This window comes from Myotis nattereri (genome assembly GCF_964212035.1).
Source record: "Myotis nattereri genome assembly, chromosome: 7".
NCBI lineage: Eukaryota > Metazoa > Chordata > Mammalia > Chiroptera > Vespertilionidae > Myotis > Myotis nattereri.
In genome coordinates, this window is record NC_138082.1 from 73,936,580 (window position 1) to 74,008,668 (window position 72,089).

At 38.7% G+C, this 72,089-nt stretch overlaps 1 protein-coding gene across 1 annotated transcript; it reads right to left on the bottom strand.

Moving 5' to 3' along the window:
• Positions 1-24,398: 24,398 nt before the first annotated feature.
• HNMT (histamine N-methyltransferase) lies at positions 24,399-59,845 on the bottom strand. Its single transcript, XM_081095704.1, has 6 exons — positions 59,612-59,845; positions 55,579-55,631; positions 36,522-36,629; positions 35,340-35,470; positions 33,060-33,153; positions 24,399-25,264 (listed from the first exon to the last, which is right to left on the bottom strand). Exons 1-6 carry the CDS (start codon positions 59,746-59,748, stop codon positions 24,909-24,911), a joined length of 879 nt encoding a protein of 292 aa, XP_080951830.1. The 5' UTR covers positions 59,749-59,845; the 3' UTR covers positions 24,399-24,908.
• Between the last annotated feature and the right edge of the window lie 12,244 nt (positions 59,846-72,089).

Sequence of the window (72,089 nt, forward strand, 5' to 3'; positions counted from 1 at the left end):
TACCCAGGTTAAGCTACCATCTAGACTAGTAAAATGCTTCCAACAGGTACGCCTATGCCCACCCTTCCTCGGCACAATGCGTTGTTCTCATAGAAGCCAGAGTTGTTGTTTTTCCTTAAAAAAAAAAAAATACAACCCACAAATCTAATCACCTTCAAATTATTTTATGGCTTCTTATTGCCTTCAAAATTAATTTCAGATTGAAGGCCACAATCTAAAAGGCAATGAAATATCAGAACTCTACCCTCAGTACCAACTGAATCAGAGGTCTCTCCCTCTGATTCTTCTGATGTTGCCCTTCAGTCCATTCAGAGATCATTAGGAGCTTTTGCCTTGTGGCCTTCCCTCCTCTTGTTTCCTCTGGTGCAAATATTTTTCTCGATTTCTTTGTTTGTTTGGCTTCTTCTCATTACTCAGGTCTTGAGTTCAATGATACTTTCCTGAGTGAGGCCTCTCCTGACCTACTTAGCTCATTCACATCACTAATCACAATCTGCAAGGTTTTTTGTTCTCTAAAAACCTGACTAGTGAATGACCTGGGTTTGATGTATATAAAAACAGAAAACACCTTTCTATTAACCTGGATCTCTTGATTCATTATCCTCCACAATGGATAATCCCATACCTTTCTTTGATCCTCTCAGGCATTAAAATTATAATCTGGAAACATCTACACTTCAATTCTTTGACTTGCAATTACTTAATGCTTTTTAGCTATGCCTACTTGGGCCGGCTTCAGGCTAAAAAGACTGCCTTAGACCAAGAGGGCATGATAAGCTTTTTTACTATTTCCCTTAGCTTACATACCCCTCCTGCACCCACACCCCTGTGTGGGCTCCATGTGTCTCCTGTGAGGAGTTGGAGCAAGGGCAGAGCTGAGTGAGGCATAAAAAGACTTACTTCACTTGTAGCTATAACCTGGCATCAGGGCCTTCTATGTGTTATAGCCTGACTGCTTATTCTTTGTCAAGTTGATGACACTCCATCTGCAGTTTTTTGACACCGTTCATGCCTCAGATGCTGGCTGATTACATCTCCTTCAACTCCTGACTTCTCATGGCCTACTCCCCCAGACAACTGTGCTGGAGTCACCTCACTCCTTTGAGTAATTCTCTCTTTTTTTAAATTTTTTAAATTTATTTCAGAGAGGAAGGGAGAGGGAGAGAGAGAATGATGAGAGAGCTAATCGTTCAGCTGCCTTCTGCACCCCGTCCCCCACTGGAGACTGAGCCTGCAGCCGGGGCCTGTGCCCTGATGGGGAATCAAACTGTGACCTCCTGATTCACAGGTCAGTGCTCAACCACTGAGCCACGCCAGTTGGGCTGAGTAGTTCTCTTTTGAGATAACCCAAGTACAGGTCCCTGTATCTGGAGAAAGGAAAACAATTCAGGCTTGCAATGCCAACTGCAGGTCTTGCAGGTCTGCCTCAGTCCATTCAGGTTGCTGTAATAATCCTTTACCAGGAAGGATGGTATACTTCTACTGTTTGCATTTAAATTTTTAAACAGTGAGCAGTTTCCTCCAGAAAATCCTGTGGTTCTGCTCAATTTCCTCTCTGTTACCTAACTTCTTGAAAAAACAGTGTCCAATATTTACTGCCCAATGTTGGGCTTACTGTAATTAGAGCCTTTATAATATGATCTTCCAGCACTATGCTTAATAGCCCTTTTGAGAATTTATGGATTCTTGAAATCAGAGCCCCAGTCATGGGAAGGGAGTTTGCAAACAGCTGTGAGTGCTGCGTCCTTGGCGCTCTAAAATTAAGAGGTCAGGAAGATGAGGAGGAACTAGAAACAAAGGTTTATTAGTCACAGTTCTCCTGAGAAACAGAATAGGATTTCTATAAAGATATAGAGCTATAGAGACAAAAATTTATTATGGGAGACTGTTTTATGCAATTATGGAGGCTGAGAGGTCCCATGATCTGCCATTTGCAAGCTGGAAGCCCAGGGAAGCCAATTCCAGTCCACACCCAAAGGCCTGAGAACCAAACCATACTCCTTCACTTAAATATAGAACCTAAAAATCAAAATAAATGAACAAGCAGACCAGAAACAGACTCATAGATACAGAGAACATTTTGATAGTTGCCAGATGGGAAGGGGAGGAAAAGTGGGGGTGAGTGCAAAAGGGGAAGGAATTAAGAAGTACAAATTGGTAGGTACAAAATAGTCACAGGGATGTAAAGGACAGCCTGGGGAATACAGCCAGTAATCTGATAATATCTGTGTATGGTGTCAGAGGAGTACTAGGTCTATCAGGGTGATCACTTTGCAAGTTATATAAATGTTGAATCATTAAGTTGTAAAAAAAAGTTCATACTATACGATTTCATTTTTATGAAACTGTAGACACAGCAAATTGATCTCTAGTGACAGAAAGCCAATCAGTATGTTTGGGGACGGTGGGGTGGGGGTGGGAGGGAGGGAGAAGTGAGGGTGATTACAAAGAAACACTAGAAATCTTTTGAGGGTGATGGATATGTTCAATATCTTAACTGTGGTGATAGTTTAATATATGTATACATATATCAAAACTTACCAAATTATACAATTTAAATACTTGCAGTTTATTTTATGTCAATTATACCACAGTAAAAATATTTGAAATAAAAAAGAGAGAATGAAATGATATGAAAATGAATGACAGTAAGTATAGAAACACCTTCAAGTAGAGTTCCTGTAAAAGGAAAGACAGAAATAAATGGTAGTTAAATGAAGAAGTAGAATTAGTTAAACAGAAATTTGTTTAGGTAGGAGAATAGAGAGTAAGTTATTATGTTGATGAGAAAGGTCAGTAGAGAAAGGAAAACCATGGCTCAGGAAAAAGAGGAGATAAATGCTGCTGTGATGTTGGAGCACACTGGAGGAGTTGGCATCTAGGGTCCAAGCAGAGGTGTTGGTGTTAGTGAGTAGGACAGTGCAACAACAGTGCCAGGAGAGAACGCACAGTGTATGGGGACAGATGCGAGTATGTGAGCAGTTGTGATGGGAGTTTGCAAGATGTTGTCTTCTGGTTGCTTTTATTTCTCAGTAAAATGCGAAGCTGAGGAAGAGGAGGAATCAAGTCATCAACTAAGATAGGAGGGTAAGGGAAGAGGTATTGGAGATGGAAAGAGTCTACTTGTAGAGTGAGAGAGAAATGGATATGGAAATATAATTTTAGTTAGCAGTAAGAGTCCGCTTGAGATTAGTGGTCATGAATTTAAAATGAGGCCAATTATCAGGGTTTTATGCTTTTCTTTAGTCATGTTCATTTGCACAGTTGCAGGGATGGAATAGACAGAAAGTTGGATTGAACTTGGGCTGTGTTTTTTACTATGACGAAGCTAGATAAGGACAGAGAAGTCATGGATATATGCTATTGAGGGACAGAATTAAGGCTGGATAAGAAGAGGAGTGAATCCTAGATGGGTCAGAAAAAGTGAAATATTGATATCATTGATATATTGCAAGGGTCAAATGGAGGTTGGAGAGGGGATACTGGAGGGAATGTGCTGGAAATATAGCAGGTGATGGTCAGAGAGTGTGATGCTGAAAATAGAGGATATAGAGGAAATGTAGTTCAGATCATGATAAGGGCTATGGCAAAATCATGGAAACAAATGTCCAAGGAACATAGATAGGAGGATTATAGGAGAGAGTAGCTCAGGGTCTGAGAAGCCATGATATTGGAAATATCATATTAGATTAGGACATTGACATCACCAAGAAGCAGAAGTAGCATTAAAAAGGTGACAATAAGTCAGGTTTAAAAATCTTCAAAAAATGAAAAGTGGCCTGACCATGAGTTGATAACTGTAACAAGGAGGACTGGTGTGTGGAATAGCCTGATCATCTGAGATTCAAAGCAAAGTGTTTCCATGGAGAAGAAGGGAAAATAGGAAGGAAAGTGCCATGAGGGTGTGATATGACAGCCATCCATTCTGCAAGGCCAGTGTATGAGAGTGCAGAAGAGCTAAAAGCTATCATTTGAAAGGGCTACGGGGGGGGGGGGGGGAGAGAGAGAGAGAGAGAGAGAGAGAGAGAGAGAGAGAGAGAGAGAGAGAGAGAGTCAGGGTCCAGAACGTAATGAGTCTAATCATAACGGACCAGAAGTTTTATAAGTCACAGTGGTAGAGTTTTAGGAAATGGGTATAATTAGAAGATGTGATCAGAAAAGGAGTTCATGGGGTTTATAGAATGGATAGGGAAGGACAGCCGGAGACCAGGGCTTCTTGTGTGGCTTTCTTTAGTCAAAACTGACTTTATTTTAACTACTGACTTAGAGCTCTGTCTAATTGTGGGGGAACTATGATGGGACAAAGTGCATAGCCATAAATACATATGTACTAGGCTGTGTTTACGAGATAATCTCCCCTGGTTGTGATGCACTAAGCCCAAGAGGTGATGTATAGAAATTAGGTGGAAAGCAGAGTTTGGCTCAGGGTGGTGAGCTCTGTACAGATTAAGAAAAATTTTTATGGAAGTGTAAGAGAGGTTATTAGACTGTAAAATATCAAACCTGAAATCTAGCCTGTTTTGTTGTCAGGGGAATGATCCTTCCATCATCACACCAAAAACAATATGGCATGTCCTTATGTTGGAAATATAGATCTTGAGGGTAAGAGGAGGAAGAAACGGACTTATATAGATTATGAGTCCATATATGAGTGATTGATACATATTTTGAAAGTCAGAGAGCAAAATTATAATTTACTTTTTTCACAAATTTGACTTACTTTCTCTTGCTTTCAACTTCTTTTCCATTTAATGGTACAAAATGTGATACCATCATTTTTAGGTCAATTTAGACAAATAACAGGTTACTTAGTCATATCAAGTAAAAGCTCAAAGTCAGAAACATTTTCTCTACCTATCCTTCTTTCTAATCTGAACACTATAAATTGGGGGAGATTCTGCTTCATTCTGGGGGAGAACGAGTGTTGATATTTGATCTGTATAGCGACAGTGATGTGACACAGTGCCATGATCTCTGTCAGCAGTGAAATGTGGTCACTGGCATCCACTGTGCTCCCACAGGCTTCCAAGCAGCCTCTGTGGCTGATATCATCATAACGTGAGATCTGTTGGCCATGTCTCTGCCCTTGCACACCCATTTGGGGGGTAGCGGGTAGAGTAGATAGGGATCGTGGGAACACTTGCTCCTGACACTCTTTAGCCTACGGCTACACATATTGAAGTGTGGTGTCCTCTGTTGCCCTCTTTGAGCCAGGCTTAGTCATGCTCTACTAGAAGTGACAGTTTTACTCTGCTGTAACTGCCTGTGATTGCACAAAGATTTCTCCTTGTGGCTTGCTGTCTCACTGGGGTTGAGCCAGGATGGAAGACCCAGATACACTGTCCTATCAGATCTCAATTTTAGAATGGATTTGTGTGTGTGTGTGTTACCTCATATATTTGGCATAACGTTGGGCATATGTGTTTCTCTCCCACACCCCGACATAAGAATTCTCTCTTATGTCTAACTTTTTTTTCTCTCTCCAATAACCATACTCCCTATTCTAAGTTCAAATCCTCTTTAGCTCATGAAGACATGGGGACTTGGTCAGCATAGGGAGAAGAAATCATTACTTACTGAAGTCATATGCTTTATCTCTGGAGTAAGAAATTTGATGCCCTTGTTCTTTGGTCCTCCATGAAGAAAAATGTGGGGGTATGTTTTAGATAAGTCACATGGTAAGTTTTACTTTCTCCTGATTTATCCATTTTTATTTAGTGAAAAGTTTGGGTTGATAAATGAAATATACATGGCAATTGGCATACTCTTTGAAAGAAAGGTGCTATTGGAATGGAAATAATTGTTTTAAATTCTTGAAAATGAGAAAGAGAGAATGAGCAGATGGCTCATCATGCTTTCATTGGCTTTCAGGTTGGTTCCAAATGGCTCACTATTGCCCGGGCAAATATTTGGAATCAAAATGACCCTATTCCATTTGTTCAGAATATCAACTAAAGGACTTGTATGCATGCATATAAGCATAACCAATGGACATAAGACACTGGGGGATAGGGGAGGCTGGGGGGGGGGATAAAATGGACACATATGTAATACCCTTTGTAATATTTTAAGCAATAAAAAAAAATATTAAAAAAAAATACTCTGTTGACTATGCAAGCCATGCTCACTATTACAAAAAGACATAAACTTGCTAGGAAAATGTCTGTGATTTATTGGAGCACTAGGATGGAGTTTGAGAAGAAAGCAATTGAAAGAACAGGTATCCACCATCAAATGGCAAAGATGTTAACAGGGAAAGTAAACAGTCTGAGCACACTGTGGAATTTGAGTGAAGGTGGCAGACTTTTATCTAGGTGTGGACAAACTCTATAGGCTACATCATTGTAGAGACAGGACTATTTTCAAATGAAAGGAGGTTCTTGAATTGTGGATTTTATGCTAAATAAGCTAACGATACTATTCTGTAATTTTGACAGAACCCATTATCTTTATGAATAAGTAACATTTGCTTTTCTTTTCTTTTCTTTTTTTTTTAATTTTTTTATTGCTTAAAGTATTACAAAGGGTATTACATATGTGTCCATTTTATCCCCCCGCCCTAGACAGTCCCCCAGCCTCCCCTATCCCCCAGTGTCTTATGTCCATTGGTTATGCTTATACGCATGCATACAAGTCCTTTAGTTGATCTCTTACCCCCTACCTCCTGCCCCACAACCCTCCCCGGCCTTCCCACTGCAGTTTGACAATCTGTTTGAGGCAGCTCTGCCTCTGAATCTATTATTGTTCAAAAGTTTATAATGGTCTCTATTATCCATGAATGAGTGAGATCATGTGGTATTTTTCCTTCATTGACTGGCTTATTTCACTTAGCATAATGCTCTCCAGTTCCATCCATGACGTTGCAAATGGTAAGAGTTCCTTCCTTTTTAGAGCAGCATAGTATTCCATCGTGTAGATGTACCACAGTTTTCTAATCCATTCATCTACTGATGGGCATTTAGGCTGTTTCCAGATCTTAGCTATGGTGAATTGTGCTGCTATGAACATAGGGGTGCATATATCCTTTCTGATTGGTGTTTCTGGTTTCTGGGGATATATTCCTAGAAGTGGGATCACAGGGTCAAATGGGAGTTCCATTTTCAGTTTTTTAAGGAAACTCCATACTGTCTTCCATAGTGGCTGCACCAGTCTGCATTCCCACCAGCAGTGCACAAGTGTTCCTTTTTCTCCACATCCTCTCCAGCACTTGTTGTTTGCTGATTTGTTGATGCTAGCCAGTCTGACAGGTGTGAGATGGTACCTCATTGTTGTTTTGATTTGCATCTCTCGGATGATTAGTGACTTTGAGCATGTTTTCATATGTCTCTTGGCTTTCTGAATGTCCTCTTTTGAAAGGTGTCTATTTAGGTCCTTTGCCCATTTTTTGATTGGATTGTTTATCTTGCTTTTGTTAAGTTGTATGAGTTCCCTATAGATTTTGGAGATTAGGCCCTTATCAGATATGACATTGGCAAATATGTTTTCCCACACAGTGGGTTTTCTCGTTGTTTTGTTGATGGTTTCTTTTGCTGTACAGAAGCTTTTTATTTTGATGTAGTCCCATTTGTTCATTTTCTCTTTAGTTTCAAGTGCCCTAGGAGCTGTATCAGTGAAGAAATTGCTTCGGCATATGTCTGAGATTTTGTTGCCTTTGGATTCTTCTAGAATTTTTATGGTTTCCTGTCGTACATTTAAGTCCTTTATCCATTTTGAGTTTATTTTTGTGTATGGTGTAAGTTGGTGGTCTAGTTTCATTTTCTTGCATATATCTGTCCAATTTTCCCAACACCATTTATTGAAGAGACTATCTTGGCTCCATTGTATGTTCTTGCCTCCTTTGTCAAATATTAATTGAGCATATTGGTTCGGGCCGATTTCTGGGCTCTCTATTCTATTCCATTGATCTATATGCCTATTCTTGTGCCAGTACCAGGCAGTTTTGAGAACAGTGGCTTTGTAATACAACTTGATATCTGGTATTGAGATCCCACCTACTTTGTTCTTTTTCAGGATTGCTGCAGCTATTCGGGGTCTTTTTTTATTCCAGATGAATTTTTGGAGAGTTCGTTCTAGATCTCTGAAGTATGCCGTTGGTATTTTAATGGGAAGTGCATTGAATTTATAGATTGCTTTGGGTAGTATGGACATTTTAATGATGTTGATTCTACCAATCCATGAACACGGTATGTTCTTCCATCTGTTTATGTCTTCCTCTATATCTTTTTTCAACATCCTGTAGTTTTCTGAGTAGAGGTCTTTTACCTCTTTAGTTAAGATTATTCCTAGGTAGCTTAGTTTTTTTGGTGCGATGGTAAACGGGATTGTTTTTATAATCTCTCTTTCTGAAAGTTCACTATTGGTGTATAGAAATGCCTCAGATTTCTTGGGGTTAATTTTGTATCCTGCTACATTGCCAAATTCATGTATTAAGTCTAGTAGCTTTTTGATGGAGTCTCTAGGGTTTTGTATGTATAATATCATGTCGTCTGCAAATAAGGACAGTTTTACTTCCTCTTTTCCAATTTGGATGCCTTTTATTTCTTCTTCTTGCCGAATTGCAATGGCTAACACTTCCAGTACTATGTTGAACAGGAGTGGTGAGAGGGGGCATCCCTGTCTTGTTCCTGTTCTTAGGGGAAATGGTGTAAGTTTTTGTCCATTAAGAATGATGTTGGCTGTGGGCCTGTCATATATGGCTTTTATTATGTTGAGGTATGATCCTTCTACTCCCACCTTGCTGAGAGTTTTTATCAAAAATGGGTGTTGAATTTTGTCAAATGCTTTTTCTGCATCAATTGATATGACCATGTGGTTTTTTTCTTTCAATTTGTTTATGTGACGTATCACGTTTATTGATTTGCGGATATTGTACCATCCTTGCATCCCTGGGATAAATCCTACTTGGTCATGGTGTATGATCTTTCTGATGTACTGCTGAATCCGATTTGCTAAGATTTTGTTGAGGATTTTGGCATCTATGTTCATGAGGGATATTGGCCTGTAATTCTCTTTCATTGTGTTGTCTTTACCTGGTTTTGGTATTAGGGTGATGCTGGCTTCATAGAATGAGCTTGGAAGTGTTCCTTCCTCTTGAATTTTTTGTAGTAGTCTGAGGAGGATAGGTTTTAGTTCTTCCTTGAATGTTTGGTAAAACTCCCCTGTGAAGCCGTCTGGTCCTGGGCTTTTGTTTGCTGGAAGCTTTTTGATGACTGCTTCAATTTCTTCCATAGTTATTGGCCTGTTGAGATTTTTAGATTCTTCCTGATTGAGTTTTGGAATGTTGTATTTTTCTAGGAATTTGTCCATTTCCTCCAGGTTGTCTAGTTTGCTGGAGTAGAGCTGTCCATAGTATTTTTTAACAATCATTTGTATTTCTGTGGGGTCTGTTGTTATTTCACCTCTTTCATTTCTGATTTTGTTTATTTGGGTCCTCTCTCTTTGCTTCTTGGTGAGTCTGGCTAGAGGTTTGTCAATCTTGTTTATCCTTTCGAAGAACCAGCTCTTGGTTTCATTGATTTTCTGTATTATTTTTTTGGTCTCTATGTTATTTATTTCTGCTCTAATCTTTATTATCTCCTTCCTTCTGCTCACTCTGGGGTTTTCTTGTTGCTCTCTTTCTAATTCTTTGAGTTGTAGAGTTAGCTGATTTACTACCATTTTTTCTTGTTTTTTGAGATAGGCCTGTAGAGCTATAAACTTCCCTCTCAGGACTGCTTTCATTGTGTCCCATAGGTTTTGGATTGTTGTGTTTTCATTGTCATTAGTTTCCAGGATGTTTTGAATTTCTTCTTTGATTTCATTGGTAACCCAATCAATATTTAATAGCATGCTATTCAGCTTCCAGGTGTTTGAGTATTTTGGGTTGTTTTTATTGCAGTTCATTTCTAATATTATGCCATCGTGATCTGCGAAGACGCTTTTTATGATTTCAATCTTCTTGAATTTGGGGATACTTTGCTTGTGACCCAATATATGGTCTATTTTTGAATATGTGTCATGAGCACTTGAGTAGAATGTATATTCCGTGGCACTGGGGTGAAGTGTTCTGAAGATGTCTATTAAGTCCATCTGATCTAGTGAGTCATTTAGTATTGCTGTATCTTTGCTGATTGTTTGTCTAGAGGACTTATCCAGTGATGACAGTGGTGTATTAAAGTCCCCTACTATGATTGTATTGTTGTCGATTTCTCCTTTGATATCTTCCAGAAGATTTTTTATGTATTTGGGTGCTCCTGCATTGGGTGCATATATGTTTATCAGGGTTATATCTTCTTGTTGTATTGATCCTTTTAGTATTATGAAGTGGCCTTCCGTATCTCTTGTTATGGCCTTCACTTTGAGGTCTATTTTGTCCGATATAAGTATTGCTACCCCAGCTTTCTTTTCTTTTCCATTAGCCTGAAAGATATTTTTCCATCCCTTCACTTTCAGTCTGTGTGAGTCCTTTCTAATGAGGTGGGTCTCTTGTAGACAGCAAATGTATGGGTCATGATTTTTTATCCATTCAGCCACTCGATATCTTTTGGTTGGAACATTTAGCCCGTTTACATTTAAAGTTATTATTGAAAGGTACTTGTTTGTAGCCATTTCTTTTTTTGTGTGTGTGGCTGATTTCTTTCTGGGATTTTTATTTCTTCTTTTTACACCAGTCCCTTTAGCATTTCTTGCATTGCTGGCTTGGTGGTGATAAACTCCCTTAGCCTTTTTTTGTCTGTGAAGCTTCTTATTTCCCCTTCAAGTTTGAATGATAGCCTTGCTGGATAGAGTATTCTTGGATTCAGTCCTTTGCTTTGCATCACTTTGTAAATTTCTGTCCATTCTTTTCTGGCCTGATGTGTTTCTGTTGAGAAATCATTTGATAATCTAATGGGAGATCCCTTGTATGTAACTTTCCGTCTCTCTCTTGCAGCCTGTAAGATTCTCTCTTTGTCCTGAACATTTGCCATGGTAATTATGATGTGTCTTGGTGTGGGTCTTTTCGGGTTCACCTTGCTTGGGACTCTTTGGGCTTGTGTGACTTTTTTCTTCCCCACCTCAGGGAAGTTTTCTGATATTATTTCTTCCAATAGGTTTTCTAATCCTTGTTCGTCTTTCTGTTGTTCTGGCACCCCTATTATTCATATGTTGTTTCGTTTCATGTTGTCCCAAAGCTCCCTTAGGCTCTCCTCCTGTCTTTTAATTTTTTTCTCCAACTGAAGTACAGTTTGGGTGTGTTTTGCTTCCCTGTCTTCTAATTCACTAATTCGGTCTTCCGCTTCTCCTAGTCTACTGTTGATACTTTCAATGGTGTTCTTTATTGCAGCTATATCGCACTTCATTTCTTCTTGGGTCTTAGTTAAGTTGTCGATTTTTTCATCTGTTTCTTCTTGCTTCTTGGATAAGTTGTCGATTTTTTCCTCCATCCGGTGTATGCACTCTAGGACCCTTATTCTGAATTCTTTTTCTGTCATGTTGTATGCCTCTGTATCACTTAGCTGCTTTTCTGGTGAGTCCTCCTTTTCTTTCCTTTGGGGATTTCTTTGTCTACCCATGTTTGATCTCACTGACGTATATAGATATTGAGTCGTTCAGTGGCTGCTCCCTAGGTGGCAGTGGCTCCTCGGGCTGTGGTTGCTCCTTGGGCGGTTGTGGTAGCAGCTGCTCCTCTGTTGTTAGCGGGTATTCTGATGGGTGCTGTTCACAGCTGTTGTGGCTCTTCTGGCTGGTGGAGGGAGGCTTCACCCACAGCAGCTGTTCCTCAGACAGAGCGTGTGGAGATCAGGAGGCCGCTGTTGCTTGGATCTGCTGCATTGATTTAAAGGCACAAAATACAACACAACAAGGCACAACGTACCAGGCACTGAACACAAATGAATTACGGTATTAATAACCCCAAATAAAGAAGGCCACCCAAGCTAAGAGAGTTGGGGGGTAAGGAAGAAAGAAGAGAAAAAGATAGAGAGAAAAACAGAAAAAAGAGGAAAAAAAAAAGAAAAAGAAAAAAAAAAGAAAAATAGAATGAAGTAGAAGAGGGGAGGAGACTATTCATATGAGGAGAAAACTCCGATAGAACCGCCACTAATCCCAACAAATTCCAGCAACGGATCTCTGGAGTGAATACAAACTACAAACAGCCAATAATATCAAGTGAGGCAAGGGAAAGCAGAAGCACAAAAATAACTGGCCGAGGGTGGGGTGGGGAGGGGGAATGGGAGACAGAAAAAGAAAAAGAAAAAGCAGAACAACCTCACATACAATCCTTAAAGAAAAGAAAAGAAAAAAAAAACACAATATACTCAACAATCGAGCAAGCAACAACAGAACAATAGAGAAAAGGAGAGAATAAAAAAATTGGATAGTGAAGAAAGATAAGGGAGAGGTGGATAAGGATTTAGAGCAGGTGATTGGAAAAGGGATATATAAGTAGGGTGAAATTTAGACAGGGGGTATGAAGAATAGGAAAAATCTAAAGCAGGAATAGGGTAAGAGAAACAGGACAGCAAAAGGGGAAAAGTGGGGAAGAGAGTTTTAGCACAGCAGCACAATTGAGGTAGAGGAAAATGATGCTAAAGGAACGATGAAAATAGAATGGAGAACCTTAGTCCCAAAATAAAATAAAGAGAAAATAAAATGACACTTTAAAAAAAAATGGTAAAATGGCAGCAGTAATAATACTGGTTAAAAATAAAAATGTAGTAATTAAAAGGGTAATATCAGGTGATGAAAAAAGAAAATAAATGGTTTCTTAGTTAAAAGGTGAAACAATAATTAAAAAAAAATAATTTAAAAAAAATGGGCTGTAATGAAGGTGCTTCAGATCTTCTGCTCCTCTTTTTGGCACACCAGGTATTCAGGAGAATGTTGAATTTTCCTCTGATACACTGTTCCTCTGTGGTGTAAGCCACAGTCCTGATTTTAAGGCAGGCTACATTGGTTTCCCAGACAGCCCTTATCTGTATTTACAGAAGAGTCAGTTCATGGCTCTGCCTCTGGGTGGCAGTGCGTCGGGATTGACCTCCGAGGGTATAGGACCTCTCTGACCAGGTGTTCTCTATTGTACCGGAAGCTGGTTTGGGAATGTCCTCCGCCCAGAGCTGGTTTTCCAGTAGTCACTCCCCGCTCTGTTTCCCAGGCTCCCCCAAAACAGCCTTCCCTTACAAGCTCTGTGACTGACCCCAACTGGGTTCAACTGGTTGAACCCCTTGCACTGGGTTCAACAATCAAACGCACAGATTTAAAAGCCTGGGAAGTTGTGCGAACTCGCAACGCTTCACCTTCCAAATCTGCGCGAAGTCTCTGCGCGCGCTCTGGCTCCTGGCACCGAGTAGCTGGCAAACTGGCGTAATCTGAGGCTGCCCGTTTGTGTCCCGTCCAACTGTGGGCTTATTTATAGCGTTCCCTTCTGCCAGCAGCCCTGGGGGTGCCCTTCCACACTCGTGGGTCACGCTGGCTCCAACGGCCGCGGTCTTTGTGGGGCGCAGAGCCCCCACCCCCCTGTGCGCGTTCCACTCTCCAACCTAAACTGCAAACCGCACCTTTGGGGAAAGTCTAACCTTTCTGTGGGGAGAAGCCGAGTTCCTCTGAGTTCACGTAGTCGCGCTGCTTGAGAGCCGTTGTTGCTGGGTTAGTAGCTGGTCTCTGGATGCCGGCGACAGTCACCCAAGATGGCAGGGTCTCCGCGGCTGTGCCGGCGCACCTGGAGAGGTTTCAGCCTCAGCCTCTAACCGTTCCCTTTATCTAGGATTTCTCTGTCTTTCCTGGCTGCAGACTGTCTCAGCTGAATCTCCTCTGCTTATTCAGGCTGTATGCTACCCGTTTCAGCTGCCCGCCCTTATCTGCTCCGGGACAAGGCACCGACACGTCTGTCTAAACCTCCGCCATTTTCTCTATCTCTGCTTTTCTTTTCTTAGTTAAACATGAAATCACTGTATTTTGGAATTGCTCTTAAGAAAACAAAATAAAGCAGAATGATACATGACTGAAGAGCAAAGTACTTGGGCCTAAAAAGAAAGAAGAAATTAAAGCCTAGTTACTTAGTAATATGACCTTAGATTTGGATGGTGGGAACTGGCCATCTCAATGCTCTTGCTTCTTACTAGCGATTATTTTAAGAACAATAGTAGGGGTGCATAGAGAGAGACTAGAGTGTGGCACAGCCTATGCAATTTGATCGGCCCAAGTCTGTTTGATATTAAGCAAACTTTAACCTGTCTTAGTTTCCACATCTTGCTGAAGTTTCAGTTTTCTTTCTGTGAAGTGGAAAAATACTAAAGCCTACTTTATAATTACCAGAAATGAATATATATTATATTGCTTAACATAGTATCTGAAATACAGATTTAGGATTTTTCATGTAGTCTCTCCCAGTAAATTTGCTATGCAAAGGATTGAATCAGTATTGCCTGAACTATTTAATTTTCTTTAAATGATGTTAGGCAATAAATTCAATAAAAGAACCCATTTGCTTTGCTTTTTATCACTTAATAATTAAGGCCCAGTGTTCTGTTGGAAGAAGGCTAGAAGGACCTAGATATTAGAGTTTCCCTGAAATAAAAAGCAGATTTATTCCTTCTCACTGTGCTTTGGTTGCTCCTATCTCTCTAAGCAATTGGTACCTTCTGGCTATGATTTTGTATTGTCTCTGTTAGAAGTTATGCAAGTATGAATTAGTCCACCCCACCCCAATGATCATGACCACTAGTGGTCATTCCAGTAAGAGGAATCTATTTTTCTCCTCATGTTGTGACATATCCCAGAAAAGGGCTCTGCATTAGGGAATTGGGAGTTTCTAAAGCAAACAAACAGTGGAATTCTTCAAGATCCAGCTCAAATGTGTCCTGTTTATGAAAACGTTTCCTTAATTCGCTAGTAAGAATTAATTGCTTGCCCTGGCTGATGTGGCTCAGTTGGTTGGGCATTGTCCTGTGCATCAAACTGATTTGCTTCCTGGTCAGGGCACATGCCCAGGTTGTGGGCTCCATCCTTGGTGGAGGGCATGCAGGAGGCAGGGCCTAGTTGATTCTAGCATTGGTGTTCCTCACTATCTCCCTCCCTTCCTCTCTCTTTAAAAATCAATTTTTAAAATATTTTAAAAAGGACCTCTACAGCTTTGTGGTTGTTTTCCATGAGCACAAAATCCTGGGACTTGTGCTTAAAGAGGGGCCTATTTTCTTTGAGGAAAAAAAAAATTTTTTTTAAAAAAGGATTGCTTTACACTCCCCCAGGCAGTTTCTATATACAGCATAATTTTGCATTTATGTCTTACTTCATCTTCATATTTGTATATTTTTATGTATTCTTACTCCATATTTGTTTCCTTACTTTTCAGACTCCCTTGGCAGTCAGCACCTCTGAAAGCCAGGCCAAGGCTCTGTCACTGTGGCCTTCCCATCCCACCCAGCATCTGGTCTTGCCCTCAAGTATCCAAACAAGGTCAGCCCCTAGCCCTCCCTTTCTGCAGGACCCTGAGGCTTGCAACTCAGTTCTGGTGATGGTGTCCATGAAAATGCATGTCCTTAATTTGGGAATTGGGGCGATTTCAACTGTAATTATGTAAAACTCCCTTTGGAGGTAAATGAGGATGAAAGTTTGTGGAACCAGCGCCCGTGTAATGCAGAAAGCACTGTTCCAGCTGACATCCAGCTCCTTGGCTGAGAAACCTTGCAGACTGTAAAGCCCGCCTCTGAGCAAAGGCACATCTATTTACACAGTTGTGGCTGCTTCTGTTTCAAACTGCCGTTTGCTTCTCCAATGCCCCTCTCCCTTCTCAGTGATGTTTTCTCACTGTTCCATGTAAATGCTTCTAGTTTTCAAATTATTGATCTAAAGGGGCTGGAAGCAGGAGTTCTTTGCAGGAAAGGAAAAATCACTCGGCATATGAAGTCACCTTGCCTGCCTGACTTTTGAGTTTAGTGGTTACCCTCCTGAAAATTAAATAATGTCTTTTTAAGGCACAAAACTGTGACTGTTTCAAACTCCGTAAGTATCTAGGCCCCGCCTAAACATACTGTTCTTGGTGAGAAATGATTATGTCTTGCAGATTCCTTTCAATACTATGTGCACAAGCCAGCAGACCTTTGTTCTTCTGATTGGAAATGTAAATCATACTTAAGAAGTGTTCCAAAAGAGTCCAGAGCTGAGTCCTTGGACACAAAGCTGCAACTCGCTGCAGATTCTGATAGTTGAGTTACAACTCACTGAAAATCGGGGGTTTAAAATGGAAGCGCTGACAAACCTTCAAGCCGGGCAGCACACATGGCGCCTCGATAATTTATAGTCTACAGGCAGCTCTTGGGTTTATTATCACAATGACAAATGCACTGTCATTGTTAATAGGATATTTCCCAGCAAGGACTTCTTGTTATGCAAGCCAGGTTCGGTATGTCATGCAGCATGATAGCAATAAAGTCTACACGAATTTGTAATGAACTTCAATTACTAATAGATTATGGTTAATGGGAAATATGTGCAGTAAAGATATGGGTTTTTATATGCGCCTTCTGGTATTCTACAAGGCAGTGATTTATGCTACAATTTATGTTAACATTTTCTACTATGAAAAGGCCCAATTTGGTAGGAAGCCACTTCATCCATAGCAAATATTTAAGATAATTTTGCACATAATATAAATGAAGGCATAAAATTAGGTATTAAAATTAAATATAACCTTTTCATTGAAAAGGGAGAATTTTTTTTCTCTCCTGAATAGTACTGTTAAAAATTCTTGCTATAAAACAAAAGCAAGAGATATATTGATGTCTTTGAGTTAAATGTAGCATTTTGTACGTGAATTTCTTGTTTTAACTCCCTGCTGTAAGTGAGGGCCCCGTTAAGATTTTATATATACTTGCTTATGTAAATATTATTTTAAATTAAGAAAATCCACAAGTTTCTTGTTAAATTAACATGAATTTATCGTCCACATCATGATTCCTTCACTGCAGAGATTGAGGGCTGTGATATAAGCGTGGAGGAGCGTACTTAAATTGACAAAAACTGACATTAAAAAATGCTAACCACAGCTTAGCCAAGTATACATGAAAAACAAAACAAAACAAAAACAACCAATGATTCCTTTTTCCAGCCTATCCACAGTGTATACACTCCCTGCCTGTTAACCCTAGGTTATTAGATTCATCTGTGGCAGTATCTCAGTGCTTGTGTTCAGGTAACCCTGATTTTATTGTTATATTTGTTCTATTTTAATATTAGGTTATTGTTAATCTCTTACTGTGCCTAATTTATAATTTTTTTTTTCATAGGCATCTATGCATAGGAAAAATAACCATTGAATATATGGGATTTGGTACCATCCATGGCTTAAGGCATCCACTGCGGTTTTTGGAATGTATGCCCTGTGGATAAGGGGGACTACTATAATAGACATCATGCAGGTTAAACATCTGGGATCCACGTGATTAATAAAATAAGCACACTTCTCATCTTGATATTTTTGCTCTATTTGGGTAAAAAAAATAAATAAATAATGTCCTTGAAAGCAGTCATCCACTCTCATAGGCCCAATACAATCTGTGTTGAATTTTTTAAAGTTTTTCTCTTATTTTCTCAATGTTCCTGTTCTTTAGATTAGAAAGAAGATTCTGAAAAAGATGGGAAAGACTTGGGTCAGATTAATTTACTTGTGGTGTTACCGAAAAACTGGAGAAGAACCAAGCAATGCTTAAAGAGATGGAGTTACATTTATTACGCGTGGGCCCAGAGGAAAATGTCTCTTAAATTCTGGGTAAAATCACACACGAAGTTTCCCATATTTATACGATTTTACCTTCTTTGTCTCCCAAATATGGGGTTTTTAAGGTTCCCTTTGCAAGTTCTTAAAGGGCCTTATGTGCTGGCGCTTTGAGACCGCGACCAAAGGCTTGGCCTGGTGCCAGCACTGATAACTTCGTCTGGAGAAGGTTTAATGGCCTCTCTGAAATGGGAGTAGTCTTATTTTCCTTATTATTCAAGCCAGCAAGCATTTACAGAAGCCAGAAATAGCAGGGTTAAAATTTCAAACAGCAGTTTTTATATAAGCTGGATACTTCAGTGGAGTTAGGGCATGGGTCCAGCCCAGGGGTGGGCAAACTTTTTGACTCGAGGGCCACAATGGGTTCTTAAACTGGACCAGAGGGCCGGAACAAAAGCATGGATGGAGTGTTTGTGTGAACTAATATAAATTCAAAGTAAACATCATTACATAAAAGGGTATGGTCTTTTTTTTTTTTTTTTTTTAGTTTTATTCATTTCATACTGGCCAAATCCGGCCCGCGGGCCGTAGTTTGCCCACGGCTGGTCCAGCCACTGGTACCCCAAATAAGTTAACATTATACATCGAAGGCAGAACGTTATTTCTCTCTCATGTAGCAGTCTGAGGGAAGAGAGTCCACCCCTGATGTAGCAACTGCTCCGTTGGGTCCCAGGACCCAACTCCTTCTACCTACTGTTTTGCATTTTCCACAGTGCCACTCTTATCTGCATGGTCTGAGATAGTTCACTATCACATCTACATGCTAGCCATCCAGAAGTAAGAAGAGCAGGAAGAGTACATACATCTCCCTTTGTCCGCATGTCCCACAAATTGTTGCTTCTCACATCCCATTGACTAGAATTTGGTCCTCTGATTACATGTAACTCAAAAGGAATATGAGAAATGTAGTCACCTGGGCAGCCATGGACCTAACTTAAAATAAAAAACACATTATGTTACCCTAGAGGGGGAGGATTGCTATTAGAAATCAGTTTCTGCCACATCACCTTCAACGCTCTGGCCTGCTGAAAGAACTCAGGTCTCATCATTTGCCATTACAAAGTCTCTTTTGTTATGGATATTCAATAATTGAGATCATATTTACGTTCAGACAAAATAGTAGATCGATTCACTGGGATTGTTCTTCCCTGCCCAAAAGGCAGGCCACAGCCATATGGGAGCTGCCTTTCGAAGGTAATACATTATTGGATCAAGTGTGATTAAGTCAAACAGATACTCTCTTGGCATCAGAGTTACCACCAGGTGAGATCAGTCCCCAGGAAATAGAATGGAAATTCAGAAGTTGTAGACAATTCCTAAAATTAGGCTTGGAGAGTTAGGAGAGACAGGAACAGAAAGTCAACAAGTATCAACATTATAGGCAGCCAAGATAAGGTGGTTAAGAAAATGGTCTCTGGGGTTGATCAGTGTGGGTTGAAATTCTAGTTCAGAATTCTCACCAACTGTGAGAATGTGGGGGAAGTTATATAAGCAACTTAAACCTTAGCTCCCTTATTTATGAAATTGGAATAAAAAGACTAACTCATAAACTTGTTATGAGAATTAGATTAAATAATGTAGCACAGTGCCTAACATATCATAAGCCCTCAAAAATATTAACTATTAATGTGGAGGCCTTAAAAGTGTTTAAGGTTTGTTTAATCTAGCAAAGAATCTCCTTCCAAGATCAACCCCTTTTCAAACTGGAAATCTAGAAATTAAGGAGACCAAAGAAAACATATGGAAGCAGGTGAGCCTGGGAGCCAATGTTTACTTCACCATCCTAAGACTCACAGATGGGAAACTCATGGATTGCCAAACTTGTCCAAACAAATCTACCCCATGAGGTTTCTTCTGAGGCAGTAAGACCTGGCTAATTTCCTTGTCCTGTTTTCTGGTATCTTTTATACAAAGAGAAAGAAGTCGAAACAAAACACAAAGAGAGTAAAGCACCTCTCATTAAAAGCTGTCATGGGGTAGATTAAGCCTCTTGGAAAACAGTAGCAATATCTTGATAAATAAGCTAAGGCTGCAATGTGCTTGTGCTGATAATAAGTAGCGTCTAACAACTGCCTCTTCTACAGAACCCTGGGATTTATATCCGGTCTGTCTGCGTTGGAAACTAGAGAATTAACTCATGAAACTCATCCATCAACCCATGGAGAAAAAGGATCCATGGCATAGAAATGAAATTAGCATGGCATTAGTTAGCTGTACGACATAAATAGAGGTACTGACATTTTCCTGCATCTTCTGTATCAACTATCTTTGGAGAACTCACCCAGCTTGGACTGTAGTTGATGGCCACTGTGATTTATACCAACATTTTCTACCCAAGGAAGGTTGTTTGCAAAGTCCTTCAAGTATCATTAGGATGAGTCAGGAAACACAGATAATTCTTCAAGAGAATATGATCATGGGAAGACACTGCTTATACAGAATATTCACAATGCTTCATTGCAGCCTCCAGAACTGAGCATCGCTGTATTTATTAATCCATTGCTGCAGAGATTACGGCAATCTGACATGCAGCCCTAATGAATTTGGGGCATGTTTGGAAATTGTGACTGTCGTTGCCCAGGGAGCCTCTTAAATCAACTCCCTTTTACTGCAGTTGCCTTTCCGCGGTGTATATCACATTGAGAAATGGATTACACAATCCGTAGCTTTAACTATGCTGCATTAGTTGATCTCATACTGTGGATGTGTCCCTCAGTGTATGAATCACGGCGGAGCTAGGACATGGTGACAGATAATTCAAACATGAAATTGGTGATTCCTGGGATGGGATAGGAATAATAGAGAAATAAAAATAAGAGTTAAGGCAAATGGATGGGAGAATCTAAGTATTTGTTATTAGATTATAAAACAAACTTATTAGTGAAGCATAGTATTAAGAAAGAGCTATATTTCATTTTTCAAAGAAGAAGATTTTTTATAGTACACTTTGACCCTCCAATTACTTCTTCTCTTTGTAATCAGATTCCTTTCAGTTTTCAGATGGACTTTTGGGAGCAAAGGTAATTTAATTCTATGAAGTCTTATTCTTTAAGACAAGCTGCATCTAGAATGAACAAGAATCATAAATTTAATTTGCCCAATATATAGACATGCAGTATGAAGTCAGATGGTATAGGGTCCAGTTTACTTCCTGATACAAACTCGATTTGAGAACTGAGTTAAGCCATTGTATTACCAGTATCTTGGCTTCCTTACCATCAGCATGGAGTAATAATAAACCGATCTTTTAAACTCATCAATAATGAAATGAGCCGAAACCGGTTTGGCTCAGTGGATAGAGCATCGGCCTGTGGACTGAAAGGTCCCAGGTTCGATTCCGGTCAAGGGCATGTACCTTGGTTGCGGGCATATCCCTAGTAGGAGATGTGCAGGAGGCAGCTAATCGATGTTTCTCTCTCATCGATGTTTCTAACTCTCTATCCCTCTCTCTTCCTCTCTGTAAAAAATCAATAAAATATATTTTAAAAATAATAATAAAATAATTAAAAAATAATGAAATGAGCCCTTATATACCATTCTAACTAGGACATTTGGGAGACTTGAGGCAGACACAGGACACATTGGGGGAAAAGGTATTTGTTTTCAGGATAGACAGGAATTGGAAATGACAAGAAGCAGAACTTGAGACAGCCCAATTCATCTCCTGTTAAAGGCCATCTGGTCTTATTCTCTCTGCAAGTCGGCTCCATTCCTCTTTCTATGGTATCTTAGTGAGCTTCTCCCACATGTGGGCCCCAGTGGCAACTCTGGACTTGAATCTATCACGACCTTTTGGGTTACTTACTATATGGAAAGCCACCCAGCCTCCTGAGTGTTTTTCAAATATGTCAAACTCACTTCCGCATCGGGGCCTTTGTACCTGCACTTCCTTCTTCCTGAAATGCTCTTCTCCTCACTCTTCACCTGTCTTGCTCCTTCACTTCATTTAAACCTCTGTGCAAATCTCTCCCTTTTAAAGAGGCATTCCCTGAACACTCTGACTAATATTATGCCATCTGGTATTCTTTTTATCTACTTTTATTGTCTTAACAGTGACTATCACTATCTGACTTTTGTTCACCCCCTCACAAAGTCAATATTGGCTGAATGATGTATTTTATGACTAAATGAAAGAATTAATGCCTGAATCATCCAGATTTATAACTAGATTTCTAAGAGAATCAAAATGACCCATTTCCTACTTTTCAAAAGGAACCACTCCGATCAAACACTGGCCAGCCTATGAGTTGCCGTCTTATGTCATCTGTCCCACCCATTGGTCTATTCAGAGACAGAAGTGAGATGGGGTCAGTTCACACACTACAGAGCGCAGGTACTTACAGTGTCAGACAGGCAGATTCCCTAAGTGGGGCTTAAGTGGTCCAACCCTGATGGCACCTTGAGTTTTGTGAAGCACCAGCTAATCGACACAGAGAGGCCATATACCTTTGACTAGAAATGTCAAGGTCAGGAACTAGGTTGGCTCTTCTCAGTACTAGCTCTCTGGCCTCAGTCATAATTTACCTTAATTTAGGTTTTTTTTTACCTGCTCTGAAATTTTTATTGAATTTTATGAGCAATTAATAATATAGTTAATGTTTTTTTAATTCCCTTTGAGCCTGTTGCTACTTTATGAGAATATTTATGTAGTTTAACTCCTGAAACCCTCACAACCATCTTGTGAGGTAGGGACTATAATTACCTTCATTTTGAAGATAAGGAAATGTGGGAATAGAGAGAGAATAAGTTGCCTGAGATTGCTCAGTGGGTTAACAGAACCAAGATACAAACCCAGGAAGCCTGATCCGACCTCTTCATCTAACAAGGTTATTTCATATGTTCATCCCCCCTGCGGGGCTTAGCAAAAAAAAATCCTTATTTTCTTAGAAACCACATCCTGAGGGGGTAAACACATGCAAATGTGCTTTTAAAATGTCAACATATTTTGAGTTAGCTATTCTTAATAAACATCTGAAATATAACAAACATACCTTTGGGCCTGTGCAGTTTGACAGGCTTAAGATCTAGTATTCTCTATGATCTATGCATCTGTTTTTATGTATGTACACTAGAAACTTGAAATATTTTGCCCAAATTGACAGTTTTCAATGAAGACATTTGCCAATTTTTATAATAAGCAAATAGCCAGGCCCTAAAACATTGTGCTCCCCTTTAAATAAGTTAAAGTTTATCCTAATACTTGGGGCAACAGTTTTGATATTTTTTGTTTGTGTGTAAGCTATGCTTAGAATAAGAATATAAACACATAGGTATAATAGAGATGTTTGAAGAGAATTCACTGAAAACCCATTATTTAGCACTTTCCATATGTGTGGCACTATATTAAACACTGAGAGATGTACAATGATGTATATTACAATGCTCTAAATTTATGTCACAGGCTTTTTTTGTGAGCCTCAAGAATAACCTTGAAAAGTTAGTATGTGACTGCCTCAATCCTTTGTAATATCATGCAGAATAGACAGAAACCAATAGTTCTATCCCTTGTACCTATGTAGCTTTCCACCACCAACTGATATGTACCCATGAAGATTTCATCTTTAAAGAGGCTGAGTGTTATATGGAAGCAAGTGCAAATTTATTTATCCTTGTATTTTTTAAAAGATTTTTTATTCATTTATTTGAAAGAGAGCAAGAAAGAGAGAGAGAGAAACATTAATGAGAGAGTGAAAGATCGATTGGCTACCTCTTATACACCTCCTCCCACTGGGGATTAAGCCTACAACCACGGCATGTGCCCTGACCCAGAATCCAATCAACAAACTTTCCATGCACAGGATAATGACCAACCAACTGAGCCACACCAGCCAGAGCTATCCTTATATTTTACAGTAAGGGCTGTATAGGGATGAGGAAAAGGTCATATTTACAAATATCCATCTATGGGCTGCTATTCTTTTCTATCTTCAAGTAGCATGTTAGTTCTAGTCTTGTTTTATTTTGCATTTGCACTTTTTAGAAAAGGCCATAATTTTCTCTGTAGAACCTTGATTTCCATCATTTTGGCAAAATTGTTCAAGGTCACCATGGTCCCTATTAATTAATCATGTGTGCTTCATGGATTTCCTCTGTAAGTAGTACATATCAGTATGATTAATGGTTCAGGGTTCATATTTAAGAATCTGATTGGATAACTGTCATTTCATTTGTTGGAACTTATAATTCAAAAAACATTGATGAAGTTGTCCAAGAAAAGAGGGCAATGCAAGACAGTTTTACTTATTATGAACAACAAAGTGTAGTCATTTTTTTAATGCAAATAGGCTCCATACTGCAGTGTACTCCTGGGCCTCAGCTAAGAGATTAGGGAGGGACATTAACTCTTTAAAGTGACTATATGCAGCATTAAGTGGTAGCTCTGTACTGTGAAAGAGAGAGACTATCATACTGTATTAAAGGGCTTCATTCCTGGGAGAATGAGAGTTCATGAGTGTTTTAGTAAAACATTATTTTTGTTTTGTTTCTAACAGGGAGTAATAGTTAACTTACTTACTTTAAAAATTTATTTATTTATTTATTTATTTATTTATTTATTTATTTATTATAAAATCAATTATTTACTTATATAAAGAGATGTACTATTTTATAAGGGTCATGGGTGTTTATAATTAAAATTAAAATAAAGAAAATCAAATAAGTTTTAGAAAATCCCCTGAAATCTTACTGTTTTAGTAATCAATAAAAATAAAATAGAAGTTGTAATAGTTGGATGTACAAAGACAAATACTTCAAAAAAGGGGAAAAAATCAATAAACATACTTTTTTTAGTGTTCAAAGTATCAATAAGCATCTACTTTACTATTATTTAAAGAATCCATAGTATATACTTTATTGATGTTCTAGGAAATTCCAGTACGATTAATAAATGGAAAGGATTTTATTGTCAACAAGCCAGTAAAATTTAGTTGTCTCATTTTTCCAGCATTTGTGGCATTTAGCCTACAGGTAGTCTCTTTACTGGAGAAGATATAGGATAAGGCCAGCAATTTCATATATGGTGTAAGTGGAAGTCCAAGAATGTCTTGGGATTTTCTAGATTTTACATATGAGACAATGCTCTATTTACATTATGAGATGTATTTGTAATCTTAATACAGACATAAATGATCCACATTGTTTAAAATATAATTTTTGAATACATTCCTCTCATGATTGATATTTATGCCTCAACCACTATGAAACTCAGACTGTTATTAAATAGAACCTTTCCATCTTTCTTTACACTGAATTGAGGCTCTTGCAGATCTTTTACAATTTCTGCTTTGAGATCAGGTGGGGCTGTGGTACTAAAGTTGCAGGTTTCTGTCAAAAAATCCCAAAGCAGGTCTCCATTTTCATTGCCATCAATAAAACAGTCAGATATATCCATGGTGGACAGAAGGTCATAACACTCATACTTAATCTCCAACTTGTCTAGCATCTGAGTGACATCCGTGGATGTGATGTACTGGCAGAGGTCATCCCGGGGTAAGCGGGATCCATATTTTCTCCATAGCTTGTCCCAGGCACTGGTTCCTGTGAGAGAACAGAGTCATGCTTTCATTCACTCTTTCTTTCATTTACCTACCCTGCCAGGAAGTGCATTAGATACTTGGGATAGAATAGTCAATTAAAAAATATCCTGGCCTTTGTGTAGCTTTATTCAAGGATTGAGGGGTTGAGGGTAGGGAGAAAGTTAAATAAATCAATCAATCATATATTAGATGATACTAAGTGCAAATGATAACAAATCAGAACAAAAAATAAGGAAGGTCAAAAAGTTGGATGGTTTGCTGTTTTATATAGGGTGATTGTAGACCAGCGATTCTCAACCTGTGGGTCGCGACCCCTTTGGCGGTCGAACGACCCTTTCACAGGGGTAGCCTAAGACCATCCTGTATATCAGATATTTACATTACGATTCATAACAGTAGCAACATTACAGTTATGAAGTAGCAATGAAAATAATTTTATGGTTGAGTCACAACATGAGGAACTGTATTTAAAGGGCCAGAAGGTTGAGAACCACTGTATGTAGACAGTCTCTCTTATGATATGACATTTGAGCACAGACATGACAAACCATCTATAGTAATAAAAGGGTAATATGCTAATTAGACCAGACGTCTTCCAGACATCATTCCGGACATCCTTCCTGATGAAGCCGGTGCCATAGGGAAGTCAGCCCGGGGCCCCGGGTGCCTGCAGGCAGCCTGAGGGAAGCCAGCCTGGATCCCAGGTGCCTGCTAGCTGCCAGAGGAGGGAAGATTACTCCAGGATGCTGAAAGAGCAATTGCAAAGGGCTTGAGGCAGGAACATTCTTGGCATGTTTAAGAACTAGTTAGGAAGCTGGTGAGATTGGAATTAAATGAATTCCACTTGTGGCTATGGAGCATTTTAATTGTGGCTTGTGTGACTGAGAAAATGTATTTTATGTTATGATTCATCTTAAATTATTTAAATTTCAGTATCCAAATGGGGCTTCCATATTGACATTAGAGTGACTTAACCTGACTTGCATTTTAATAAGATCACTCTGGCCACACAGATGAAAAGCAAGTATAGGGGAATAAGGACAGAGGCTGGGAGAACTGTAAGAAGGTGACTCCAATAACCTGGGTGACAGGTGCTGGGAACTTGGACCCGTGAGCTTGGAGGTGATGAGAAGTGGTTGGATGTTTTATGTTACACTCCTACATATATTGCCATTTGCCAACAATTTCGTTACTGGGTGTGAGTAAAAACAAAACAAAAAAGTCAGTAATAACCCCAATAATTTTGACCCAAGCACCTAAAAAGAGAGAATTGCCATTAATTGGAAGTGGGAAGAATGAGAAAGGAGCAGTTTTAATTGTAACATCAGGCGTGATTTTAGAAATGTAAATTTGAGATACCTATTGGACATCCAGGTGGTGACAGAAGCAAGACAGTTGTTTGTTTGTTTTGAGTTCAGAGGAGAGCATGTAAGAGTAAGAACTGGAATCAAAAGAAAGAGCACAATAAGTGATTTACTCAAACTAAAGCCTCGTGTCTATCCGTTTACAACATTCTGCTTTGGACTGCCAATAGCTAGGTGGATTTCTATAGGTTTTTGTCCCCAACTTTAGAGGATGTTTTAGTAATATCTGTTGCATTTACTTTTGAAAACCCAGCCCAGTGTAGAAGCCAAGAGAAGCCTAGGGGAGAGAGACATAGGCGGTTGGACTATTCTTCTGACAATTCATAATTGAAATGAGATTTGTTATTTAGTCTCCCAGAATCTCAGTTTTATAAGATGGGAGCAACCATACTTACCTCAAATGCAGCGGAAAGTATTAAATGAGATACTTTTAAGTGAATCACTGCACGATGCTCAGCACACAGCAGGTGTATAATAAATACTTACAAAATAAATGAACATTACATTATGAAATTAGTTTGATAATTTCTACTGGTTATAATCTTGAAACTGTGAAAAAGCAAACTTGCTGTTTGGAAATCGATGATTACCATAAATCAAAACAAATGAAAATCGATCTGTGGACCTTCTAATACATGCCTGTACTAATGGCTGTTACATACACAGATGGTACAGTGAATTAAAGATGGACACTAACGCCCAGCTACTTGAGTTTGAAGCCTGGCTTTTCCTCTTTCTAAACTTTTTGAACCTGTGCCTCAGTTTTATCAACTGTAATGCAGGAATAATAATAGAATCTACCCACAGACTTTCTCCAAGGATTAACTGGAGAAATTAATATGAGTTTAAAATGTAAGGCACTTAGAACCATGACTGGCACATAGTAAACATTGTTGAAGGGTTACATAATTAAGCTGGACTTGGCCAAAGCAGTATAACAGAGAACTATATTTTCTATGAACTTCCAGGATTAAAAGTGAAGATTTCAAAGGCTTGAATTTATTTCAGTTCCCAAACCTCTTTTATGATCTAATGAAAGTAACCGACTCTCCGGAAAAGTACCCAAACAAGACACACCCACACAGTTGTGCATATAATCACAGGATGCTCAAACACGCCTGACTTTCGCCCTCAGACTAAGCTGAAGTCCCCAGATTTAACTAAACAGAAGAGACTATTCAAGGCAGGAAATAGTAAATAACAAATAGCCTAGATAACTGATGTTCTGCTTATATTTCAGAAGAGGAAGTGATAACCGCAGGATATGCTCTAGGAATTGGAATGAAGCAGAAAACAATAAAACCTCAGTCCAATGGGAAAAAAATGAGGGTCGTGAGTATATATTAAAAGATCTTTCATTCCAATACAGAGATTGTCTTCCCGAAAAAGAATTTGCCTTACAAATAAGACTTTATAAGAACATAAATATTTCAGCGGTTGAGGAGAGGCTCTGTTATCATAATTTTTTCAACCTGGCAGAGAAAAAAAGAACAAAACACTAATTGCAGAAAATGTGCTGGTGTCAGTGTTCTGTGACTCGGTGCCTTTTCTGAGCTGAGCAATTATACACTTTCTGACGGATGCATTATCATAATGGCTCTCGGTGGGCACAGCATATGGTGCTACTTTTGTTTTCAACATGGAATAAACCAGATTGTTTTTTCCCGCTGTATTAAAAATCACACACAGGATTTACCTCCTTCTTTATTCCGGTAAGGAGAGGGAAGGACACACAACTTGAGTGCCCTCCTTCTGGCTAAGCCCCCTTAACCATATACATTGCATATTAATTAACAACTCATTCAACTAATACCTGGCTACTCCATTTGCAGAAAAACATGTTGCTGACATAATTTTAGTGTGTGATACACCTCTTTTGTTCTTAGTTTTCTTCTTTTTGTTTTCAAATTGAATCTTTTATCTTCATAATCAGGAACTTCTGCTTGTTATAGTTAAATGAAATGGGCTAGCTCTGTAATGGGTCCTTAGCAACACAGAGGCAAGCCTCTCTCTCCCCTCAAGCAACACGTACTCTAATGGGCCGACCAGCACATGCTGGCATTTCATTCTGACTTCAATTTCTCTTTCTTCTCATTAGTTCCACTTGCCTACCCTTCATTGCTTTTGTCTACCCATGTGTAGACTGTGTGTGTGTGAATATGTAATATTCTTTAGTGAGTCTTTTATTTCTGTTTATTAAACCTATCTTCAAATCTCCAGAACTGTCGATGTTATCTATTTGATTCCATGTCCATCATGTGGTAAGTTTTAGCTAAAACATGGTATTTACTTGTGTGTTTTTTGGAAGGACATTCAGAACAAGTAGCTTGGATCACATAAACGAGAAATAATAAGCAGTTATTCAGTTCAATTCAAACACATTTACTGGGTGTCTTCTAGGTGCCAAGGGCTTTGCAAGATCTGAGAGTAGAAATAAGAGGCAGAGCCCCCTGCTCTCAAGGAACTCTCCTTAAACTCCCCACATGCCTCTAATAGGAAACTCGGCACACCGCTGAAAGTGTTTACATTGTCTGGTCTGGATCCTCCATTAAATTAGCAGCCTTTCAAAGGAAAAGGAAAAGTAATCTTTGCAACCTTCAGAGCCCAGCACTGACTTACTCCCGGAGCTCAATAAAAGCTGAATGAACCAAGCGTACACAATGACCACCATGGGCAGCCAGTGTGGAACTGAGCATTCTGTGCTTTGAATATGGCTGAACACACATGGACCCTTAGCCAAACTAGGTACTCTGCATAATTAAATCTAGAAACTGACCCCATATTTCATTATCTTCTAATGTAATAACTGCAAAAATGAGTATCTATATGGTGCTCAAATGACTGAGTAACTCAGTCTATTAAGAAGAAATAACTTGTCCTTTCAATAACAGGTCAGTGACTAAGATCGACAGACAAGAGCCTTAGCTGTGATATTTAATATGACTACCTAGAACAAGATGTTAATGCAGACATACCTTTATCTGCCTGGATAAGACAATGGCTAGATGAGTGCTCTTAGACATTTAACTTAATGATGAAATTTAATTTAGGCTTTCGGAATCTGTCTACAATGAGCACTCAATTTTCTTCACTGCAGTGATGCTATGAATGACAATATTACCCTGGAATCAAGGAAATATACAAACAGGTTTCTTCACTTCTAGATAATTATAAAGTGGATTCCATTTAGAAAGTGACTGCGAGAAACCTGATAAAAACAGAGCCTAATGTGAATCATTTTGGTGTAGGTGTTCCAAGTTTTAGGGCAATATTTGAGTTTAAGGAATGTTTTCATTGGACAAGTATGGAGAGTGGGGTTTCAGGAATTATAATTTGGGCTAAGAAGGCTGTTTAGGGCAATGGCTTTTATATACAGGTGAGGAGGGAAGTTGACTGGGCACCTCAGATGCCCTGGAGAGCTTTCTCAATCTTGTTTATTATCCACAGAATGGTCTGGCAGATAGGGATTCAAAATGAAATGAAAAAAAAAAGACTAAATAAAAAAAAATGTGGATCAATCCTATACATGTTGATTGACAATGATATAAGGCAAATCTGATTGGACATTTCTTGTGATTAAATTTGTCTCCACTGTTGGAAACTTACCATGACTATTTTTCTAAGCACTGACCCATATATTTATATTGGCTGTATTAATTCAACAAAGCAATTGCTGCTATTATTATAAAAGGAAACTGCAGTCATTTCTATACACTAAGTGGCCAATATAATTTATCTTGGCTGAAAATCTATTGTTGATAAGAGAAATTTATAGGTGCATAGATTTATCGAGGTGAGAGAGCTAGAGGAAAAGGGAGTTTGCTCTATGGAAGGGGGAAGTAAGGAGTTGGTATTTTAGAGAAAGTACTGAGCTAAGAGGATATGGGTGAAGTCTGAGAGAAGTTATGACTAGTGAAGGGAAAATGGGCCCCAACTGAGCAAGAGAAAGGCTGGAAAAAGATACTAAATTCTGTTTCTGCTATTCTTCCTTCTCATAGTCGTCAACGTCTTCCCAAATCAAAGAACAAAGGAAATAGAGCTATGCCCATGTTTGGGGTAAAGCAGAACACAGTCAAAAAAGGTAGCTGCAGCACATGCAAGGTTTGGCCATAAGAAATCCAAAGTTGAACTGTGAGAAGTTTGGCGCAAACAGTGGCTGGCAACCATCAGAAGCATGATCCAGGTTTCCTCAGGAGTCACAGAGCAAGTGATAGATGACCAAGTGGCTTGAGATGCGGACTTCAGTCATTTACTCTGGATTGTTAAGAGTTAAGTATTAGTCATTCAGGTTACACTAAGTTGATGACAATTTTATTCCCCTTAAAGGTGGAATATTTTCTTTTACTGCAAAAGAAACTATATTGCATAAGATGGTTTGTTTTTAATTTTTTACTTATACTTAATAACTCTCCTGATAAACAGAAGCAATAAAGCTATAACTTTTAACCTTAAGAGGGAAGTGGAAAGTCCAAAATAAAATACCTAAACCTATTTTTCCTTTTGCTAAGTGGTTCTTTAAAAATAAATGTAGACATTTCTTCTATAGCTGTATAAAATCTTCTAAGAAAGAAGTGTATAGGGTAAAGAAAGGAAGTAATGAGAGTCCCTTTACCAATTCAACAACTATTATTTGTTGCATGCTTATGTCTAGGATCAGTAACCATTAACAATATTTCTTCCTGCAGATATACCTATCTACAATGCTGTGTGCCATAAAGAATAATTATGAACTGCACACTGAAAAAGTTGGTAAAATATTTTCACCATCAAACAACACTGACTACATAATATTTGACTTAAAGTACTTTAGAAAAGGCTATCTGATTTTAAATCTTTACTTTTTTATTTTCCTAATGAAAGTATATAGACATAGTACATATGAATCACATATATGCATAGGTGCAATAATGTAGGTATGATTATCCAGAAATAGCCCTTGAGTAAACTTAGATTCATAGATCAAGTTCACACCGTTAGGAAGTGCCTCAGCATTCTTGCTTCATGTATCATCATATGTTTCACTGGGCCTGTTTTGGTTTGCACATTTCTTGATGCCAATATTCCATGGATTATATTAACTGATTTGTGATATAGCCAGCAGAATCTTGTATCCATAAGGACACTTAGTCAATTCTCAGTTGCTTGTAGACTGCTCATGCCACTTGCTAAACAGGCTGTCTTTTTCTTATTTGTAGACATTTACTCATAGAAAGCTGCCCCTTGACACTCAGATACTTTACTTCTGAAAATATTTAAGAATAAACCGAACATAAGTAAAAGTGGGTCTTCTATGGATATTCAATACGTTCTAAAATCAAACATATGACTTCTGGATGAATTGCTGTTCCTGTCTACAACATTTTTTCTGTACTTTGGATACAGATTGTCAAAAATAGGCTGCTTTTATTGTTGATAATTAAGTTTACTTTTGAATTGATAAGTGTAGAACAAAGTGCTTTACCCAAGTGTCCTTATTTAGAGAGAGATTAGCAGGAAGCATCCAGTTCACATAAGCACTTCTAAATAGGAAGACAGAACTCTCCCACTTAAATGAGTATTTTTAACTAACCAGAGGTAAAAATAGTATATCAAAATGTTCCCTTGCAGAAGAGGTTGTGTACAGGAGTGCTCACTTGCCAGACCGCCACATGAGTTCAAACCCTGGATTAAGGCCAACAACCATGTTTATCATCCTTAAAGCCATTCTTCATACTTAAGAAAAAATGAATTTTGTGACATGGATTTTTGAGTATGGGGTCTGGTATAAGCTTAAGAAGATAGAAACTATTTTGTATCTACAATTAACCTGCCTTGCACTGCATGGACAGTCCATAAAGATTGACAAATGAAAGAAATTATGAATTAATGAATTCAACAATTACAATGTCTCACTTGCTAACATGTATACTTATGCTCTCTGTGTGGTACTTATTATATCCCTGGAAGCAACAGGAGAGGATCAAATGCCTTATTTGGAAAAGAAAGCACATAAAACAAAACAAGTGAACTATTTTTAATAGTTATTTGAGAAAACCTGTAATGAACGGTATTGATAATGGCTCTAGAAATGCAAATTAGCCAAATATGATGGTACCCCAAATAGTTTAACCTTTATTTATTTATTAATAAACATCACAGAGGGTAAAGAGAGAGACATTAAATGGAAACAAAGGAGCAAACAGAAATATTTAGTATTTTTAGTCTCATTTAAAAAGTTACTAACAGTTGCATTTGCTCTATGTGATATAAAAAGAATTTATATATAGATAAAAAATTGTTCTCAGGAGAAAGAAGTAAATAGACATTTAATGCCCGGAGACCCCCTAAATTGGGGGCTGTTGTGAAGGCCTTGCCTCATACGGCCTTCAAACACAGGCCTCCATACATATATGCAATACTGTGGTCTATCCAGGCTGGATAAAGATAACTTACCTGACACAAGAACAATAAGAATCTTAGCACTGGGAGCTAAGAGGCTGTGGAAGAACTTCAGGGTAGCTGGGATGTCTTTTACATAATACAGCATCTAGAAATGAAGGAAAAGAGACATGAGACACTTTTCTACGTCAACATCTTTGTGTGCTTGGACCAGATGCTCACTGGAAAGTTTGATTTTCAAGTGGAGTGGATTTTACTGAACAAAACACTTAAGAAACCTAAAAAGTAAAAATGTTATATGGAGAGATAGAATAAACATTTTTTTGGGGAAAGGGAACCTTTTATTTGCTCAACTAGAGCCAAATGGTTTTAAATTTACACTTTCTGGCTTTAATAACACTGAGATCTACAGCTGGAGACACTCAGTCTCTGCTCCACATGGAGGCGATGCTTCTAAGCTTACTCCATATTTGGTGTCTTTTAATTTTCTGGGAGAAAATGGTGCTGGCACCATAAACACAGACTCCATTTCACGGAATGTTTCTTTAAAATTAAGCCCTTTGTACCTTTGTACTAGCTTCACCATGTGCTTACAGATGCTTTTTTTAAATCACGGAAAATGTGAAAAGCTCTGATGTCAACAGATTCTCTAGGAAAGTATTGGATAATGCATGAAGTTACATGCTTGGTCACAAGATGCTAAGAGTCAGTCTACCCATCCTATATAATAAAAGCCTAATATGCTAAGTGTCCAGTCATCTGGTCATTCGGTCAACCAATCAAAGCATGATATGCTGATGATATGCTAAGGCTGCTCAACCACTCCCTATGACGTGCACTGATCACCAGGGGCAGACAGTTGACCAGCTGACCAGTCACTATGATGTGCACTGACCACCAGGGGGCAGACGCTACAACTGGTAGGTTAGCTTGCTGCTGGGGTCCAGTGATCGGGACTGAGCGAGATGGACCGGACATGCCCTGGAGCCCTCCCCTGTCCCTCCCCTGGCCAACCTCCTGTGTCCCTCCCCATCTCCGAACATGAACCCGTGGGGACCCTTGGCCTGGCCTGCACCCTCCCACAATCCGGGACCACTCAGGGGATGTTGCAGCTTTGTTTGTAAATTTGGAGGGCAAAGAAAGATGAGTTTCCATCTGATGGTTTCTCTTTTCCCTACACTATGAAGTGAGCCATTGGCTGGGAATGAGTGGTGGGATAAGGGCTACAGGAGGTGTAGGGGAGAGAGGGAGGCATAAAATAGTTGTATGAGGAGGTGGGAAGCAAGTCCAATAGAGAAATATCATAGGCTCGCTGGGCACTCCCTTACAGGTAAAGGATCTTGCCAGCTAAGAAAGCAGAGGTGTAGGATTGCCTGAATATGCCAATTTTAAGTTTATTCTTTTGGAGTAACTCTTCTTGTGGACTATAGAAAATAAGAAACGTGTTGTTATTAATTGTGGTATTTATAAAATATACACATCTTCTAAGGGATGCCTATACACCCCTATGCTATCCAGAAAGAGCAGTGGAAATACGTCTCCATACTATCTACTGAATAGTTACCCCCTTACTGCCAGTGCTGGACCATGGAAATAAATTCCTACTGAATGACTAACTGGTATTAATAACACTTCAGTAACCTGAGGAATCATCTAACCTGCCTCTTTTCTCACATGCACACTACCCAGGTCATCAACAGAAGGCAAAAGCAGGAGGATTCAGAAAAACTTTGAGACATTGGTCCATCTAGATCAGCGGTTCTCAACCTGTGGGTCGCGACCCCTTTGGGGGTCGAACGACCCTTTCACAGGGGTTGCCTAAGACCATCGGAAAACACATATATAAATACATATTGTTTTTGTGATTAATCACTATGCTTTAATTATGTTCAATTTGTAACAACGAAATTGGGGGTCACCACAACATGAGGAACTGTATTAAAGGGTCGCGGCATTAGGAAGGTTGAGAACCAGTGGTCTAGACCATTAGAGTTACTGGAGAACTGTGTTAGGATATGTTACACTCTGAAGTCCTCAAGTCTACTGTCCTCAGATCTATCTATGAACTTTCAGTTCTATGAAAATTAATTAAGCCAATAGTGAAAAAAAAAAAAATCAGTAACTCTGGAAGTATTTTGAGTAGAGAAAACTGGCATTGTTAATGTTACAGAGAATTTCTTAGTATTATCAACATCTTTATCCTCAATTTGAATATGCTCACTTATAAAATCAGATTCTTATTTTTCTTTTTCAAGTTAGAAGAGTAGGCATTCTTCATATATATTTCTGAAAAATCTCCTTTCTGAGCATTTTGTAACAATAAATACTTCTTACCTGAATCATATGAATAAAGTCCCACTTCTGAAGTTCTTTATTCTCCATCACTCTATTTTGATATTCAGATGATGTCTCCTTATGCCAAGCAAACTTTATGTTCTCAAGGTTTGATGACTTGGCTACAAACTCTAAAATACAGGAAAGAGGTGGCACACAATCTATTTTAATTGCAAATGTGGAACCTATTTCCACTTAGAATTTTAATGCAATCAATGTTATACACATAACAAATATAAAACACATTTTTTCCTTTTTATATAGCTCTGGAAGACCAGAGAGTTCATCTTAATTTTTTTCTAGTATTAAATGAATTTAGAGATGAAAGAAAAAGTCAATAAGAAATAATTAGGAGGACCCTGGTCAAACATAGGTTATATTATCTCAGTATTAATAGGGAATCAACTCATGGGTTTTATCGATGGAAAACTGATATAAAACAGGTGATATGATTCTGTAACCCAGGAGTCAGCAAATATGGTGCTATGGACCACATCTGGCCCAGTACCTATTTTTAAATGAACTGCAAGCTAAAAACATAGGATTCTACTTCCTGACTCCATGCCTCTGTCTTTTATATCTCATGCCATTACACTTTTAAATGACTGAACAAAATCAAAATAAAAATACTATTTTGTTATATGTGAAAATAATAACAAATTCATATTTTAGTGTTTATAAATAAAGTTTTATTGGAATATATCCACAGGCATTAGTTTATGTATTCTCTATGACAGCCTTTGTGCTACTATGGTAGAGTTGATTAGTTGTGACAGATTCTGTGGCCTTCTAAATTTAAAATTTTACAACTTCTTGGCCTTTTTCAGAAAAAGTTTTCAGATTTCTACTATAACCTATTAATCCTAAGATCTTTAAGGACAGAGATTCTGGTTAAATACTTCTGAATAAATTGATAACTCTGTCTCTAAGAATAAACATCAAAAACAGTAATTGGTGGCCAGTGAATGGATGGAGAGTCTGTAAGTAAAAAAGTTTAATCATTCACTGTTCATATTCTGAGGTGTTTATCCCTGCCAAGGAAACAAATTGATTAAGTTCCTCTCCCATTAAGCTTACTAAGAACATACTACAATAACAATCTGTTAATGATTAAAGGGACACATTTGGGATGATAAGCCTTTTGGGATAGAACTGACATAAAGCACCATGGGTTACCAGTACCTTTGTACTTGGCAATTTGTTCAGCACTTGGTTCAACAACTTCATTGTTAATAGGAACTCCTGGGAATTGATCCTGCACTTTGGAGAGAATTTGAAGATCAATTTCACCTAGAATATAAGCATAGGAAACAGATCACATTGGCCCAAAAAGAAATGATTAAGAATAATTTCAGCTAGCTTATTTGTCTTAGTTTTACTAGGAAAGTCCAGCATGTATAAAAAATAATGCTCAATTGTTTCCCTGAGTCATTGTCTATGATGCAGGACAGCTAGGTTGTAAGCAGAAATAATAATGTAATTTGAGGAGGGCTATGATTGTTATTCATTCATTCATATAACATTTATTCAATATCTATTATTGTATTACATTTAATCTAAGATGCCACTGATCATAGGATGCAGTCAATCCTTCCTTTTGTATTAGTGTCAGAAAAAAAAGTTAATTAAAATTTTAAGATATCATTAACTGGAAAATGTATCCCCATTATGTTAAAATATAAAAGAATATGTATCTTAGAATAAAGTAGGCTAGGCAAGAAGCATACCAAAATATATGTTATATGCAAAATATGTCAGATACAAAAAAGGAGACAAAAATATGTCAGACCGTGGTCTTGTGGAAGAGAGCCCTGACTGGGCTGAGGTGGGAAGAGGGAAGGAGATGGTGAGGGAGAGGATAGGAAGAGGCTAAAGAGATAAAAGCTTCATGGAGAAAGACCACTCCTGAGCTCTGTGTTACAGGGTAAATAGAAGTTAGCCCAGGGATTTCTGGGGAAATGAGGAAGGAACTCTGCTACCTACATTATACCTCCAGGTAGAGAGGACCCAAAGATGGAGGTATAATGTAGGAAGCAGAGCATTATTCGTGGGACTCTGGCAGTTCAGAGTTCTGAAATATTGGGCAAGGCACAGCCTCCAAGAAAGAGATTGATACCAGAGAGGTAAATGGATAGGAGGTTTTAGTGGAATTGATATTTAGTCATTAATTTATGCATCAACTATTAATTGATTATTGACTATGGGCCAGACACTGTACTAGGCTCTAGCAAATGATGACAAGAAGAGAAATAGATACCTGCCCTGATGAAAATTTAGCCTGTAAGTGATTGCATGAGAGAGATGGTGGTAAGTTGAATGGATTTGAGTCCAAAACCTGTTTTCTTCACTTACTAGGTATATACGACCTTTGGCGATTTGCTTTACCTCTTAAGCTGTAATTTCCTCAACACAAAAATAGCAATGATGCCCTGACCGATTTGGCTCAGTGGATAGAGAATCAGCCTGCGGACTCAAGGGTCCCAGGTTCGATTCCGGTCAAGGGCATGTACCTTGGTTGCGGGCACATACCCAGTAGGGAGTGTGCAGGAGGCAGCTGATCAATGTTTTTCTCTCATCGATGTTTCTATCTCTCTCTTTTCCTCTCTGTAAGAAATCAATAAAATATATTTTTTAAAAAATAGCAATGATGGCACATAATTTATTGGTTGTGAGTATTATGTGAGGCAAGGCATATAAAGCACAGTGCAAGATAGAGTCGGCACCCAATAAATGTCAGCTGTTTGTTTTTATTATTATTGAGTTCCTCTCTTTAAAAAGATGTCTTCTCTCCCTATTACTGATGCTCCCAATTTAAATTTTGCACTTTTACTCTCTTAGGTTATGATGTTGACACCTTCACTAAAACAGACCTATGTGCAAGACTAGCGTATTAGAATGATTTTAGTCTTTAATGTTTTGGCATAAATTACATTGACAGAACTTTTTCATGGTTAGATATGGCAGGCGACAAAACCATAAATCATGAGACTTGAAGGTCTAAGAGGAAGGGGATGAGGAAGGTAAATCAGGAACACAACCTTATGACTATGCTGCGATAAAAAAAAAGGAACTCTTGCCTTTTGCAACAGCATGGATGGAACTGGAGAGCATTATGCTAAGTGAAATAAGCCAGTCAGAGAAAGATAAATACCACATGATCTCACTCATTTGTGGATTATAGAGAACAACATAGACTGATGAAAAAGGACAGACCCAAAGACTGAGAAACAGCGATCAGGCTATCAATCCCCAGAAGGAAAGTAGGGGAGGGCGGGGGTAAGGGGAAGAGATCAACAGAAGGACTTGTATACATGTATATAAGCAAAACCAATGGACATGGACAACGGGGGGATGGGAGCATGAGTTTGTGTGTGGGGGGGAGGTTGGGGGTTAAAGGGGGGGATGAGGACACATTTGTAATACCTTAACTAATAATAAAAAAAATATATTAAAAAAAAATCAGGAACACAATATGCTAATGTGAGACAGGAAGGGAGTATAATGGTGTAATAAGAGCCCCCAAGTACTGGTAATAGGAGATGGTGGGGAACTGGGGGGAGGAGTGGGATGGAGGCTGAAATGGAGAATGAAGAGCCTGTGTGACAGTTTTCTCCAAAGCTGGCCCTACCAACATGACACCTTTCATTTCTTCCTTTTCAATTCCAGCTGCCATTTATTGCTCACCTACTATTTATCAGACATGGTACAGGGACTTTAATTGGAACATCTCATTTAATTCTGATCACTATACTGTCACAAACTCCACAAGATTATTCCCAACCAGAAAAGGTGACTTGAGTAATTTGACACTCAGGGGGTATTAGTATGTCCAAACTTTAAGGCACATTTGGCTAACTCTAAAGTATTTGCTCTATTTAATAATGAGACCAAATACTAAAAGGGCACAGGAAGTTTTTATTCTTCTCCACAGTAACTATTTGTGAAGGGTAAATAAAATACCCAAGGCAAAGGCTGCTAAGAAAAGCTGTAGGCTAATGAGAAACAGAGAGATTCCCACTTGCCCCAAAAGACCAGTAGCCAAAAGTTCTGTTCTTGCCTCTACCACCTTAGCCATATATTTTTAAATTAAAAAAATTATCAATTATGAGGACCCCAATTATCACATTTTGAAACTCAGATAGTTGATATGTAGTCATTTTCCCCCTGGGGCTTGATCAGCTCTTCCCCTAAGATGGGCCCTGATATTTTGGCACTCTCCAAATGGCAAAATGTATCTAGTATATCCTTAGGGTATGTTCCTATCTTGTCACTTTCCTAACCAGCAGAATGTTCTGCCACAGTTAGAGCCAGCCAGTACCTTCTCCTAGGGCAGGGGTGGGCAACCCCTGGCACGTGTGCCAAACATGGCACACCAGTAACTTTTGCTGGCACACGAAACCCTCTCTTATAATCTTCCATTTACAATTTTTTTCTTAATATCAACTTCTTAATTTTTCAGATAAATTCAGTGTAGGTGCATCTTAGATAAATAAATAATTTTATATAACAAGTTATCTTAAAGACCATAGACATGGATTGACAAGAGAGGGGAAGAGCAATTTCTATGCCTCTGCCTTAACTCTCCCTGCCTTCCTAGATCCGACCAGTGTTTTGGTTTCATCCCCATACGCTTGTGAATCTTTGTTCTCAGTGATGAATTTTGTTAAGTCTTGTAAAAGGAGTAACCTGATGGATGAAAGTAGTAGCTCGTGCATATCTCTGAAGGTCACGAAATATAAACCTGATGTAAAACCTCTGTCATCAGTGATGTAGCAGCAAAAGTCCCACTGATAATATCAAACAGAGTCATAAAGTTTTCTGTCAGACTATCAGTGTACATGTATACATTAAAAAATAAATGTATTTTTCATCATCATATACTGTGTTTTTGTCGCTCGAATGAACTTGATTATTTCTTCAAGGTTCTTCACATATGTATACCTTAAGAGATATCAAGTAGGCATAACATGTTCTCAAAAAATTAGGGTTGGCACGCAGAAGAATTTTGAGTCAGAGATTTTGCTGGTTTTGGCATGCACTCACAAAAAGGTTGCCCACCCCTGTCCTAGGGCAATGATAGAGCACACAATGCTAGAATTACAATTGAGACATAAAAACCATGGTTCACATAACAACCCCTAGAGTGTGAGCCCATATGTGGACACGAGCCATCCATGTAGTCACTGTTGGATTCCTAGCAGAAATGAATGAACAACAAGGGGAGATAATGAAACTATTTCTTCTGGAGTTAGCACATAAAGTCCATTTCTGAATTTGTAAGTTCAGGTTACCATACTCCTGCTTGCTAAGGACAGTTCCACTTGATGCTTACTGTGCTAATGCCCTATCTGGATTTATTTCTTATTTTAAGTTGTTTTTATTTCTAACAAAGGATTATTAAAATTTTATTTTTAAAAATAGGTTTTTAAAATAACTGTTTAATATATAGACAAATAAAATAAAACACCTTGTTTGATAAATAAATATTTCTTAAAGTTATAATAATTTTAATTATTTTGCCCACTCCCTCCAATTTTCACTCTTAAAAGTATCCTGAGTTTGACAATAAATAATATCACCATGCTCATAAGTCAGTGCTATATTTATTTTTTATAATGGACTCTATTATTCTTATTATAGATAGATAGATAGATAGAGATAGATAGATAGATAGATAGATAGATAGAGATAGAAAGAGAGCATGTAAGATAATATATTTATTGGTATCATATCCTACATAGTTTATTTTCTAGTATCCTTCAAAAATAGGAGACATGCATTTGTTTTAAAAATGATATATATGAGCTTCTTTCCCAACAAAAAGTTAACAAAGAGGTAGTTCAAATGTTCTATAATATTAAAATCTAGTCTAAACATTTAGCATTTTGTTATATGTATTTTCATGGTACATCACCTATACTGTTTAATATCCATCTAAGCTTCGCTCCTTCCTTCATCCTCCTTCCCTGCCATCTGCAAGTTTTCCTGTAAAATGTTTATTTACATTCTCTTTCTCATCTCTACTAGCAATGCCTTTTCAGGCTCAAATAATCTATCTCTTAGAATATTGTGGTAATATCCTAAAAATTCAGTCTATGTTTTCTGAACTTTGACTTCTTCAAAGCCATCACTACAACAATTTAGACCCCAATCACCACATTTTGAAACTCAAATGCAATCATTTTCCTTCTGCTCAACAAGCTCCCTGCTTATAACCTTCTAATGATTAAACAACTAGGTATAACCCAGACTTCTTAACTAGCATAGACCGCCCTGCCTGGTCCCTTTTTCTTAGGTCTCACAACTTCGTATTTTGAAACTTTTGGCTCCAGAAACCCAGATTCTTACATTTCCACCCTTCTCATCCCATTCTTGCCCCATATACACCATGCTGTTCCACACTCTATTTCCCATGCTTTCTCCTCTTACAGGATTATTCTTCCCTTACCTCCTCACTCCACCTGACTAACTCCTATGCATCTTGAACACTTCCACAAAAGACTGATGCCATGGTAGTCTTTCCCATAGAGTCTGGAAGTATCATCAGAATCCTCAGACAGAGACTACCCATCAATTGACTGGCGATGGCAATTTACAGATAAAATGTTCTTGAGTTCCTTGATCTTATTTTATTCACTAGCAGAGTCTGGATTCCAATGAGTTTCTTAAACAGAATCAAAGACTCTAAAATGGTAGATTGAACAACATCAATCACTGAGAAGTATATGAGGGGTTATCAGACCCTATAGAACCATGAACCAGCAGTAAAGAGATTTTTTTTTAAAAAAAAAAAAAAGAGAAGGAAGGAGACCGTTTGTTCTTTCTCAACTGAATCCTTCTGAGCAGGAGCTATAACATTATGAATGTGCTCCAGTATCAGACATTAGCGCTCTATAAATGCTTTTAGAGAGCACACAAGCTAAACTAATGTGCCAACAGAATGGGGGAGAGTAAACTAGAAATGAATCAATCAAATAATTCAGAAAGTCTGAGCAAAATCAGGGGTAAACAAAAGAAATGTGGAAACCAACAGCCTGCTTTTTTACTGTGCATTGCAAAACCTTCTGGGAATCTTAAATTTGAGATCCAAAAAACGGCATTTAAGGGAAACAAGGCAATGCATGTTTATTTTTTAGTCAGTCTCATTTCACAGATGATTTCATTAGACATTGCTTAATCATAATTCTGACAACTGTAGACTACTTATTTTGGATATCCTAAGCCTTAAGACATATAATGTCAACAGTTGTCTGTTTTCCCCAAAGCTTTGGAACAAAATATACAAAGTTTCTTATGACAAATGGAAAAATTATAATGCTTAAGCAACTCTATTCAAATACACCATCCTTATTTTCTTCCTCTCCCTTTTTCCCCTCCCCTCCCTTCCTTTTTTAAAAATATATTTTATTGATTTTTCTATAGAGAGGGAGAGGGATAGAGAGTTAGAAACACTGATGAGAGAAAAACATCAATCAGCTGCCTCATGCACACCCCCTACTGGGGATGTGCCTGCAACCATGGTACATGCCCTTGACCAGAATCAAACCTGGGACCCTTCAGTCCACAGGCTGATGCTCTAGCCACTGAGCCAAACCGGGACATCCTCCATTCAGCTTCTCCCCTCTCCCCTTTATGACTACCTAAGCAAATTAATAATTTTGGTGTCTGCACTTTATGATGATGAACTGATTTTCTCAGTTGATCGATATGTGGAACTTGAGTAAAATTAGAAAGATCCAGTCATGTATCAACACCAATCACAAATTTTCTATTAGGTTGGATTGTGGACTTTTTTCTGTTCTGTTCACTCCTATGTTATTTCTATCAAACAGAATATGGTGACATTTTTATTTGGGAAGTTAAATGAAAACTACATTTTCAAACTCTCCTTTCTTGCAAATCCCTTTCCTTTGTATCACCCTTTCCTCAAATCAGCCACAACTATAGCATTACTTCTACTTCCTGGGCTATGATGAGTGTTTTGCTTAATTTTTCAGACAGATATTTTTGTGGTTATAATAGTTTGCTTTCATATGAGTCATATTTTAAATGTATCATGTCTATATTTAAAGAGGGACAATAAAATTGACATCCTTGATATAGAATTTATAAAAAATTTCAAAAACAAGAAAGGGGAGGGATGGGAATTTCATCTTTTAGACAACATTTCTTCACTTCCTGAATTTCAAGTATATATTTAATGAGTTAGCAGAGACATGTAGTTTTTGCTTGGAATCCAAAGTCATCTGATTAAAAATGGAAAAAAATTAAAATATTAAAGGCTAAAAAGAGAAAAACTAATATAGTATTCACCAAAATTTCTTTATACAAAAGTTCTTATATCTCTACTCCTTAAATTACACATCTATAAATTAGGAATAATATGGTCTATGCCAGGGGTCCTCAAACTTTTTAAACAGGGGGCCAGTTCACTGTCCCTCAGACCGTTGGAAGAACGGACTATAGTTTAAAAAAAAACTAGTCAGCTGCTAAGCAAGAGGCAGCGGCGGCAAAAACACCCAGTGGGCTGGATAAAGGTTTTCGGCGGGCCGCATGTGGCCCGCGGGCTGTAGTTTGAGGACCCCTGGTCTATGCTATAGGGCAGGGGTGGGCAAACTTTTTGACTCGAGGGCCACAATGGGTTCTTAAACTGGACCGGAGGGCTGGAACAAAAGCATGGATGGAGTGTTTGTGTGAACTAATATAAATTCAAAGTAAACATCGTTACATAAAAGGGTACGGTCTTTTTTTTTTTAGTTTTATTAATTTCAAACAGGCCGGATCTGACCCGCGGGCTGTAGTTTGCCCACGGCTTCTATAGGGTCATTTGCAAAGATTAGAGATATTATATGGAGATAATTTACCACGGTTCATGATATATAGCAATTACTCAATAAGTTGAAGTTAGTATACATTAATTAAATATTTTTGAGCACCTACTGAATGCCAGATGCTAATCACTGGAGATATAGCAACAAATAAAACAGACATAAACATCCAGCCTTTATGGATGGTGTTAAGTCTCATGGAGATAACCAAGGCAAAAAACAGTGAGAAGAAGCCGTGAAGGGGGTCTCTGTAATTTCCCACTGGGTGGTCAAGTACAGTTCATGGAAAAGATAACATTTAAGAGAAATATGAAAGAGCCTGGGAATGAGGCAAATGAAGATTTCCCCTCCTAAGCAGAAGCTCCATACTAAAATGACAAGCTGGAAAAGCACTCGTCTTACATTCATGATGGCTTGTCCTTCTAACTGAGCCTATGCTACTACATTGAGTCACAAATCCCAACCTGAGAACCCTGTGGCTTCTCCAAATGAGAAAATCTACAGGTCAAGAAAACAGGGGATTAAAGTCTGTCAAGATATCTCCCGCCATTTGATTTCCATCTATTCCTGCTTCATTTCTCATATCAAAATACATGTGAATTCTTCAGATTATCAGCAGGAAAAATTTATTTTATTACATGTTGCATTAAGATGATTATCTTCCTTGTTCCCTCTACTAGAATACAAGCACACACAAAAAATTGCTTCTAGGAAGAAAAATTGCCCAGATAACCTTGGGCTTAGTGATGAAAAATAATTTTAGCTATGGGTTTGCAACCAGTGTGAGAACAATCTGATTTTAAGTTGCAGTGTGAAAGATATAAGATTCTTGACAAGATCACTTCTTTTCCTCTCTCTCTCTCTCTCTCTCTCTCTCTCTCACACACACACACACACACACACACACACACACACACACATCCTGAATGCCTCAGTATTGAGGTAGTTCTTTCAGTATGGGAAAATGATTGTAAAATATTAAAATAGCTGTAGGGTCTCAGGAAGGGGATTATAAATATAAATTCTGAGTCAAAAGGGCATTACCATTTGCTTTGGTGTGCCTTCTGGCTGTTGGCCCAGGAATAATACTGACTGAACGAATGCTTTGCAACTGCAGGAGGCTTAAGAAAAGCCATGCTATCCAATTGTTTTATGAAATATAAACGTAGAGAAAATGCCCCAAAGGGAGCTGAACACTGAAGTACAGAGATATTAGATAGACAACTCAGGAAAGACTAAATTTTGCCTTAGCTTTTCACTTGTAAACTTTAAATAATAGTTGACTACTATTTCAGCACAAACATAGAGATAAATTAATATACATATACTATTGTAATATTTCTGTTATTTTGAGCTACACTTAGGGAAGTGCTAACACTCTTCTACCTTGATCTCATCAATGATAGGATTTACAAGACGAAACTACATGAACTGACAAAGTCAGTCCAAGGTAAGCACCAGTCCGTGTGTCATCAATACCAGGGCGCCTGCGCAGGCTCCGCACTCTCGCGGGATCAGGTACACTCTCGCGGGCTCTGGTGCACTCTCCGCCCTCTCCTCTCGCCCTCGCCCTCAAGTAACCTTCACAGTCTCTCTCCCGAGCTGCCCTCCACTGGCTGCTGCATTAACAGCGGTTAAAACTTGCATGTTGCCGAGGGAACTTACTAGTCATTTACACCCTAGTGTGAGGAGGGAGTCTGAGTGCCTGCTGTGCTAGTGGAAGAAGCAGCAAGAAATAATCAACAGAAAACAAGGCACAGAGAGCGGACAACTACCGTCCTTCCGGTCAGCATCGCCCCAGCCTCATCACGGAGAAGGTGTGGGCTCTGCGGGGATGCTCGGCTTCAACACAGGAGCACTGTTCCTCCAGCATTTGTGCAGGTGCGATCCTCTCCCCGGGGAGTCGCACGTGGCGATCCTCTCCCAGGTGAGTCGCACGTGGCGATCCTCTCACAGGTGAGTCGCACGTGGCGATCCTCTCACAGGTGAGTCGCACGTGGCGATCCTCTCACAGGTGAGTCGCACGTGGCGATCCTCTCCCCGGTGAGTCGCACGTGGCGATCTTCTCACCGGTGAGTCGCACGTGGAGATACTCTTTCTGGTGAGTCAGACGTGGCCAGTCCAGGCCAGTTCATCACGACAATTTGTCAGAACAGCGCCTGGGCGCCAGTCACAGAGCTAAAGGAGCTGTCAGACCCCAGTCGTCCACGCCTTACCATCACTTTCATCACCTGTAACATTATTGGTTTAATTGGGCTTATTTTTCCTGCCCTTGGATATGAAATTAATATTATAGAAAACCTGAAACTTATATAAGTATAGGTAGAAAATAAATATCTCACTACTAGAGAAAGACAAAGTTAATGTTTAGTTTATTTCCTAGGTGATTTTTTTATCCTTTGAACAAATAATTTTCTTTAACTGCACGTGAGATCATTATGTATATAGATTATTTTTACTTTCTCACAGAGAGATATACCACAAATATGTCAAAATGTATGTGAATGTGTTATTTGTAGTGGTGATACTATTTTCTAAATATATGTGCAATAATTGACTTAATTAATTTTTATAAATGCTATAAAATATGTGAAAGTATACACTTATACATATAGTTTTATGTATAGTTTTAGATAGATAGTTATACTTAGTTTTAAGTTTTTTGCTATTATGAGGAGCTTGACAACAAACCATAAAATTTTATGCAAATAATCATCATTTTTTTCAAAGTTATTCCAAGAACCAGAATTAATGGTTAGAATGCGACCCTTGATCTTTGATTATATGGAAAAACAAAACAAGAAACCCCATCCACGGTGCCAGCTGCTGAGATAGGATGCAGACTGAAGAACTATAGCACATTCTTAGAGGATCCCTGGGGGGCAAGACCAGTCCAGTTGCTGGAGCCCTGGGGGTGGGGGTAGGGGGGTGGGGGAGGGGAGGGGTCCCAGAATAGGTGGGGCCTGGGTAGGTGGGATGCACACAGGTCCAGGAGGAGGCGCTGAAGCAGCGGCTGGTTCTGTGATGGGACAGCAGGGGAGTGGCTATTTACCAAGCACGACGCTTTTTTAACGAACAGCATGACCAGCCCTTTGTGTATTAGAAGAATAGCAGAACCGTTCTGGATACATAATGCCACATTACCTTCCGGAACATTTTGTTTCCTTTCATACCCTTTCCTTCTGTACATGAAAGCTTCCATGTCATTGTAACCTCGTCACTACTGCATATTGGCTTTCTAAATCTTCTCAAATAGTTCTCAGTAAATATCTGAACTTTTCTTCAAATAGTTTTAAAAAATATTTTATATTAAGTATATTATTAGCAAATACTTTAACATCATTTCCATCAGTTTATTACTGTTAGAAGAGACTAAGCTGCAGAAGACCCTGGGTGTGGACCCCAAGCTCTATAACAGTGGTGGCGAACCTTTTGAGCTCGGCGTGTCAGCATTTTGAAAAACCCTAACTTAATTCTGGTGCCGTGTCACATATAGAAATTTTTTGATATTTGAGACCATAGTAAAACAAAGACTTATATATTTGATATTTATTTTATATATTTAAATGCCATTTAACAAAGAAAAATCAACCCAAAAAATGAGTTCGCGTGTCACCTCTGACACGCGTGTCATAGGTTCGCCATCACTGCTCTATAACCTGCCCACACCCCTTGTGGCCTGTATTGCTGGGTTCAGTCTGCATAAACTGAGGATGACAACAGACCCCACACCAGAGCTGCGTGAGTGTTTGCATTGAATCAGAAAGTTTTATTCAACAGTATGTGTCAAGCGGAAGCCTATTCACTAAGAGACTGTCCCAAACTGGCAAGATACAAATTTATCTTTCGGCAAAATCAGATAAGCACGTGCCAGGGACTTTCAATTACATTTTAAAGAATCAAAACTGTTCATGAAAAATGCTCAAATATTAACAAAAACAAAAAAGAATGTGGATCTACCATTGTTTTTCTTAGCTATTTTACCTGAATCCAGGTCGTTACTGCATTCTTATTCTAAGGCTGTATAATTGAGTTTATTTGTTTTTCTAAGTAGATAGTCATTTAATCTGCTAATAATGATAGTTTCATCTTCATCTACTCATTATCCCATGTTTTTCTGTTTCCTGTTGAATTAGCCAAACCAATCTTGTTAACTCTGGTTTTAATGACAATAGCTCCAATGTTGTATAGTAAGCATCATATTTAGTTGTCTCAAATCCGAAATGTAGTTGTCTTTAACCAAAATACTTTCATGTTCACCGAAAGTTTTACATACAATACAGTGAGGTACACTATTTTTTTTTTGGTAAAAATATATATGGAGAATAGTTTATTTTTAAGTAATATAGTTCTGAATGCCTCTACATCCGAGGCCCCAAACTGGTTACCTGAAGTAGACAGTCCTAAATCCTGTTTTATTAGTGAATCACTAGAGTTCATATCCTTCTTAATAATGGAGTAATTGTTAGTATGCTGCACATAAGTAAATCAGCTCTTACTCATTTCAAGTAACAAGCAATTAAAATGAAGACTAAAAATTGTCTGCATATGTAGAAGTCCTATATAAATTTCACTTCCTTAATTATAACCAAACATGGCCTTAGCCCAGGGGTGGGCAAACTTTTTGACTCGAGGGCCACAATGGGTTCTTAAACTGGACCGGAGGGCCAAAAAACAAAAGCACGGATGGAGTGTTTGTGTGAACTAATACAAATTCAAAGTAAACATCATTACATAAAAGGGTATGGTCTTTTTTTTTTTTTAGTTTTATTCATTTCAAATGGGCCGGATCTGGCCCACAGGCTGTAGTTTGCCCACAGCTGCCTTAGCCACACCACTCAGGAGAATTGCCTACCTCTTTCTAGAAGGTTACTCACAAGATCATACTTCTTTTTATTTATTTTTATTAAAAGTATGTTTAACAGCCTAACCACCTAAGAAACCAGTGCCTAAGTCCCTTCCATAGCATGTATGATAAGTATTTCTCCAGCCTGTGGTGAGATGAAGTTTAGAAGTTCATGTATCTATAGGTCTTTACCTCTCAAAATGTGTGTTCTCATTTCTGGACAGGTTTGATCATTAGTAAACTCTAATACTGAACCAAGATATCTTTCTCTCTTTCACCACTGGCTCTTTAGGGGCAAATATTCTGGAGTTTGATCAGCAGGAAATATTTGAAAATGGTGAAAGGCACATTCATATTTTCTGGGCAAAAATTCCCCCAATTCTCTATATTTCTCCAATTTGCTGATATAGATTATTGACTTACTCTGAATCACTGGACAGCACTAACCTTTGCTACCTACCACCTCCTGGCTGCGAAAGCGGACATACTGGCTCTTCCTGTGTCTGCCTTAATTATTTGTTTCACTTCTACCAACTCTCTTAGAAAACTAAACCCCTGTGTCACCTTAACATGTCATTTATGAAAAGAGAAAAGGTTAATAATTTCATAAGATTAGGTTTTCAAACAGCTGGTGATTATTGAGTACCTAATCTCTCCTTTGCCAAGACAAAAATTAATGTCTATATTGTTTTGTACAATTTCTTGGACTAGACTAAAATCAAGAGACCCGAGTTTTATTCTGTCTTGGTGGTTATCAGTTTTCTTATTTGTAAATTGAGGATGTTAATGATCTCTAAACTCTTTATTTTGTAACCCCTGTAGGAATGCTGGTGTCCATATATTGTAGTACAAGAAAACAACCTAACTTCTGTCAACATAAGTCAAATATTATTAACAACAACAAAAAAAAATGTTATGTAAGAGTTCGGACCATTTGTGATTCATATGTGAGTTGCTTCAGTGGATTAAAAAACTATAAACATATGTATATACTATTATATACGGTATGGCAATTGAGTTGGTACACAATAGGTTAACAAGAATAGAAGTAGAAAGCCAGATAAAATAAAACTGAGTTATAGTCCTATCTAACCCTTATAAAACTTTCTGGCATTTGAAGAACTGAACACTGCAGCAGATAAAATGATTCTCCTTTAAGCAGAGCCCAGAGCAAGGAGAACACATTGCCCACACTGCCTTTTGGAACATTTTGCGAGGCAAAAGTGTATACACTATAAATTAATAGCGTTCTTCCTTAGCAAAAGTTTCTTTTTCTTGATGTACCATTTAAACAACACTCTTTAAAGTTGAATAATAATGGCCGAAACCGGTTTGGCTCAGTGGATAGAGCGTCGGCCTGCGGACTGAAAGGTCCCAGGTTCGATTCCGGTCAAGGGCATGTACCTGGATTGTGGGCACATCCCCAGTGGGAGATGTGCAGGAGGCAGCTGATCGATGTTTCTCTCTCATCGATGTTTCTGACTCTCTGTCTCTCTCCCTTCCTCTCTGTAAAAAATCAATAAAATATATTAAAAAAAAAAAGTTGAATAATAATGGATCTCTGTGGAGTGGCTTAATTTTAGGAAGCATGAATGTCAAAGACGGACCAAAGAGCATGTTCTATGAGACTTAGAATACAGTGCAGTTGCTCTCAATATCGGAAAAGCAGTGCTGAACACTTTGAGACCTTGAATAAGGCGATCGGAGCTGCTCATTGTATTTCATTAAAGTTCACAGCACACGACTTATACTTCCCAGTTTGACTTCTATAAAAGCTACATGGTCTGAACTTTTGTCCATGATTTGCTTGCTTTTCTCCTGATTTTCTCTCTTTCTTTTTTTGTTTTGTTTTTGGTTCACATATTTATTTCATACATTTTCCTGTATAAGCTATGAATAGCAGTACTGCTTAGTAAATAAAAATTGTATTTTATTTACATAAATTATTTAAAGGTGACATCAAAATGTTGGACACTGATTTCCTTTTTTTTTTTTTTTTTTTTGAACTGCTCAGAGTCCTAATTATTGCTTGGCTTCTAACCTGAATTTCCAAACATCTCTTCAAATACCTTACATTCTCTCTTAACTGAAACCCTCTCCACACAAACATCGATCCTTACAGAAGAGTCGGGAGACAGAAAGGGTACACAAGCACCGCCTGCTTGTGTTTCTGAAAAGGAAATCAAATAGGCCACCAAAGAGCATGAGCATTAAGTGATATAAAGGCAGCAGTTTCATGTAGGAAAGTTTTAGTTGGTTTGCTTTTTGTATGTTTTTCCATTGTGGTGGGGAGAAGTGGTAGCAACATTATGAATGCAGAGAGGATATTTGCAACAAAGATATGCAGAAGATGATCTGCAGGTGTCAGAGTAACCAAGAGGAGAACATCTAGGACAGTGATGGCGAACCTTTTGAGCTCGGCGTGTCAGCATTTTGAAAAACCCTAACTTAACTCTGGTGCCCTGCCACATATAGAAATTTTTTGATATTTGCAACCATAGTAAAACAAAGACATATTTTTTATATTTATTTTATATATTTAAATGCCATTTAACAAAGAAAAATCAACCAAAAAAATGAGTGTCATAGGTTCGCTATCACTGATCTAGGAGGTAAAACCAGACAGGACTATAAGCTAAGACTGAAGTAGATGCTTTCTGGGAGCTGAGCCAAAGGTACCAGACAGGGCCAGTGACCTTGTTTGCCAGGGATTAGAGTTCAGTGACTGATTTGGAAGGATACTTAAGCCACAGAATAATGCAAAAGTCTCAGATCCAATGTAGACTGGAACTTCTAAGGAAACCATTTCTCTAAGGCAAGGATAGGAAGTTTCTCACCCACGTTGTTCTTCTGCAAGGTGCTTGCAGTTAGGCAATGACAGGTTATCAGGTGAGCATCTCCCAGTTGGTGTATGAGCACTCAAACTAACTGAGTGGGGTGTCTCCTACCCCCACCAAGCACTGCTCTTTTGTGCCAGGGACATCTAGACCTAAGGATTTTAAATGTATTGCTTTTGATTTCATGGAGCTCAGTTCAACAGTGAAAGCTAAGTATCAATACCTTGAATTTCTCTTGGGTTTTTTCTTGTATTTCTGACAAATTTCTTATGAAGAGTGCCCTTAATGGGCGCCCATATCATCCCCAAGGCAGAGCTTGTTTTTAATACAATGTTAGGGCTCAGTCAGAAGAACTCCAAGTATTGTTCCCTTTGTTTTGATAAATTCTTTAAATGAGCTCCTATGTGCACCTTTATGTAAGGAATCACTGTGTAGGCCAACTGTTCCTTTTTCTAGATAGTTTATAAGCATCTGGATAGATTTACATTAGAAATGCAATTAACTTTATATTAAAAGGTCAATTAATTTGGCCAAGATAGAGATTGTTTTTAATTACTTTTCGTTGTAGGGCTTCTCTTCTTGTCCAAATACAAGTGACACTATCAAATGACAGTATCATTGCCTGTTGGGTGCCTGAAACGTATATGCAAAGGACACTGGAAGTGACTGTCTTGGTTAAATGAATTAACTCTGGGCAATTTATCACTCTTATAATCCTTAGGATTTAAAATACCAGTAAGAAATAATGCAATATTTTAGCTTAAGCAATTTTTATAAGATCATTCGTGGCAATATCCTTTCTTATTTGTCCTTGTTATTTTCTATTTTCTTGGTGAAAGATGATAATAAAGTAAAATTATTTTACGGGTTAATCCTTATTACATTATATCACAGTGTATTTTGTGATAAATGAACAAATAATAACATGAAAAAGTAGCTGTCTTATTCCACTAGCATGTTCTTGGTTATTTTTGTGTTAATCGGGGCCAACAATTCACTCATTCATGTGGTACTAAAACTCTTACACGTAAGAGACTCAAGAGATTACCACTTGTCCCTATGTAACATCCACTTGTTACCAAATGGTAACAAATACTAAGTAGTGATTGTTTGAAAAGAAAACAATGAAGAAAGAGGGAGGGAGGGAAGGAGTAATATAGAACAATATATATGACTACATCTACACTAATAAAAGAGAAACATGGTAATTGGCGTACGACCGCTACCCTTCCCATTGGCTAATCAGGGAGATATGCAAATTAACTGACAGCCAAGATGGCAGCCTGCAGCCAGGCAGCTTGAAACTAACATGAGGCTTGCCTCAGTGACGGAGGAAACCAATGCTCCCGCCTGCGGCTGCAGGCCTCTGAGCCTGCAGTTTAAGAAACTATGTAACAAATACCGCCGGACTTCAGCCAGCAGGATCGCAACATTGTAAGCAAAGGCCAGAAACCTACTTTCAGCAGCGGAGGCCTAAGAGCTGGAGCCAAGCCTCAAGCTAAAGCTGGCCCAGAATAAAAAAAAAAAAGAAAAAAAGGAGTGGTTGGGAGCTTCAGTCACCCACAGCCTGAAAACAGCCCTCGGCCCCTCACCCAGACTGGCCAGGCACCCCAGTGGGGACCCCCACCCTGAAGGGTGTGTGACCAGCTGCAAACAGCCATCATCCCCTCACCCAGGCTGGCCAAGCACCCCAGTGGGGACCCCCACCCTGATCCAGGATACCCTTCAGGGCAAACCAGCCGGCACCCACCCGTGCACCAGGCCTCTATTCTATATAGCAAAAGGGTAATATGCCTCCCGGCACTGGGGTCAGCGTGACAGGGGGCAGCACCCAAACCCCCTGATCGGCCCTGCTCTGTGTGTGACAGGGTGTGGCACCCCAGCGCCCCCCCCCCCCCCACGGGCCCTGCTCTGTGTGTGACGGGGTAGAGCCATAACCTCCCCATCAGCCCTGCCCTGAGTGTGACAGTGGCGGCGCCCCAACCCGCTGATCCACCCTGCTCTGTGTGTGACAGGGGACAGTGCCCCAACTCCCCTATTGGCCCTACTCTGTGAGTGACAGGGGGGATCTCCTCAACCCCCTGATGGGCCCTGCTCTGTGCATGACAGGGTATGGAGCCCCAACCCCCCTGATGGGCCCTGCTGTGTGCGTGACAGGGGGCAGTGCCCCAACCCCCTGAGTGGCCCTGCTCTGTGCGTGACAGGGGGTGGCGCCGCAACCTCCCCATCGACCCTGCCTTGAGTGTGACAGGGGACGGTGTCCCAACCCCCAATCGGCCCTACCCTGGGCGTGACAGGGGGTGGCATCGCGACCTCCCAATCCGCCCTGCTCTGTGCATGACAGGGGGTGGCGCCCCAACTCTTCAATCGGTCCTGCTCTGAGCCCGACCAGGGGCTGCACCTAGGGATTGGGCCTGCCCTCTGCCACCTGGGAGTAGGCCTAAGCCAGCAGGTCGTTATCTCCCGAGGGGTCCCAGACTGCGAGAGGGCATAGGCCGGGCTGAGGGACCCCCCTCTCCCCCCCGAGTGCACAAATTTTTGTGCACCAGGCCTCTAGTTTTCTAATAAAAGGCTAATATGCAAATTGTCACCTCAGGAGTTCCACCGACTGGTACTTTGACCATTCCCTATGACGTGCACTGACCACCAGGGAGCGGCGTGGAATGAAGGAAGGTCGTGGCCAGAAGGCCCTGATGGGCGCTGATCGCCAGCCAGGCCTAGGGACCCTACCCGTGCACCAATTTTGTGTTAATATATTAACTCAGGCCTCCAGATGACTAGCAACTTAAATATAAGGCAAACAATTCAGGAGTTTGATATGAGACTAAGTGTGGTGATGAAATTTTTTGTTTTGTTTTTACAAAAGGGACCAGCCTGCACCTTATAGGAACAGTAACAATGTGCTAACCACTTTATAAGTGTTATCTACATAATTCTCACTACCACTCTATGAGATATGATTCATTGTTCCCATTTTGCCGATAAGAAAACTGAAGCCTAGGTTTCAGCAAAGGCTGCATAGTTCATTGGTGGCAGAGTCAGAAACTATGCCCACCTCAATATATCTTTCCAGACTCCCCATTTTTCCCTAAGGTAAGGCACTGGCTCTAGGAGTAGTAATACAATGAAAAGCTTTTAAAAGGGGGCTGGGAGTGTGCTGAATTCTTAGAGGGCAAATTTGGAACAAAATCAGAGGAAGGGAATGCATTAGGCAAGTGTAACTCAAAGAATAGGTCCACAAGAGGGTAAATCAATTATGTCATTCAGCATAGTTTTCCCCATAGCAGCAAGTTTTCAAAGAAGGGAGCTGTGTGTTTATTTACATTCCAGTGCAGGCTTCTTATCTCCGCCTGGACTGTTTACAAACCAGCAACCAGTCCATGAACCACACTTTAAAGTGGTACAACCTTAAGAAATGTCTTACGAAACTTTCCTTTTCTGTGAACAGTTAAATCATTTTGGATAAAAGTTAATCAAATATATCCTATGTTTTTCCATTTATGAAAAATAAAGCTATACTTATCCACATTACAGATAGTAATGAAGGCTGATGTCATAAACCCTTTAGATCTATGGGGACATTAACCTTAGTTGAAGTGGTATTGCCCGTATTACTAGTTTTAATAACCTAATCTCTTCCCAAAGTAGCTTTCCTAAATAATGTACAATATTAGCATCAAACAACATTAGTCTGGAGTGAAATTCAAATTTTAAAATGTCCTTCATACCTGCACCTCCACCAATGCTTAGAATCTTAATTTCTGATTTTTTGTCTCCAATCCTGAAAAAAAAAATATGTAGTTTAAGAAAAATGTGCTAGATGCTTGGAAAAATCTGATTATTAAGTCTAGTTAAAGAGAGCAGCCTAAAATTACAGCGAACAAAAGCTAGGCCAACATGAAAGATTCCAATTTTTTCAGCAGTTATCTTGCTGCCTTTAGAAATCTTTAGAAATATAGGTTCTATTCATTAACAATCTTGAACTGGTAGACTTTTGGAAGCACATTATAAACAGCTCAGAGGTAAGGTAAATCATTTGTTGAGAATTGATTTGGAGAACAAGAAAAGAAAAAGTGAGTCCTTGAGTCTTGGGATGTAATTAGGCATTCGCTGTATATGGGGAAAGGTTGAGGTGATTCATACTATCTCTATGTCTGCCTTCTTTCCTTTCTTCTTGCTATTTTCAACAAACAGGCAAACATTTATTGTATGCCTAACCTAGGCACTGAGAAGATAAAAATGAATAAGACACTCCTTTGCTCTCAAGCAATATGTGAGATGATAAAGCCTGGCATTATAGCTCTAGTATTAGAAATAGAGTGGAATTTATGGCCTGGAAAACAACACTATGACTTACTTTAGGTTGAGGTAAAGGGGTCAGAAACAAGTCTGACTGCACAATGACTGCCAAGTTTCAGGCCTGGCGGGTGCACAATGACTTGGTGAAGCGTGGTGCCCAGAGGAAGCTGGAGGACACAGCTCGATGGCAATGCTACTAGTGTGTGTTCTCAAGGCTTTTCTTTTTGTTTTTTTGTTTGTTTGTTTTATTTTGTTTTGATAAATCTGAACTCATTTGGACATTTTGATATGCAAGATTTACTCTGGGTGAGAAAGAGATCAGGATAAATGATGTATTCTGGAGAATTATTGTCATAAAGTAATGGTCAAAATTAGAAGGGTAGATTCCAATCACCCAAGGATATTGCAGATACTTAGAAGGGTAGTGGGATAAGGAGGCAATACCAACTTGTAAAAGTCACTGGATGATGGGACATACAAAAAGAAGACAGGAAAACAGCAAAGCTCAGAGATACGATAGGAGTACTAGAGAAGGAGAAAGCCATCTGTAGTGTCAAAGGTGGCAGAGTGTACTACTGAAAATTTTTTTAAAAGAAAATCTCCATTGAATTTGGCAATATTAATATATTTGATAATATCAGTTTTAAAAGTAGATTGAGGGAAGAAGACAGAAGACAGTGGGATTTAAAGTGTGCTTGATAAAGAGGAGAAAGATCCAGAGAGATTGTTGAAATAGGGTGAAAGAGTGAAAAGAAAAGGGTTAACTGCTAGAGGGGAGACATGAACTGAAAGTACGTTTGTTTGTTGGGCTTTAGGATGTAAACACGTCTGCTCTTTGGCTAAAGTTAAAGAAATTGGAAAGTAGAGTCAAGGACTTTTATGAATGAGTTGCCTTCCTTAGTTCTAATATCTTCCAACTCATAATCATGAGTCTTAATATATATACCCATTCCTATTTATGTTCTTGATTAATTTTTAAAATGCTTATATGTGTGGATAGCACAGTGAGGCTATGGATCATATGGGTGGGAACCTTTTTTCTGCCAAGGCCCATTTGGACAGTTATAACATTATTTGCAGGCAGTACACAATTATCAACCTAAAAATTAGCCTGCTAGCCTGGCTGGTGTGGCTCATTGGTTGAGCATTGTCCCATGAACCAGGAGATCACAGTTTGATTCCCTGTCAGGGCACATGCCTGGGTTGTGGGCTAGATCCTCAGTAAGGGATATGCAGGAGGCAGCTGATCAACGATTCTCTTGCATAATTGATATTTTTCTCTCTCCCTTTCCCTTCCTCTCTGAAATCAATAAAAATATATTTTTAAAAATTAGCCTGATATATTTGGTCAAACATTTAATTAACTCACCCATAATGCCTTGGCAGGGTCAGACCAAATGATTTCGAGGGCCTTATAAGGCCCACAGGCAGGACGTCCCCCACCAGGTTGAAATCCCAGTTTATTGATTTGTTACCTTGAGCAAGTTATTTAACTTCTCTGCCTGTTTTTTACCCATGAAATAGAATAATAATAATATGTTATAGGACTGCAATAATGGTATCTAACTCATAGGGGAGTATGAGGATTAAATGATTTAATTCATGTAAATCTCTTAGACCTGTCTACTCATGACAAGCACACAGCAAATATTAGCAATTATTATTTAGAATTAGGAAAGAAAATTCTATCAGAAACAACTAAAAGATTTTCGCAGAATGGTGAAAGTGCTTGCCTCTGGAAAATGGGAGTCAGGGTTGGTTGAGAGTGGGTAAGGCAAGGAACCAGTTTTTCTTGTGTTTTCATTTTTTTGTTTTTGCTGTTGTTGTTATAAGCCTTTTAGAACCATTTGACTTTCAAAGAACGTTTTTTTAGAATGAAAAATAAAGCAGGCATGTTGTGTATTTATATAACTTAGAAACGACGTTTAGCAGCAATTTTAAAGCTCCTTCAGCTAAAGCTCATTCCAAACATCACTTTGGGAGGGAGTAGCAGGAGGTGGGGGTCAGGGATTAATTTTTAAATAAATGATACTTTGATTTAGATAATTTCTAATTATATATTACCACTATAATGAAAATTTATTTATGCCTTTGAAAGTTCTTGAGTCTTTTACAAATTCCACATTCAATATTTCCAGTTGGATGGTATACACCTTGAAGAGAAGGGTCATCATTTATTATGTATATATCCATTCATGGTGCCCCTTCAAACCACACTGATGGCTAAAGAAAACCAAGGAACTGGATAGCTACAGACATGAACACAGACATTTAGGTCTGCAAAAGAACTCCGAAATTAACTCATTACTTTCAACTTTAGAAATTAACAAGAAGACCCAAAGAAACAAACTATAATTAGATCCCAGATAAGAAGTTTGTACTTGCTGTCCGCTTTAATTTTTGCACCATTATTCTATTACTTTTTAATTATTAAAATTATATAATACTCTGCCTTTAAAAATCACATTTAAATTGTCAACTGTAAATTGAAATATTAAAAAAAATTAAAACATATTAAAAACTAAGCCATAAAAAATAGAAAGGGAAACAATCCCATATACATCCAGCAAGGTCTCTCTGGTCAGGCAGAGTACCATACTGGGGAAAGAATTTCAGGCCTATACTAGAGAAAGCCGGAAAAAGATAACATTTCAGTTTCCCTTGCTGCTGCTGATTGGATCGAGAGTCAGTCATTTCTTCCCAGTTTCCTTCATTATTTCCTGAAGCAGAGTAAGTTACAGCAATCCACCCCTACATAGGTGATTTGATTATCTTTAGCATGTGGAATCTGTTACTCCCATAATGCTTATCAGCCCTGGCACAAATTGAACACATTAATCACCAAAAAAAGCAGTCTGCTCGAAGGATAGGAACTAGTGAGGTTCACTGGTAATAGGAAAATGCTTTTTCTTTTGGGCCACATTGCTAACATTAAGTTGAAAGGAAAAGACAATTTTTTTGGAGCGTGATAACTATAATAATAGATAAGAAAAATGAATTTAAATGGATATTAGGAGAACTGAGAGGCACCCACTCAGTCCTCAGGAGCAAATATCATTTGGTAATTATTTATATTTGATTCTAATGAAAAGAATATTAGACTCCTTTTGGGCCATTTTTTAATGCAAAATTTAGAGGAGGGATGAAAAAAATCTGAACTCAAAGATTTGCATCTTCTCTTTTCCCAAATGAACATGGATTTGTGCCTTTAAATAGTTAATGCTTATCTTCACGCAGCTGGAAATGCTGCACAAATGGGATCCTTTGAATGTTTAAAGCAAAAGTCGAACTAAAGAATCACAGGAAAAGGAGCCCAGTGGGAGGAAGAGGGAGCGGAGCCGGCATTGCAATCAGCGGCAGTTCTTATCCCCCTCGCCCAGCCTGCAGGCTGGGCTCCACCCATCGATCACTGAAAGGAAAACGCGAGGCTTGTCTCTTTGACAAAGCGTCCTTTTTTGTTACCTTGCTATTATGCCTGGCAGCTTCTTGTCCAGGAATTCCTGCATGCACTGGTGTTCCGTGGAATTGTTGAGGAACCTCCGAAAAGACTCAACGTATCTGCTGTGATCGGAAAACAAGCTCCTCATGGAAGATGCCATGTTTGGTTTTCTGAGGAAGACAGGCAGGGAGGGAAGGTTTAACTTCCCTTCTCCTTCTTTTTCCAGTTCCTTTTTTCTCTCCCCACCCCCACCAATTTGTATTAAAAAAAAAAAAAAAAAAAAAAAGCTTGCTGTTTTGAATGTAACTGGCAAGGGAAAGGCTGCTGTGCAAAGCTCAATACTAAGTCAGTCTTTGTATGGGACTTTGCACTGATACTTTAACCCCTGATTTAAAACTCCCAAAGTTCAGAGAGTTGTAAAAACAAATGACATTCTAATCACTTCCTGTTTTGTCAGCAGCTGCCCAGGAGTAAGTTCCAAGTGGGGAAGTAAGTGGCTGCTTTCAGGGCCAAAGGTGACAATCAGAAGTAAAGGCGCCAGCTACAAAGAGCTTCCTTAAATTTACAGCTGCTGAATATTTTGACATACGACTGTCATCACTTTCCTGCTTTCTCTGGACCTTTAAGCCATCACGTCCCTTAACAGTTGAACTTTAAAGTCATCTGCTGCATTTCTTCAAATACTGATTAATTTGTTGTGATTTAGGAACTCTCTTTAGAATAAACTATCAGAGAAGAACCAGAGAGCTATTAGCTAGAAGGTCTCAAAAGCCTATGGGGGGAGTGGGTGGGGATGGGGGGTTGGGAGAGAAGTCTTAGGGCAAGAATGCAGGGCACCAGGGTGGAAGCTGAGTCCATTGGACACCTTCCCTAAGTGCTTCTGAAGGTGGGATCATAGATGCTTAGGGTTGGATGAGCCTTTAGAGACCCAGTGGTGTCACCCATCAAAATGTGAGAGTAGGTCCTTAGAAAGATTTGAGCTGAAGAGGCAGTTGAGGTTTGCAGGGGAGATGTGTCAGATGAGACAAACCAAAAATAGACAATGGAGATGCACACCCCAGACCCCAATGTGAGGAGGAAAACTTTAGAGCCCCTCCAGGATGTGGTCTGCCTGTGGCATAACACCCAGGTGAAAGAGCCTTATAGTTTCAAGATATATATATATATATATATATATATATATATATATATATATATATATATATATATATTTGAGACACGAGAGAGGGTGTGACTTGCTCCTTATCTAGGGGTGTTTCAGCCTTGGGGTGTAAATTCTCTGAACTTTCAAACATGGTTTCGGCCGGCTGAGTTGCCCACTCAGGTTCTGAGTGTACTTTTTTCCTGCAAATAAATCCTCACCTGCTTTTGCTGCTACTTGTCTCTTGTTTAAATTTGTTCCTACAAGCAAGACAAGAACACAACACAGAGGCGCAGAGTACTGAATCTGGCCAGAGGCTATCTCCAGCCAGAGACCACCCCAACCACTTATGACAAAGCGCCTCCAAGTGTTAGAGTGCCCAGATGCTGGGCCTTTCACCTGGAAAGTGGTCTTAAAGGAAGCCATCCTTTATCCAACATAGGATTATTAATAGTAGTATACAACTCCTGGAGGAGTTGTGAGAATTAAATGAATTAATCTATATACATCTCTTAGAAATGTGTCTGCCTAAACCATTCCCTCCTTCCTCTGATTCAGTTCCAAAACTGCCCTAAGTGTTCGGCATACTCCCACACCCTCTTTTATAAGCATTTTATAGTCTCACTACTTCCAGAGCCATGGCTTTCATCCTAGGGGAAATTGGAAAGTCTGGAAAGGCACATAGCTGTGGGTATAGCTCCTGACTCGGCCACTAATGAACTTTGTGACCTTGCTCATCAGTGAAATGGGAACAATGAATTATATCCCATAGAGTTGTTGTGAGAATTTAAAGAGATAATTTTTATAAAGCACATTATTACTGCTCCTGTAAGGTGCAGGCTGCTCCCTTCTGCAATAATAAAACAACAAAAACATTGTTTTATTTATAGACACTGAAAATTGAGTTTCATATCATTTTCATGTCATGTAATATTGTCCTTCTTTGGATTTTTTCAATCATTTAAAAATAAAAAAGTTATTCTTAGCTCATGGGCTCCTTGTACAAAAACAGGTGCTGGGCTGGATTTGGCCCATGGGCCATAATTGGCTAACTCCTAATCTAGCTTCTAGGCCTCTATACATAGGCTGTTTAACTCCCATCTCTATCCAACCAGCCCCACCTTCCTCAAACTGACTCTCTAAGTTTTTCTACTACCATCTTCCACTCTTCTCTTTAAAACTCAACCCAAATCATTCATTCATGTATTCATCTACTAAACAAATATTTAGTAAGGGTCTAATGTGTGCTATTCTGCTGAGAAGAAATATCCTTGACCTTCAAAAGTTCCTGCCTTTAACTAAAACCCAATCTTCTCCTGAATTCATCATCTGCTTCTCTTGTCAAATCTTCCCCAACGATCTGCTCTGAATGTAATTCTCATTAATTATTTTTCTCTTCATTCTCAATATTTCTAACCTAGTTAAGATTCTCTCTCTCTCTTTTTTTTTTTGCTTGCTGTGCTAATTTTCTTTTCCTTTTTAAGAAAAATGGAGCATTTAACACACCCTTTTAATTTGTTTTTAAATTTTCAAAACTGAAATTTTTGACATATGACTGCCATCGCTTTCTTGCTTTCTGCAGAGAGTTTATGCCCTCATGTCCCTTAACAGTTGAACTTTAAACTCATCTGTTTAAAGTTAATTTGAATGTAACTGGCAAGGGAAAGTCTGGTGTGCAAAGGTAAGATTAATCTCAATTTCTATATTTTTTAATTTTTATTGAATTTATTGGGATGACATTGCTTCATAAAATTATATAAGTTTTGCCAGCACCGGTTTGGCTCAGTGGACAGAGCGTCGGCCTGCGGACTGAGGGGTCCCGGGTTCGATTCCGGTCAAGGGCATGTACCTGGGTTGCGGGCGCATCCCCGGTGGGGGGTGTGCGGGAGGCAGCTGATCGATGTTTCTAACTCTCTATCTCTCTCCCTTCCTCTCTGTAAAAAATCAATAAAAATATATATAAAAAAAAAATTAAAAAAAAAATTATATAAGTTTCAAGTATACAGTTCTATAATACATCATCTGTATATTTTTGTGTGTTTGCTACCCAAAGTAAAGTCTCCTTCTGTCACCATTTAACTCCCCTTTGCTCTCGTCTACCTCCCCCTACCCCATCTTTTCTTCTGGTAATCACCACACTGTGTCTCTGTATTTTTGTGTATTTTTTTTTTTTTTACTTAATCCCTTCAATTTTTCACCCAATCCCCATCTCCTCAGACAGCTGTCAGTCTGTTCTCTCTATGAGTCTGTTTTTGTTTTATAAATTTATTTTATTCATTAGATTACATATCTAAGTGAAATTATGTGATACTTGTCTTTGTTTTATTTCATTTAGCATAATATTCTCCAGGTCCATCAATGCTGTTGCAAAAGGTAAAATTTCTTTTTTATGGCCGATCAGTATTCCTTTGTGTAAATGTACCACAGCTTTTTTTACCTAATCATCTATTGATAGGCATATGGGCTGCTTCCGAATCTTGGCTATTGTAAATAATGCTGCAATGAACATAGGGGTGCATATATTCTTTCATGTTAGTGTTTTGGGTTTCTTCAGATATATTTCCAGAAGTGGAATAGCTGGGTCATAAAACAATTTCATTTTTTATTTTTTGAGGTAACTACATTCTGCTTTTCACAGTGGCTGCACCAATCTGCATTCCCACCAACAGTGCAGAAGGCTTCTCTTTTCTCCACATCCTTACCAATGCTTTTTATGGTCCTTTGCCCATTTTTTAATGGGATTGCTTGATTTTTGATGTTGAATTTTATAAGATCTTTATAAATTTTGGATATAACCCCTTATCATATGTATTATTGGCAAATATGTTCTCTCATTCAGTAGTTTGTCAAGGAGACCTGAGTGCTAGACAAGCTTAGCCTCTTCCTCAGTAAATGACATTGGGTAAATTATCTAACTACACTAAACTTCTCCTTTTCCATCTTCCCACTATATATAAATATGGGGAATAGAGGTAGAATTATCTTTAATATTTCTTGAAATTCTACTTAGTCTTCATATTTTGAAAAAGATAAATAACTATCTATACTAATATATATAAAAGCCCAGCAACCGGAATGGCAGAGCAACCAGAATGACCAGAATGATTGGTGGCTATAATGCCCACTGTGGCAGCCAATCAGCCTGATCCAGGCCCTGATTAGCCCCTCCCCAGCTGCCTGGCCCCCGATCAGCCCCTAACACCCCTATTGGGGGCAGGGCCGGCAGACCAACTGCCTGTGGCCCCTCTCCCTGGCTGGCCGCCCTCATGGCCGGACCCCATCCATGCACGAATTTGTGCACCAGGCCTCTAGTAGGTTTATAAAACTAAAAATAGATATATTCATAACTAATAGTACCACTGTATCCAAATAATCAGTAAATCATAAGTGATAACCTAAATTAAAATGTCATGAGCCACATTTTATCAATGAAAGTTCCTTAAGCTCATACAGCTGGTAATAATGCCATATGTTTTGTTGTTTTAATGGCATAGTTGTTTCAATTGCACTTTATTAATGTGGAATTTATAATGGTTTTGTTTTAATTAACTTAGACCATTTTTTTTTAAAGGCTCAAAATAACCAGTCAAAGAAGAGACAAACCAAATGAAATAATGCAGAGGAAATATTTGGGGAGTAATTAGTTGACAGGGAAGAGGGTAGATGGATAGACACATAATGTTAAAAGCTATAGAAGAGTAACCAGTGATATTATAGAGACATAAAGCTTATATGAACTGTTAAGGGTAGTAACAAGTAATGAAACAAGGAAAGAAGAAATAGTCTGAGAACTTAGTTCCCATTCAATAAATAAAAAATTAAAAGTCACTGGAAAGATCTAGATCCCCTTTCAAATATAGAGGTTAGTAAATATGTTAAAACCTGGTAAATTATCAGAAAACAAATAAAACATAAAAAACACACAAATAATGCAGTTCATCAAACAAGCTTTGTCTGAGTCCAAGATTCAGATTTTCTTAGTTACTGAGTCAGTGACCCTAAGAAGAAGGTGTAATATTGAATTAGGGAGCTGGTGAAGGTTAAGGGTTCATGTTAAAGTAAGTTTGCTAAAGACAGTAGTAATGTTAATACAGCTTCTCTGGCATTTGGTTCAGAAACATGTGCTCAAGTATATGCTGGGCTGGAATGGTCTCGCATCTGGGAAACCTTACGTTTGCATGATCCAGAGACAAAAAGTCCATGGGACACAAAGATTATTTTTTTAAAAAATCAAAGCATAATTTATAAATAAGAAAGCATATAAATCTCAAGTGTACAAGTTGAGAAAGCTTTACATATGTGTACTTCCTAGCAGGTTAACTCATGTCTGCAGTTAATATTTCCTCCCACTTCAAATAGCCACCATTCTGATTTTCATCCCCATAGATTAGTTTTTTCTGTTCTTGAACTTTATATAAAAAGGCCATACAGAATGTCTTTGGATTCTTTTGCTCATTATATTTTTTGAAACTCACCTATACTTTTTTTTTTGGAGGGGAGGGCATCAGAAGTTCATTATTCTTTATTGCCAGACATTATTATATTGTATAAATATCTCATATTTTTAATCTTTAAAATTTTTTTAATCCTCACCCGAGGATATGTTTGAATTTTTTTTTTGATAGAAACATTGATGTGAGAGAGAAACATAGATTGGTGCCTCCCATATGCACCCTGATCAAGGATCAAACCCTGGGTATATGCAATCTAGGTATGTGCCCCGACTAGGAATCAACCTTCAACTTTTTGGTTCATAGGACGATGCTGCAAATAACTGAGCCACCTGGGCAGGGAAATATTTCTCTTTTTTTAAATCCTTATCCAAGGTTATGTTCATTGACCTTAGAGAGAAGAAGGGAAGGAGGGAGGAAGGAAGAGAAAAAGGAGAGAGAGAGAGGGAGAGAGAGAGAGAGAGAGAGAGAGAGAGAGAGAGAGAGAGAGAGAGAGAGAGAGAAAGAAACATCAATCAGTTGCTTTCTGTATGTGCTCTGACCAGGGATGGAACCCACAATCTAAGTATGTGCCCTGACTGGGAATCAAATCTGAAAGATTTTGCCGTATGAGATGACTCTCCAATTGAGCCACATGGCAGGGCGATATTTCATATTTTTGAAACTATTTTTATCTTAATGGACATTTGGGCTATTCTAACTTTTGGCTATTATGAATAGAGTTGGTGAAAACATTCTTTTACATGTTTTTTGATGAATATATGTATTCAATTTTGCTACCATGAGTGAAAATTATGTTATAGGATAAGCAAATGTTTGACTTTAGAAGGCATTGCATAAAAATTTTGTAAATGTCCACAATCACCAGCAAAATATAAATAAGGATATTAGTAGCTTCATATCCTCATAGATTCTTGGTATTGCCAGTTACTTTTGATTTATTACTTCTGTGGGATTTCTTGGTGGTTTTGATTTGCATTTTTCTCTGAGTAATGATTTTGAGTGTGTTTTCAAATACTTGTGGGTCATAAAAGGTGTATAGCCTTTTATAAATGACCTGTTAAAGTCTTACATCCATTTTAAAAACTGTATTGTTTCTTTTCTTATTGATTTATATATTCTAGAAGAGTCTTGTAGTAGTGTGTGTGTGTGTGTGTGTGTGTGTGTGTGTGTGTGTGTGTATTTAATAGCTTGAAATCAGCCATGGTGGGATCCTTTACTCTATGGAAATTAGCAAATGCTATGAATCAGGACTTTGCCCTCCCCCGCCCCCAGAGGTTAGTTGTCAAACAATTAGCAGCACCCCACTGCTTTTAGTCCTGTGATTATTTACAAAGCAGCTGCCATGACCTTGAACCTTCTTGTAAACTGAGTTAATGTAATGCAGCAACGTCCTCCTTTCTCCAGTCTCATAAACTTTCAGAAAAGTCTGACCAATTAAACTCTGCAAGAGGTGGCCCCGTCTTCCAGCATTTCTTAATTAATTACTGTTATCTAGAGACTGTTCTCAATATAGCTCCTAAGTCTCCCACTAACTAGTACGACACTGGGCAGATCATATATGTACCCCGAGTCTCATTTTCTTACCTGTGAAATAGAAATAATAATCTACCTTTTGTGAAGATTAAATGAAATACTATGCATAAAGTTGTTCAGCATAGTATCTAGTATATAGTAATCTCTCTGGTGTGAGACAGACTTCAGGTTCTTCATGTGTAAGATGAAGACAATAATGTTTTATGAGCCAAGTTCCAATCCAAATGGCAGAATCCATGCCAGTGAGTCCAAAGGAAATTTTTAGGACTGTAAACTAATGGTAAATGTACTGGGAGAACTGAAAGGGCAAGCAGAGATGGAGAGGCTACCCACCAGTAAGGTCCTGCTACCTTTGGGGCTGGGAGAATAAGGGCGAACATTGTGTTACCAAAGCTCTGGACCCTAGGCTACCTAGGACGAGCTAGAATGATGGAAGGGCACAGGCACCTTTGGAGGGGTTGCCTGAAACCTAAGGAAATGAGCAGAGATGCCCAGCGTCTCCCTTCTTCCTACCCTCTCATCTTTGCCAGTTTCCCCCTTACTAAAACTAGCTGAAAGCCACTTGGCAAGAAACCTTGGGCAATGTAACGTACAGGATTCAGTTTCCTATAATATTGAACAGACCAAAGGAAGGACTAGATATGAATCTGACTACATGCAGGCAATGGGCAGCACAAGGGCCACTAGGTTAATTTACTGTGAGAGTTAAAAATTTTTTTAAAGTATAAAGTAAGACACCTATAACATTAAATGCTCAATGAAAACTAGATAATTCCAGTAAAATTGTGAAAATAAAAGTTATTTTCACTGTATTATGCTATTATTATATTATATGTTATATACCTGATACCATTATAATCATTATGATAGCTACAAGGCCAAAGGAAGGCTGGTATTCATGGAATCTTAAAGAGCTGAGATGATTGACGGTGTCCATTAACTCCCTCAGAACATCAGGAGGATCTTCTTTGTTTGAGGAGGGTATTTGGTTGGGAATTATTTTTTGGAATCCCTCAAGGTTCAATAAGTTCATCAGAAAGAACCATCATTGGGCACCTGGGACTCTTCTAGCCTCTGAAAGTTTGAGAGCTGGCCATGAGCTGGGTCTATAGGTGCCTCTCTCCTCAGGACTCAGATGGAGTTAGTAAGTAGAGTAGTGTGTGACCTCTGCCTGGTTCCGCTTGTGACTCTACTTACTAGCTCGCTGTGTGACTTTGACCAAATAGTTAACTCTGTTAGGCTTGAATTTCTTCACATGTAAAGAACTCAATCACATCATCTCACTTCCACTTCTAAAGTTCTGATTACTTGGGTTTAAACCTATTACTCAGAGGTGTGGTTGATATTTCAGGTTGGAAGCAGGATAACTCTTCTCAGAAATTTAGCACTCTGTGTGCCTCATTCTCTGACTCTTTGTTACCCCCTCCTTCCCTAAATTCAAAGCTATTTTTCCTTTTTAAGCATGGATTATGTCATCATAATGCACTATTTGAAAAACATGAGGTGATCATAATGATTACCCATATGCTCTCAGATAGTAGAAAATAAGAAAGTACTGTTTATTGATTGGCTAATTAAAAGCAAAACAAAACAAAAAACATAGCTGTGTATATGTATGTATGTTCTTATTATTTCCTGTATAAGCATCTAAGAGTTGTTGATACCAACAGAATCTGAAGAATCAGCTCCTTTCCCAGGATGTTCTATAACCAGATGTTATACATGGGGTGTCAGCCAGTTTAAGTAGCTAGAAGATGGCCTTCGATGAACACAATTGCTGTTACATTTGAGGGTTATCAATTCTGAATGCATTTTTGTGCAGTCAAGTGAAATTTACAGTCAATAAACAGATGATTACAGGAGGAGGTATCATAATACTAAGTGCATATAAAACCTCTGTCCTGCTAGTCCAAATAAATACTAGCAGCACTGAAATGCAGATTGGGTCAGAGGTGGTGAAGGTGCATGTAATTAACTTGATAACTTTTGAAAATATGATTTAGGGAATTTTGAATACACATGTGGGTTATCTTTTTTTAATTTTTTTTTTATATCTTATTGATTTTTTACAGAGAGGAAGGGAGAGAGATAGAGAGTTAGAAACATCAATGAGCGAGAAACATCGATCAGCTGCCTCCTGCACATCTCCTACTGGGGATGTGCCCGCAACCCAGGTACATGCCCTTGACCGGAATCGAACCTGGGACCTTTCAGTCCTCAGGCCGACACTCTATCCACTGAGCCAAACCGGTTTTGGCATATGTAGGTTATCTTGCCTCTGAAACATCATGCCACCAAAAAAAGAAAAACAAAGAAAGGCCACAGTGATTTTTGCCTCCCATTTGCTTTTAGTTTGGATGTCAAAAAAAATTGGTTGGTATTTCAAAGTTGGTTAAAACTTTTCACACTATTGAGCTGTTCATTAGTCAGATAAACTAAAAAGCTCACCTGGTTTTCATAATAATGCTGCTAGAATCATTTTCCTAAGATTCATTTTATCACCTTTTTATCTCCAGTCAAGAGTAAGAAATGAATGCATATTGGAATTTAATTTGTTTAGGGAATTCATTTTGTTTAATTTGATTTTAAAATACTAACTGCAGTCTGGTATGGAGAAGAGATAGCTTGAACTCCTTAATAGTCCTATCCAGAGAGATTTCCATAGTGAAAATGGAGGGAGAGAGGAAGTAGATATTGATGATATTTAAGCAAATCATCTTAGAAAACCCATAGAACGAACCAAAATTATGTGTAAGAACTCAAATTGGGATTAGAATTCAAAGCAAGGTCTCAGTGAATACAGAGCTGCTAAATGGCAGACAGAGGGGAGAATAAATGAGCTCCAGCTTTTGAGAAACTTAATTAAAAGTTATATCAAACCTGGGATTCTCCTGAAAGATTTTGTTCTTACTTTAATAAAGGCTGTTTCTCATTGAGAAGCAATTCTAATTTTATACCAGGATTGCAATTCTGTGCTGAAAATGGCTTTTCTATGAGGTTGTGTTCATTTTTTCAAATACAATATATCCCCACCCCCGGACCTTTCTCTGGCATCCAGGCAGGAGAGCATTTGCCAAAACAATGATAGGAATGCTTGGAAAACCATAGCTCTTCTTTGAACTTTATTACTGTGAACTACAGTACAACAGAAATCCAGACCAAGGGCAATGCTGAGATAAGAAGGAAACCATATTTACTACCCATATGGGAAATTTTCAATTCCAATTTTAAAATTCTGGCAGGGACAGACATGAGATCAGTGGTTGCCAGGGTTAAAGGTCAAGGGAGGATTGGACTACAAAGAAGCAGCAAGAGGGAGTATTTTTGGAATGATGGAACTATTCTGTATTTGGGGGCCTTTGTCAAAACTCCTAGAACTGTATGCCAAGAGAAGGGAATTTCACTGTATGTAAATTAAAAATAAACAAGTAAACAGTATCAACTTCTACATTTAAAAAAAGTGTGTCAGTTTGGCCTTCTGATATGTGTTTCGCCAGTAGACTTGGCACATCTAACTGGTATTTCTCCACCTTCCTAATTACTATTTCAAAGCCCCCTCCCCTCCCATATCTCTTTACCTTCCCCAGGTTTTGCTACGATTTCCTGATTCCTCTTTTTTTTCTGGGAAAATAAAACAACTTTGGGAACCAAGGCCTCAAATTAATGATGGTGATGAAAAGAACTCAGACCTGGGAAAGAACATTCTGATGGTGAGGAAACTGTATTGAGGGAATAGCTTCACTCTCAAAGTTGGTGCCTGTTGGGATAGAAGTTTGACTTGGAGTGTGTGTGTAGCTCCCTTTTTTTTTGTAAGACTCCTGTGAGTCTGAAAGGGCGGGGGGTGGGGGGAAGCAGTGGTAGTAAAGGAATAGAGAAGAATGTCATAATAATTCTACCTTATATTTATAAAGTGTGTGATAATTTACAATAATCTTAAACTAGCTTCTCAGATACTTCATCAACCCACTAATGAAGGTAGGGATCTTTGTCTCCATTTTACAGATGAGGCCAGTGTGGCCTAGAACAGTGAATTGCCCATGGTCACAGGGCTGGTATTAAAAAAGCTTTACTGGAGCTAGGATTCCTGGTCTTAAGCACTAGTTTCAGTCTACAACCCATGTAGTTTCTGCCAATTGTTGTGAGGCCAGAGCTACGGACAGCAATATCACACCCAGTGAAATCCTTGCCAGCGGTTGTCCAAAGGGTGTGTGTGGGAAGTGAGTCAGCAATCTAGACTTTGGGGCCTGTCTTTTAGGGATGGCATTCTAGCTAATTCCATGTTGATGAGTTCATTCGTACGTACTGTTTTAATTTGATCTAGAAAAGTTACAGAAGTGGGAAACTAAGATTAAAGCACTGTTCTCTCCATCAGAGGCCACCTTCACAACAGGCAGTATCACATTGAAAATTCCAGATCAGGAAATAGTGCCTGAGATCTCATTTCCCATATATTAAAGGAGGGAAATTCGACCAATTCAAGGATGAACATATCAGACAGGTCTTCCCTCATGAGGCAGAAAGTTATTAACTACAGATAAGTATCTTTATTTATTCTGTGCCTTGTTCCACAAATGATTTGGTAAGACTAACTAGAAAAGCACAAATCTAGTTCTGTTAACCATCATCAAGAAAGATAGCCCCAGCACTTCCTGAGAAATTCCCTCAGGAGACTTTGATTTTGCCAAATGTGTGTGTTTTGCTTTCTGTAGTGCAGTGATTCTCAACCTTCTGGCCCTTTAAATACAGTTCCTCATGTTGTGACCCAACCATAAAATTATTTTCGTTGCTACTTCATAACTGTAATGTTGCTACTGTTATGAATCGTAATGTAAATATCTGATATGCAGGATGGTCTTAGGCGACCCCTGTGAAAGGGTCGACCGCCAAAGGGGTCGCGACTCACAGGTTGAGAACTGCTGCTGTAGTGGATTCAATATTTATCAGTACATTGCAAAGTATAAATAGCAAACCAGTTGAGCAAATGCCCATCTGGTTGCCTAACCTCCTGGTTTTAAATAGAGAAAAATAAATTGCCTTTGACTTGAGGAAAATCGTGGAAGAGAGAGTTAGTGGCTCCATTCCAGATCCGATCTGATCATGTTAACTCTTAGAACAATCCATGAAAGTCATTTCATCAGAGAGATGGTCCCTGCCCATAATCCAATACCCTTCCTGGACCAGACCCCTCCAGCCTATTATTCTTGGATATCACTTAGACATTTTCCTTCAAAACATTTATAAAACATGTCCTTCATTAGGATGAAATGCCAAGGAGATAAGAAATTGTGTTTGAGCCTTGGGTGGACTGTGTGTTTCTCTAGTGCCTCTCATAGTTCCTGATTCCTGCTATAGTTTAAATTAATAAGTGGAGTG

Coding starts and splice junctions, on each gene's coding strand:
- HNMT (XM_081095704.1), bottom strand. CDS start 59,748: ATGGCATCTTCCATGAGGAGCTTGTTTTCCGATCACAGCAGATACGTT. Junction 33,154..35,339: donor ACTTTATTCATATGATTCAG/GTAAGAAGTATT, acceptor CTTCATTTCTAG/ATGCTGTATTATGTAAAAGA. Junction 25,265..33,059: donor TCTTATTGTTCTTGTGTCAG/GTAAGTTATCTT, acceptor GTTCTCTCACAG/GAACCAGTGCCTGGGACAAG.